Source organism: Osmerus mordax, chromosome 23, assembly GCF_038355195.1.
Source record: "Osmerus mordax isolate fOsmMor3 chromosome 23, fOsmMor3.pri, whole genome shotgun sequence".
Lineage (NCBI taxonomy): Eukaryota > Metazoa > Chordata > Actinopteri > Osmeriformes > Osmeridae > Osmerus > Osmerus mordax.
This window is the reverse complement of record NC_090072.1, coordinates 823,164-891,379: the sequence shown is the minus strand read 5'-3', so window position 1 is coordinate 891,379 and position 68,216 is coordinate 823,164. Positions and strand designations below refer to the sequence as shown.

The 68,216-nt window shown below is 45.1% G+C and overlaps 8 protein-coding genes across 24 annotated transcripts in view; 3 read left to right on the top strand and 5 right to left on the bottom strand.

The window, feature by feature from the left end:
• Positions 1 to 16,911: 16,911 nt before the first annotated feature.
• On the top strand, positions 16,912 to 19,556 carry LOC136967649 (low affinity immunoglobulin gamma Fc region receptor II-a-like). Of its 4 annotated transcripts, none has more exons than XM_067261515.1 (7): positions 16,912 to 16,945; positions 17,411 to 17,449; positions 17,619 to 17,885; positions 17,970 to 18,230; positions 18,364 to 18,443; positions 18,809 to 18,869; positions 19,216 to 19,556. In XM_067261515.1, the coding sequence occupies exons 1-6, from the start codon at positions 16,915 to 16,917 to the stop codon at positions 18,863 to 18,865; spliced, it is 735 nt and encodes a 244-aa protein (XP_067117616.1). In that variant the 5' UTR covers positions 16,912 to 16,914; the 3' UTR covers positions 18,866 to 18,869; positions 19,216 to 19,556. The 4 variants fall into 4 exon arrangements, with proteins under 4 accessions (XP_067117616.1, XP_067117614.1, XP_067117615.1 ...); XM_067261513.1 differs by having other exon boundaries at positions 18,312 to 18,443; XM_067261514.1 differs by having other exon boundaries at positions 18,809 to 19,556.
• Positions 19,557 to 22,063: 2,507 nt separating this feature from the next.
• Positions 22,064 to 37,991, bottom strand: LOC136967651 (butyrophilin subfamily 1 member A1-like). 7 transcript variants are annotated; one of them, XM_067261517.1, is made up of 7 exons: positions 29,024 to 29,059; positions 25,639 to 25,805; positions 24,811 to 24,869; positions 23,944 to 24,291; positions 23,554 to 23,847; positions 23,388 to 23,418; positions 22,064 to 23,202 (listed from the first exon to the last, which is right to left on the bottom strand). In XM_067261517.1, the coding sequence occupies exons 3-7, from the start codon at positions 24,863 to 24,865 to the stop codon at positions 23,178 to 23,180; spliced, it is 753 nt and encodes a 250-aa protein (XP_067117618.1). In that variant the 5' UTR covers positions 24,866 to 24,869; positions 25,639 to 25,805; positions 29,024 to 29,059; the 3' UTR covers positions 22,064 to 23,177. The 7 variants fall into 7 exon arrangements, with proteins under 7 accessions (XP_067117618.1, XP_067117620.1, XP_067117619.1 ...); XM_067261519.1 differs by having other exon boundaries at positions 25,639 to 25,796; positions 29,024 to 29,050; XM_067261518.1 differs by lacking the exon at positions 29,024 to 29,059 and adding an exon at positions 28,686 to 28,716 and having other exon boundaries at positions 25,639 to 25,796.
• LOC136967971 (low affinity immunoglobulin gamma Fc region receptor III-A-like) lies at positions 32,492 to 36,354 on the bottom strand. The gene is made up of 5 exons (XM_067261970.1): positions 36,297 to 36,354; positions 34,911 to 35,174; positions 34,586 to 34,828; positions 32,721 to 32,795; positions 32,492 to 32,547 (listed from the first exon to the last, which is right to left on the bottom strand). The coding sequence occupies exons 1-5, from the start codon at positions 36,352 to 36,354 to the stop codon at positions 32,492 to 32,494; spliced, it is 696 nt and encodes a 231-aa protein (XP_067118071.1).
• Positions 36,703 to 44,213, top strand: LOC136967648 (butyrophilin subfamily 1 member A1-like). Of its 4 annotated transcripts, none has more exons than XM_067261509.1 (7): positions 36,703 to 36,735; positions 38,049 to 38,323; positions 38,743 to 39,093; positions 39,169 to 39,462; positions 39,606 to 39,749; positions 39,845 to 39,925; positions 43,733 to 44,213. In XM_067261509.1, the coding sequence occupies exons 2-6, from the start codon at positions 38,269 to 38,271 to the stop codon at positions 39,886 to 39,888; spliced, it is 888 nt and encodes a 295-aa protein (XP_067117610.1). In that variant the 5' UTR covers positions 36,703 to 36,735; positions 38,049 to 38,268; the 3' UTR covers positions 39,889 to 39,925; positions 43,733 to 44,213. The 4 variants fall into 4 exon arrangements, with proteins under 4 accessions (XP_067117610.1, XP_067117612.1, XP_067117611.1 ...); XM_067261511.1 differs by lacking the exon at positions 43,733 to 44,213 and adding an exon at positions 40,946 to 41,005; XM_067261510.1 differs by lacking the exon at positions 43,733 to 44,213 and adding an exon at positions 40,162 to 40,423.
• Positions 42,233 to 47,337, bottom strand: LOC136967647 (butyrophilin subfamily 1 member A1-like). 5 transcript variants are annotated; one of them, XM_067261505.1, is made up of 7 exons: positions 46,395 to 46,445; positions 45,593 to 45,662; positions 44,550 to 44,897; positions 44,160 to 44,453; positions 43,822 to 43,977; positions 43,671 to 43,750; positions 42,233 to 42,662 (listed from the first exon to the last, which is right to left on the bottom strand). In XM_067261505.1, exons 2-6 carry the CDS (start codon positions 45,651 to 45,653, stop codon positions 43,689 to 43,691), a joined length of 921 nt encoding a protein of 306 aa, XP_067117606.1. In that variant the 5' UTR covers positions 45,654 to 45,662; positions 46,395 to 46,445; the 3' UTR covers positions 42,233 to 42,662; positions 43,671 to 43,688. The 5 variants fall into 5 exon arrangements, with proteins under 5 accessions (XP_067117606.1, XP_067117608.1, XP_067117604.1 ...); XM_067261507.1 differs by having other exon boundaries at positions 42,261 to 42,602; XM_067261503.1 differs by lacking the exon at positions 46,395 to 46,445 and adding an exon at positions 47,288 to 47,337 and having other exon boundaries at positions 42,269 to 42,662; positions 43,671 to 43,768.
• A 3,764-nt stretch (positions 47,338 to 51,101) lies between these two features.
• LOC136967969 (sialoadhesin-like) lies at positions 51,102 to 51,940 on the top strand. Its single transcript, XM_067261969.1, has 3 exons — positions 51,102 to 51,148; positions 51,318 to 51,577; positions 51,626 to 51,940. Exons 1-3 carry the CDS (start codon positions 51,118 to 51,120, stop codon positions 51,938 to 51,940), a joined length of 606 nt encoding a protein of 201 aa, XP_067118070.1. The 5' UTR covers positions 51,102 to 51,117.
• Positions 51,941 to 62,100: 10,160 nt separating this feature from the next.
• On the bottom strand, positions 62,101 to 63,233 carry LOC136967652 (butyrophilin subfamily 1 member A1-like). The gene is made up of 4 exons (XM_067261525.1): positions 62,847 to 63,233; positions 62,478 to 62,771; positions 62,192 to 62,334; positions 62,101 to 62,114 (listed from the first exon to the last, which is right to left on the bottom strand). The coding sequence occupies exons 1-3, from the start codon at positions 63,223 to 63,225 to the stop codon at positions 62,300 to 62,302; spliced, it is 708 nt and encodes a 235-aa protein (XP_067117626.1). The 5' UTR covers positions 63,226 to 63,233; the 3' UTR covers positions 62,101 to 62,114; positions 62,192 to 62,299.
• Positions 63,234 to 66,791: 3,558 nt separating this feature from the next.
• Positions 66,792 to 68,216, bottom strand: part of LOC136967968 (uncharacterized) — an 11,781-nt gene continuing 10,356 nt past the window's right edge. The window contains exons 16-18 of the mRNA XM_067261968.1: positions 67,400 to 67,474; positions 67,250 to 67,312; positions 66,792 to 67,166 (exon numbers count right to left, since the gene is read on the bottom strand). Of these exons, the coding sequence (XP_067118069.1) occupies positions 67,277 to 67,312; positions 67,400 to 67,474 (111 nt within the window). The 3' untranslated portion in view covers positions 66,792 to 67,166; positions 67,250 to 67,276. The remainder of the gene's footprint in view (positions 67,167 to 67,249; positions 67,313 to 67,399; positions 67,475 to 68,216) is intronic.

Here is a 68,216-nt window from a genome sequence, read left to right as displayed (position 1 = left end):
GGCCTAATGGAAAAATACAGTTGCCAGTAATTATCTAAACTGCATATTACCCCAATGATTAAATAAATTCAGGTCATAACCATTTAAAGTTTTAAATCTCATTTGAATTTGAGTTCCAGTATTTCATACAGGCATCTGATAAAAAAGGGTTAACTATTATTATAATATTTAGATGTCAGAATAATCGACAAATCAGGAAACAAAATTGTTCGATTAATTGCTAAAAAATCTCCAGTTACAAACACCTGCATGGGTCTGGAGAAGGGAGAGATTGTTTTTACACATGTAAATGACACACACACACCGGCACAGTTGGGTCTTGGTTGTCCTTGAGGAGTCAGTGTTCCAGAGACCATCTCTCCAGCAGGGGTGACACACCAGCACTGCCCTCTAGAGACCCAGCACTGGGTGGGGAGGAACTGGCCCTGGGCGTCACACTGGGGGACGTAAGCTCCAGGGAGATGGGACACACTGGCCCTCCAGAACTCACACCTGGTCATAAGACGAACTGGGGAGAGAGAAATGGGGGGAGTGGGGGGTTACACACACCCGGACGGGTCTGGAGAAGGAAGAGTGTGTGTATTCATGAGTCAATGACACACATACCTGGACAGGTGGGTCTTGTTTGGCCTGGAGAAGTGAGTGTCCCAGGGACCTCATCTCCAGCAGCGTTGACACACCAGCACTGCCCTGTAGAGACCCGGCACTGGGTGGGGAGGAACCTGCCCTCTGAGTCACACTGGGGGACATAGGCTCCAGGGACTTGGGAAGCACTGGCCCTCAAACGTTCACAGCTAGTCGGAGAAAGACCTGGTAGGGAGGGGGATGGGGAGGAGGGAGAGAGAGAGAGAGAGAGAACACACGCAACAACCTCCTTTAATAAACCTATTTGTAGCCAGCTACGCTACCAACAAGCTAAAATTGATGGTTTGGATGGGCGGTATTTTTATGTTACCAAGTCCTCAAACACACCTGTACAGCTGGGTCTTGGTCGTCCTTGAGGAGTCAGTGTCCCAAGGACCACTTCTTCAGCACGGTTGATACACCAGCATTGCCCTGTAGCCTCCCAGCACTGGATGGGGAGGAACTGGCCCTGGGAGTCACACTGGGGTTGGAAGGATCCAGGGAGGTGGGACACACCGGCCCTCCACCACTCACACATGGTCAGAGGATGACCTGGGAGAGTGGGGGTGGAACCTGAGAGACAGAGAGAGAGGGAGAGGGTGAGACAAAGAGAGTGTGCAATGCTACTTTCATAAATACTGCTCTAGTTGGATGGCGTTAGAGGGCCTAATGCAAAATTACAGTTGCCAGTGATTATCTAAACTGCATATTACCCCAATGATTAAATAAATTCAGGTCATAACCATTTAAAGTTTTAAATCTCATTTGAATTTGAGTTCCAGTATTTCATACAGGCATCTGATAAAAAAGGGTTAACTATTATTATAATATTTAGATGTCAGAATAATCGACAAATCAGGAAACAAAATTGTTCGATTAATTGCTAAAAAATCTCCAGTTACAAACACCTGCATGGGTCTGGAGAAGGGAGAGATTGTTTTTACACATGTAAATGACACACACACACCGGCACAGTTGGGTCTTGGTTGTCCTTGAGGAGTCAGTGTTCCAGAGACCATCTCTCCAGCAGGGGTGACACACCAGCACTGCCCTCTAGAGACCCAGCACTGGGTGGGGAGGAACTGGCCCTGGGCGTCACACTGGGGGACGTAAGCTCCAGGGAGATGGGACACACTGGCCCTCCAGAACTCACACCTGGTCATAAGACGAACTGGGGAGAGAGAAATGGGGGGAGTGGGGGGTTACACACACCCGGACGGGTCTGGAGAAGGAAGAGTGTGTGTATTCATGAGTCAATGACACACATACCTGGACAGGTGGGTCTTGTTTGGCCTGGAGAAGTGAGTGTCCCAGGGACCTCATCTCCAGCAGCGTTGACACACCAGCACTGCCCTGTAGAGACCCGGCACTGGGTGGGGAGGAACCTGCCCTCTGAGTCACACTGGGGGACATAGGCTCCAGGGACTTGGGAAGCACTGGCCCTCAAACGTTCACAGCTAGTCGGAGAAAGACCTGGTAGGGAGGGGGATGGGGAGGAGGGAGAGAGAGAGAGAGAGAGAACACACGCAACAACCTCCTTTAATAAACCTATTTGTAGCCAGCTACGCTACCAACAAGCTAAAATTGATGGTTTGGATGGGCGGTATTTTTATGTTACCAAGTCCTCAAACACACCTGTACAGCTGGGTCTTGGTCGTCCTTGAGGAGTCAGTGTCCCAAGGACCACTTCTTCAGCACGGTTGATACACCAGCATTGCCCTGTAGCCTCCCAGCACTGGATGGGGAGGAACTGGCCCTGGGAGTCACACTGGGGTTGGAAGGATCCAGGGAGGTGGGACACACCGGCCCTCCACCACTCACACATGGTCAGAGGATGACCTGGGAGAGTGGGGGTGGAACCTGAGAGAGAGAGAGAGAGAGAGAGAGAGAGAGAGAGAGAGAGAGAGAGAGGGTGAGACAAAGAGAGTGTGCAATGCTACTTTCATAAATACTGCTCTAGTTGGATGGCGTCGGAGGGCCTAATGGAAAAATACAGTTGCCAGTAATTATCTAAACTGCATATTACCCCAATGATTAAATAAATTCAGGTCATAACCATTTAAAGTTTTAAATCTCATTTGAATTTGAGTTCCAGTATTTCATACAGGCATCTGATAAAAAAGGGTTAACTATTATTATAATATTTAGATGTCAGAATAATCGACAAATCAGGAAACAAAATTGTTCGATTAATTGCTAAAAAATCTCCAGTTACAAACACCTGCATGGGTCTGGAGAAGGGAGAGATTGTTTTTACACATGTAAATGACACACACACACCGGCACAGTTGGGTCTTGGTTGTCCTTGAGGAGTCAGTGTTCCAGAGACCATCTCTCCAGCAGGGGTGACACACCAGCACTGCCCTCTAGAGACCCAGCACTGGGTGGGGAGGAACTGGCCCTGGGCGTCACACTGGGGGACGTAAGCTCCAGGGAGATGGGACACACTGGCCCTCCAGAACTCACACCTGGTCATAAGACGAACTGGGGAGAGAGAAATGGGGGGAGTGGGGGGTTACACACACCCGGACGGGTCTGGAGAAGGAAGAGTGTGTGTATTCATGAGTCAATGACACACATACCTGGACAGGTGGGTCTTGTTTGGCCTGGAGAAGTGAGTGTCCCAGGGACCTCATCTCCAGCAGCGTTGACACACCAGCACTGCCCTGTAGAGACCCGGCACTGGGTGGGGAGGAACCTGCCCTCTGAGTCACACTGGGGGACATAGGCTCCAGGGACTTGGGAAGCACTGGCCCTCAAACGTTCACAGCTAGTCGGAGAAAGACCTGGTAGGGAGGGGGATGGGGAGGAGGGAGAGAGAGAGAGAGAGAGAACACACGCAACAACCTCCTTTAATAAACCTATTTGTAGCCAGCTACGCTACCAACAAGCTAAAATTGATGGTTTGGATGGGCGGTATTTTTATGTTACCAAGTCCTCAAACACACCTGTACAGCTGGGTCTTGGTCGTCCTTGAGGAGTCAGTGTCCCAAGGACCACTTCTTCAGCACGGTTGATACACCAGCATTGCCCTGTAGCCTCCCAGCACTGGATGGGGAGGAACTGGCCCTGGGAGTCACACTGGGGTTGGAAGGATCCAGGGAGGTGGGACACACCGGCCCTCCACCACTCACACATGGTCAGAGGATGACCTGGGAGAGTGGGGGTGGAACCTGAGAGACAGAGAGAGAGGGAGAGGGTGAGACAAAGAGAGTGTGCAATGCTACTTTCATAAATACTGCTCTAGTTGGATGGCGTTAGAGGGCCTAATGCAAAATTACAGTTGCCAGTGATTATCTAAACTGCATATTACCCCAATGATTAAATAAATTCAGGTCATAACCATTTAAAGTTTTAAATCTCATTTGAATTTGAGTTCCAGTATTTCATACAGGCATCTGATAAAAAAGGGTTAACTATTATTATAATATTTAGATGTCAGAATAATCGACAAATCAGGAAACAAAATTGTTCGATTAATTGCTAAAAAATCCCCAGTTACAAACACCTGCATGGGTCTGGAGAAGGGAGAGATTGTTTTTACACATGTAAATGACACACACACACCGGCACAGTTGGGTCTTGGTTGTCCTTGAGGAGTCAGTGTCCCAGAGACCATCTCTCCAGCAGGGGTGACACACCAGCACTGCCCTGTAGAGACCCAGCACTGGGTGGGGAGGAACTGGCCCTGGGCGTCACACTGGGGGACGTAGGCTCCAGGGAGGTGGGACACACTGGCCCTCCAGAACTCACACCTGGTCATAAGACGAACTGGTGAGAGAGAAATGGGGGGAGTGGGGGGTTACACACACCCGGACGGGTCTGGAGAAGGAAGAGTGTGTGTATTCATGAGTCAATGACACACATACCTGGACAGGTGGGTCTTGTTTGGCCTGGAGAAGTGAGTGTCCCAGGGACCTCATCTCCAGCAGCGTTGACACACCAGCACTGCCCTGTAGAGACCCGGCACTGGGTGGGGAGGAACCTGCCCTCTGAGTCACACTGGGGGACATAGGCTCCAGGGACTTGGGAAGCACTGGCCCTCAAACGTTCACAGCTAGTCGGAGAAAGACCTGGCAGGGAGGGGGATGGGGAGGAGGGAGAGAGAGAGAGAACACACGCAACAACCTCCTTTAATAAACCTATTTGTAGCCAGCTACGCTACCAACAAGCTAAAATTGATGGCTTGGATGGGCGGTATTTTTATGTTACCAAGTCCTCAAACACACCTGTACAGCTGGGTCTTGGTCGTCCTTGAGGAGTCAGTGTCCCAAGGACCACTTCTTCAGCACGGTTGATACACCAGCATTGCCCTGTAGCCTCCCAGCACTGGATGGGGAGGAACTGGCCCTGGGAGTCACACTGGGGTTGGAAGGATCCAGGGAGGTGGGACACACCGGCCCTCCACCACTCACACATGGTCAGAGGATGACCTGGGAGAGTGGGGGTGGAACCTGAGAGAGAGAGAGAGAGAGAGAGAGAGAGAGAGAGAGAGAGAGAGAGAGAGGTGAGACAAAGAGAGTGTGCAATGCTACTTTCATAAATACTGCTCTAGTTGGATGGCGTCGGAGGGCCTAATGGAAAAATACAGTTGCCAGTAATTATCTAAACTGCATATTACCCCAATGATTAAATAAATTCAGGTCATAACCATTTAAAGTTTTAAATCTCATTTGAATTTGAGTTCCAGTATTTCATACAGGCATCTGATAAAAAAGGGTTAACTATTATTATAATATTTAGATGTCAGAATAATCGACAAATCAGGAAACAAAATTGTTCGATTAATTGCTAAAAAATCCCCAGTTACAAACACCTGCATGGGTCTGGAGAAGGGAGAGATTGTTTTTACACATGTAAATGACACACACACACCGGCACAGTTGGGTCTTGGTTGTCCTTGAGGAGTCAGTGTTCCAGAGACCATCTCTCCAGCAGGGGTGACACACCAGCACTGCCCTCTAGAGACCCAGCACTGGGTGGGGAGGAACTGGCCCTGGGCGTCACACTGGGGGACGTAAGCTCCAGGGAGATGGGACACACTGGCCCTCCAGAACTCACACCTGGTCATAAGACGAACTGGGGAGAGAGAAATGGGGGGAGTGGGGGGTTACACACACCCGGACGGGTCTGGAGAAGGAAGAGTGTGTGTATTCATGAGTCAATGACACACATACCTGGACAGGTGGGTCTTGTTTGGCCTGGAGAAGTGAGTGTCCCAGGGACCTCATCTCCAGCAGCGTTGACACACCAGCACTGCCCTGTAGAGACCCGGCACTGGGTGGGGAGGAACCTGCCCTCTGAGTCACACTGGGGGACATAGGCTCCAGGGACTTGGGAAGCACTGGCCCTCAAACGTTCACAGCTAGTCGGAGAAAGACCTGGCAGGGAGGGGATGGGGAGGAGGGAGAGAGAGAGAGAACACACGCAACAACCTCCTTTAATAAACCTATTTGTAGCCAGCTACGCTACCAACAAGCTAAAATTGATGGCTTGGATGGGCGGTATTTTTATATTACCAAGTCCTCAAACACACCTGTACAGCTGGGTCTTGGTTGTCCTTGAGGAGTCAGTGTCCCAAGGACCACTTCTTCAGCACGGTTGATACACCAGCATTGCCCTGTAGCCTCCCAGCACTGGATGGGGAGGAACTGGCCCTGGGAGTCACACTGGGGTTGGAAGGATCCAGGGAGGTGGGACACACCGGCCCTCCACCACTCACACATGGTCAGAGGATGACCTGGGAGAGTGGGGGTGGAACCTGAGAGACAGAGAGAGAGGGAGAGGGTGAGACAAAGAGAGTGTGCAATGCTACTTTCATAAATACTGCTCTAGTTGGATGGCGTCGGAGGGCCTAATGGAAAAATACAGTTGCCAGTAATTATCTAAACTGCATATTACCCCAATGATTAAATACATTCAGGTCATAACCATTTTAAGTTTTAAATCTCATTTGAATTTGAGTTCCAGTATTTCATACAGGCATCTGATAAAAAAAGGGTTAACTATTATTATAATATTTAGATGTCAGAATAATCGACAAATCAGGAAACAAAATTGTTCGATTAATTGCTAAAAAATCCCCAGTTACAAACACCTGCATGGGTCTGGAGAAGGGAGAGATTATTTTTACACATGTCAATGACACACACACCTGCACAGTTGGGTCTTGGTTGTCCTTGAGGAGTCATTGTCCCAGAGACCATCTCTCCAGCAGGGGTGACACACCAGCACTGCCCTGTAGAGACCTGGCACTGGGTGGGGAGGAACTGGCCCTGGGAGTCACACTGGGGGACGTATGCTCCAGGGAGCTCGGACACACTGGCCCTCCACAGTTCACACCTAGTCTGAGGACGATCTGGGAGGGAGGTGAGAAGGTGAAGAGAAGGGAGAGAGAACACACGCAACAACCTCCTTCAATATACATTGTTTTAGCCAGCTATGCCACTCAAAAGCTACTAGTAATGGACTGGGTAGGCGATATTTGAATGTTAACAAGTCCTTTACAGTTTTTTTCAATTGCTAAAACACTAAACCCCATTGGCTGAACAAAGTTCTCAGTTGCCTGAACTCATGTAGCTAATTGTGCCTGTCTGTTGTCAATACCTTAAACCATTTCACATAGTAAAACACCATTTTCAGATCTCACTTATAATTTTCAGAAAAACTCTAAACACATTCTCATTTTTAAAACACATTCTGCACTCTAATGAACATGTCATCCATACTGGTAAACACAAATGGCAACAATCAAATAAACACAACCATTCAAAATTGATTTCACTTGTTTCAAATGATGTGACACAACCAATATAAGCCAGTTCAGAGAGCAAACAGGTTGTTGAAGGTGGGAAAATATTGCTTGTGATGTCGACAAAGTGCTCTGGCCTAACCCAGCCCAAAGACAAGAAGAAGCACATTGATCACGTTTACTCCTTTGATTTTTGTCCCTTTACTGTAGTATTGTATACTGTATTACAGTGCATTGTAGGCTGTATACTGTACAATGAACAAATTGTATGGCCCTGAACATTGTGCTTTCCATTTGTTACAGTACTGACTGCTCAATAGATTTTGACTGGTTGCAGGTTCATATCAACAAAGAACAAGAGTGAGTTGTGAGTAGTGAGATGCAGGCTACAGTACTGTATAGGGGTACAAGGAGGAGAAAGAGCAAAAAAAATTGCAAAGAGCAAAGCAGAGAAGTAATTTCTGATCAATTTTGAGCTACTATGATAGAACATGTTTTTGTTCATCAAAAGACAATGACGGATAAATATGAAATTTGTTTTGAGATTACGTAAAAATGTTATACTTCTCCCTGAGAACTGTATGTTTTGAACAATGTGTTCTCTATTTTTTGGTGTATTGTTTACTGACTGCTTGATAGTGTATATCATTTTGATCACTTTGTTTATGATTTGAGAGCAGTGTTTGATTTTGAGCACAGGTAAATCTGTTTTGAGGCGAAAGTTTCATTTTGCAAGAGGATTCAGATGTTTTGTAAATAGTGCTTGAAGATGAGGTTTTGTGTTTACAGTTTTGAGAACGTGGGTGACTGTTTCAAGAAATGTGTTTTAGCAATTGTGAAAAACCGTAAAAACACAAACCTGCACAGTTGGGTCTTGGTTGTCCTTGAGAAGTCAGTGTCCCAGGGACCACTTCTCCAGCAGCGTTGACACACCAGCATTGCCCTGTAGACTCCCAGCACTGGGTGGGGAGGAACTGGCCCTGGGAGTCACACTGGGGGACGTATGCTCCAGCGACCGTCACGGTCACACTGGCCCTCCTCTGCTCACACAAGGTCAGAGGACGGACTGGGAGAGAGAGAGAGAGAGAGAGAGAGAGAGAGAGAGAGAGAGAGAGAGAGAGAGAGAGAGAGAGAGAGAGAGAGAGAGAGAGAGAGAGAGGGAGAGAGCGAGAGCGAGAGCGAGAGCGAGAGAGTGAGAGAGTGAGAGTGAGAAAGAGAGAGCGAGAGAGAGAGAGAGAGAGAGAGAGAGAGAGATAGAGATAGAGAGAGAGAGAGAGAGAGAGAGAGAGAGAGAGAGAGAGAGAGAGAGAGAGAGAGAGAGAGAGAGAGAGAGAGAGAGAGAGAGAGACATTAACTCTCCCTTCATGAAGACATCTCTAGTTTGATGGAGTGGGAGGGTGGTATTTACACTGAGCAGAGAGTTGAACCCACTACTGGGTCACACACACCCACATGCGTCTGCAGAGGGAAGAGAGTGTGTGTTCATGAGTCAATGACACACACACACACATACCTGTACATCTGGGTCTTGGTTGTCCTGGAGGAGTACGCGTACCCTGTACCTCCTCTCCAGCAGCGTTGACGCACCAGCAGTACCCTGTAGCCTCCCAGCACTGGGTGGGGAGGTACTGGCCCTGGGGGTCACACTGGGACAGGAAGGCTCCAGGGACCGTCACACTGGCCTCTCTCTGGCATCTAGTGTGAGGACCTGTAATCACTGGTACACACACTGTAGAGACTGGAGAGGGACAGAGATGGAGGAAGAGAATAGCACTGGGTGGGTTAACACATTAGCTCTCCACTCACAGTTAGAGGACAAGCTGGGGAGAGGGGGTGATGCAAGTATGGTCAACATAAAACCTAGATGGGTTATATTTCTCCAGCATGATCAGCGTGTGTGCGTGTGTGTGTGTGTATTACCTTCAGGTGGCATTTGCCCCAGAGCCACAGTAGCGCAGAGCAGCACACACAGGGTGAACATCATGTTCATGATGACAGGAGGAGATCCTGGAGACCAGAGTACACTGGAACAACACCGCACCTGAAGAGACAAGCAGAGACCTCTTCACCAGCAGGACACAGCAGCAGCCAGGATACCACAGTACTGGAACGTCCTGCAGATTCACAACTTTTGGCTTCCTTCACCGAACACGTAAATTGTCATTTTATGCTGGTACCTAACAAGACACATGCAAAATCTCCACCTCGGTACAAGTCAGAGTAAGTGTCAACAGGTGTTTCAGTCATAATGTACATCTTTGTTATACCTGGAATCAGAAAGACACCACATGCAGCTCAGGAGAATCTCAAAATAGCATCGCTGAGTCCTCCCATCTTATAGGGGAGAGATGCGCCTTTAGCGCTGATGGGGCGGCCGGAACAGATCGCGCTACAACAGGTTGACCTGCTGAAATGGTCAGGGTGACCGTCGGGGGTCGTGACATGTCTTGGCACACAAGTGTATTTACAACTGCCCATCTTGCCCAACAACAACCTTGACCCTTCCCCGGACGAGCCTAGTATATTTGCACAGTGATAAGAGCAGAGCTATGTACATTTCCACAGTAGTGTAGTAACATTTCCGGATAGTTCGAACTACCCGAACCCCCGTCCCCCGTCTACAGGCCTGCAGAAAGGGGATATAATGGTCCCTAGAGAGGGCACAATTTCTGGGGGAATCGAAAGTGTGCTTGCGGTCGCCACAGCTTGTGCAGTTTATTTAACTATAGGCCTATCACCTCCAAACCTACTGTTTACTAATCAAATGATAATGTTCAAATATTTGGAGAAAGACAAAAGTTTTTGTGGGGTGTAGCCTACTTACATTTTCAAGTTACTGAAAGCAGTTGCGAAAATCTGCTATCAACTTTGGGGGGAACAATTATATGACATTTTCTCAAGATAAATTCCTGAGGGGGACACCAAAATTACTGCTGTAACACAGCACATTAAAAAAGCGCCATTGTGTCCATAATCAGCAAAGCACTTTCATTACGTATTATTAATATTATTGAAATTACATAGTTATGTTTACAGTGATTTATTGAGGGGGACAAATCATATTTTTCCCAGGATGGGGGGGTCGTTTCCCCCCCCCCGGATTTCCGCCTATGACTGTAAATGTCCAACTGTCCAGTGGTAGCCACAGGGCTGGGGGCGTGTGATTGGTGCAGCATCACAGGGCTGGGGGCGTGTGATTGGTGCAGCATCACAGGGCTGGGGGCGTGTGATTGGTGCAGCACCACAGGGCTGGGGGCGTGTGATTGGTGCAGCATCACAGGGCTGGGGGCGTGTGATTGGTGCAGCATCACAGGGCTGGGGGCGTGTGATTGGTGCAGCATCACAGGGCTGGGGGCGTGTGATTGGTGCAGCATCACAGGGCTGGGGGCGTGTGATTGGTGCAGCATCACAGGGCTGGGGGCGTGTGATTGGTGCAGCATCACAGGGCTGGGGGCGTGTGATTGGTGCAGCATCACAGGCAGGTGGATGGATGGACAGGAAGGGACCAGGACCTGCTATCAAGATGTGAAGTTTATTTGGGTTCCCTCCACTAGGGGGCAGCATCTATGCATCGACCATTTAGGGATTCACTTTATTTCCATGCAGAAGTGAGTGATTTAACGAAACTCATTCATCATCTGCTATGCGTAGGTGTTACAATCAGATAAGGACCGGTTTGGCATGTTTGTCATCTGCCCTGAAACACTTCCTACTGTGGTGATATCACACATCATTCATGGATTTTACATGTTATTGTAATGTTTTCATTTGGCAGACACTTTTATCCTGCCTGTCATTGCCAGACAAGTTCCCAACTCCTCTGTACAGCCCACCTAGTAAACACGCCCCTAGCAGATAAACTTGCTCTATGCGAGACAGCAAACCTTTTAGCCTGTCATCTGCCTAGCAACAAATTACTGGATAAACGGTTATGATTGGCCTAGCACTGTTCAAGCCAGGTGGAAATGTGTTTGAATGGGAGGGGATCCAGACCTAACCTTGGAAACAGTCTGGAAAATGGCAGGCACTTTTAAAAAGTAACTGGAAGGTGACTGGATGAACCATCTGTCTATCAAAGGCTGTCGTCACACCTAAACCTATAACTGCCACATAGGACGCTGACTGGTCCAAACCACTGTGATTTGGGCCCAAACTAAGACAATACCAATAAACCAGTTGAAGCCTGGCTAGACGGATTCTTGCGTGATCGATATCCAGGATATCCAGCCCCGCCCTCTCACAGCCCCGCCCCCTCAAGCAGAGGCCCCGCCCCCTCACAGCCCCGCCCCCTCAAGCGGAGGCCCCGCCCCCTCACAGCCCCGCCCCCTCAAGCGGAGGCCCCGCCCCCTCACAGCCCCGCCCCCTCAAGCGGAGGCCCCGCCCGCCCCCTCAGAGCTGCCAGAGGAAGAATCCAGCCCCGCCCTCTCACAGCCCCGCCCCCCCAAGCAGAGGCCCCGCCCCCTCACAGCCCCGCCCCCTCAAGCAGAGGCCCCGCCCCCTCACAGCCCCGCCCCCTCAAGCGGAGGCCCCGCCCGCCCCCTCAGAGCTGCCAGAGGAAGAAAACAAGAGATTGCAGATTCGTCTGGTTCACATCCTACTTTTATTCATCATAGTCAAAACAAGACATGTTGAAACTTTTACATCACAAAGAAAAATGTCTACATTGCTTTCGTGTTCCTTAGTATAAAAAAAGATTGAAACTGTGAATTAAATCAATGTATATATCCTAGAAGTTCATATTTCTTTTACATTAATATATTAAATAATCACTGTTCATATATTAGATAATAATGTAGAAATGTACAGGTAAAGTCTTACAATGCACACATTTATATCAGTGCAGTAATGTTACAGTATTGTCATAGTAACATTCCTCATCATCATCACCATTACCACAAAACCACACATATATATAAAAATGATACAACCTGAGTTTGAAATCTCATCACAAGACTGTACGATCTTCATGTTAAAATGCACAAATTTACTCAGTCATCACCATCACCAGTTAGAATCACAGATATAAAATCTGATATAAAATCACAAAATCATAGATATATAAAACTATTTAATATATACTGTCTGCAGCACATCATGAATCATTCACTGCTTCATTTTTTTAAATGTCTGTCATTGTTTTTTTCTGACCACAACAGACTAAGGTCAGTTCAGGATTAATCATCAAACCATACGAATATAAAACAATGATATAACCTGAGTGTTAACATAGACATCTCATCACATCAACTGTAGAGCTGACATGTTAAAATGCACAAATGTTAAAATGCACAAATTGAACTCTGTGTCACAGTATTGTTCTCATGCTTTGTCACCTCGATTTGTTACAACAATTTGTTTGTGTTTTAACAAATCTCTGCTTACAAAGGCGTTTGCAGGCCTGTCGAAGAGTAAACATTTGCAGTACGTGTGACCCATAAAAGGAGTGATGTCACAATGTTGTGTTTGTTATGGGAGTGAAACATCAGAGAGTGTTAACTTTCCTCCTTCTCCCCTTCTCTCCTCCTTCTCCCCTTCTCTCCTCCTCCTCCTTCTCCCCTTCTCTCCTCCATCTACATTTTATCGGGAAACAGATAATTTAAGGGTAAAAGATAGGGAGTAGAATGTAAGTCATATATCATGCACTCACACACTCGCAAACACACACACTCACACACACGGTGGAAATGAAATGATTATTTTGAACTTGGTGTTTTGTTTAGAGCTGTGCTAGTGTTTGTCACACTATTTATTGCTATGGATGAAGATGAGAAGTTAGAAACAACTTTATTACAGATAAACACACAGATAAAGACACACTTACACACACCCACACCCACTGACATGCACATACACACTACTCAAGCGCGCACACGCACTGACTAATAAATTACCTTGTTGACAATGACGGCAAACCAACCGACCTACAAATAAATCAAAGAAGAAGGAAGAAAAAAGGAACACACACACAATAGTCAAACACACATGTTCACTTCCACAGGCTGGTTTTACATGTGATTTAAGTTCCTCAGTCAGTAACTCTGGTGACTGTAATATGTAGCGGTTCAATCCAGGACACTTACATCTATGTCTCCAAACCAACAGACCGAGAACTAACGATTCAATAACAGCTATAGTTATTGAGGCTATATAACCACCTGAAATTGTATCACACTTTTCACGTTTTTCTGCAGGCTCATCTGAAACATGAAAACAGATTGACACAGATTAGTGTCTAGGAAAGAGTTGCCTTTTACAAATTCTCACGTGTTGCTGTTAGCAACCATACACATCTCCAGCTAAGGCTGACAAACTGGCCATTCACTCACTGTCCATTTGAGCTTACCTGATCGAGCTTGGGCAGTCTTGTTGGCTTGATAAACTCGGCAGGTGAAGGTTTCCTCAGTCTTTTTTTCTGGTACCGTCAGATAGCTTCTCACGTTGTAGTGTATGTTATCTTCAGAGACTATTTCTGGTTCCTTCTCAGGGGTGAGTCCGTCTCCCTCACCATCCCACCACTCTACATTAGCGTCTGTGTACCATGTTGTAGCCTCGCACTGTAGACGCACCTTCCCGTCACTGGCTCCCAATACCGAGATCACCGGAGATGCTGTAACTACACGATAACATACGGGTTTAAATACTTCAGCAGAGGGCATCTGCGAATGTAACTTTGTGTTGAGATGGTTGAACTGGCTGGCACCGCTCCATGGGCGGATCTACAGAGGGGCAAGGGGGGTCAGCAGCCCCTCCACTCTAGAGCCTTGCCCCCCCAGCTGCCCCCCGACTCTAGAGCCTTGCCCCCCCAGCTGCCCCCCGACTCTAGAGCCTTGCCCCCCCAGCTGCCCCCCGACTCTAGAGCCTTGCCCCCCCAGCTGCCCCCCGACTCTAGAGCCTTGCCCCCCCAGCTGCCCCCCGACTCTAGAGCCTTGCCCCCCCAGCTGCCCCCCGACTCTAGAGCCTTGCCCCCCCAGCTGCCCCCTAACTTTTGGTGATCCAAAAACTGTACTTGTAAAAACAAACAGCCACTATGTCCACAAGCTTCTCAAAACATTGAACTGAACAATACATTTACCGAAAGTGAACAATTACATTTTAAATGTTATATGTATTCTTAACCCCCTGCCCGTGCAGAGTGGCGTTCACACAGTCTAGCTATTTATTAATAGTATTCAGGCCCGGAGTAATCACCGAATAAAACGATGTGTTAAGTTTGTTAAGTTACTGTGTGACTGATAAGTAAGCTAATAGGCTACACTAGGTTTCAGACCGTGCATTAAAAAGTGCAGTTTTCAGTTGTCGCGCATGCTCTCTTTCTCAAACACAAGTGTGTGTACCAAGGTTGTTGCCATGGACACAACCCTAAACCGTAATTTATTGTTGTGGAGGGAGTTAGCAAGATTAAGCTGATGCGAAAAGAATAACATGGATGGGAAAAAGATCCCAGGAGGAACTGAAAAAGCCAGGTAAAAAAAGAAAGATCTGTCACTTCATAAATCTAGGTTCCTGCAAGGGTGGGAAAAATATGTTTGCTATCCGCGCGAGCATTAATGTGAAGTTCCGATTTCAGCTCACATCAAAACCTTGACTAGGTCCTAGGTTCAGGTTAAGCCCAGAATTTTCAACGTTTGGCTTGGCCCCTGATGGGGATGGGCTGGTTTGGGCCATTACACTCCCGTGCTAAAAATGGGTCCCACTCCGGCCCTAACTGGGCTTATTCCTGTTGTGAATTAAAAACGCTTGTAGTGTGTAAACCAGGCATGATTAAACAATAACTACTGTAGTTTAAAAGTATTTTTGTGTTTGTTTTGTTAAAGCCATTCACATAGGGATTCCCACCTGCCGTTTACCCATGCCACTCTGTCAAGACCTCTTGCCACCCCTTTGCCACCCCATGTAAAATGTTCTAGATCCGCCACTGTCACTGCTCACTCACAGCTTTTACAACTTTGCGGCCCCGTCATTTAGGCCTACAATTGTCACGTGAAAACACCATAGGAAAAAAACGAATATGGGAACCTACCAACAGTGATACGGGTTGTAGTCACCTTCCTACGATTAAAAAAGCATGTGTAATTTCCTGCATCCGACAGTTTAACCTGCAAGAGTTTCAGGGAAATGTTGCCTTTCTTCAACTCATCTGTTCCTAACAGTGCTGTCCTGCCTTTGTAGGACGGTATCTGGCCGTCAGTCTCGTCTTTGTTGCCCCGGCGAACGTGTACATATGGACCTTTATCCTCCTCAGATGTTCGCCACTCTATCGTCATGCCCATGGCACTGTGGCCGGGTCCGAGGGAACACGGTAGAGTGACGTCGCCCCCAACTACGGTTGCGGGATGCGAGTCCCCCGCCATAGCATAGATGAAGCGGATAACTACCAGGAACGCAACACCAAGTAGCATGGTGAAATTCCTAAGAAATGTTTATTCATTAAAACATGAAAATGTCACTTGATACCTGCTAGACTAACAGAAATGTGAATATCCAAAGTGTAACAACCTTCTTCGAGTGGTGGTAGCCTACTCACCTCCTCAGAGCCTGTTATATTACTAAATCGTCACAACAATTGCAAATTAGTTTCACTTTTATTTTACATTTGCAATTGTAAACTTCGAAGTTTTCTTTTCCGGGTTGATTGGAGGAAAGTGACAGTGCGTCCTTTTTTCATACACAAAAAGAGACATTGACAGATGTCGGAATGATAAGATTTTCATAATTGGAATTTAGAAATGTAATTGAAGTAGCAAAGCCGGACAATGAGAGAATAATAGTTCTCAATTCTCGAGGCCAGCTGATAGGGCGCCACCTAGTGGATTTATCACGTGTAGTGTGCCTTGTGCATCAAAGGTGCAAGGTACGTCAATGAATGTAGGTTAAATGTCTTTAAAGTGGACATCACACAACATAATCAACATTTTATAGTACTATGAACTCATTGACCACTGAACTTCATTCACACAACTGTGTTGTAGATTTAAAGGAATTAGTGTTTGCGCACATAACCCACAGGATAAGGAGTGTGTGGTTTACTCTCATGGTATCCTTGCTGCTTAGACAGAATCTGAATCTGAATCAGAAAGGGTTTTATTCGCCATGAAAGTTCGCACAGACAAGGAATTTACTGTGGCAGGAATGTGCATACATTAAACATATATGAATCTTAAATAAGTAGTGTACAAGTCTAACCAATACTGAAGATACAAAGTCTAACTAATACTAAGGGGCTAAAATATGTAAAACATTTAGAATAAAATATGTATAATATACAAATACAAATGGGGCAACAATATGGCAAGTTGTCCTGTGCAGATAAAGTGATAAGTGGTAAAGTCAGTGGGAGTCCTTGGCCTTGTTGAAGAGGCCAGCAGCGGATGGGAAGAAACTGTTTGTGTGGCGTGAGGTTTTAGACAGTGTGTGTGTGTGTGTGTGTGTCATGGTATCCGCCCCCCTGCTGGTTAGACAGTGTGTGTGTATGAGTGTGTGTTTGTGTGTGTGTGTATCATGGTATCAGCCCTCCTGCTGTCAGTCAGCAGCCAGACAGGATGGAGTTCACACCACTCTTATTGATGCTCTGTGAGTAGGCCTGCTGTGTGTGTGTGTGTGTGTATGATTGTGTGGGTGTGTATGTGTGTGCAATGTAATGTAATTGATTAATTTTGCAGAAGTTTTTATCTGGATTTTGAGTAGATTAGATTCAACTTTATTGTTATTGAACAACACAAGTACAGTACAACGAAATGCAGATCCCTTCTACCACTGAGCGTGTGTGTGTATGTGTCTGTGTGAGAGAGAGGAGAGAGAGAGAGCATAAGAACGTGTCTGTATCTCTCTCCCCCTCTCTCTCTCCCTCTCTCCCCCCTCTCTCTCTCTCCCTCTCTCCCCCCTCCTCTTTCTCTCTCTCTCTCTCTCTCTCTCCCTCTCTCCCCCCTCCTCTCTCTCTTCTCTCTCTCTCTCTCTCTCTCTCTCTCTCTCTCCCTCTCTCCCCCCTCCTCTCTCTCTCTCTCTCTCTCTCTCTCTCTCTCTCTCTCTCTCTCTCAGCAGTATTAATGATCCCTTCTGAGGCTGCACACACAGCAGGTTAGTAGACATTGTGTTTTGGTCTGCAGTATTCTTCTCCTCCACCTGTTTCAGCAGATACTCTATTAGTGAGACTGTGTTGTTGTATTTTAACTGACTGGTCTCTTCTGTTCTCTCTTCCTCTCTCCCCTTCTCTTCTTCTTTCTCCCATCCTCTCTCTCTCCTGCAGTCTCTCTGATTGTCAGTCCCAGCAGATCTCAGTTCTTCAAGTATGAGTCTGTCTCCCTGAGCTGTGAGGATCAGGGGAGCTCTGCTGGAGGGAGGGTGAGGAGGAACACCACTAAGAGATGGCTGGAGGCGTGTCCTGCTGACTGGGGTGTTGGTACAGCAGGCTCCCCCTGCTCCATCCAAGACACGTTCCCACACGACACTGGAGTGTACTGGTGTGAATCTGTATCAGGGGAACACAGCCATGCTGTCGACATCACAGTACATGGTACGTTCCCATGGTCTGAATAAATCACTGTCGTTTCATAGGATTATCTGGAAAGATCATTTGAATCTGTCTCCTCTGTTGTAGATGGAGCTGTGATCCTGGACAGTCCTGTCCTCCCTGTGAACCAGGGACAAGCTGTGACTCTACGCTGTCTACACAAAGACAAGGAAGCTACAAAACCATTCTCCAACTTCCCAGCTGCCTTCTACAAGGATGGATCTCTGGTCAGGACTGAGGCTGCAGGAGAGATGACCATCCCTGCTGTGTCTACATCTGATGCAGGGTTGTACAGGTGCAGCAACTCTGAGCTGGAAGGATCTCCAGAGAGCTGGCTGGCTGTGAGAGGTGAGAACTAAAGTAGTAAAGGTGTAGGTGTGTATCCATCTCCATCTTTATCTCCACCTGCATCTTTATCTCCACCTCCAGCACCACCTCCATCTCTTACTTCACCTCCAGCCCCCCTGCTGTCTCTGCCCAGACTGCTGTGTAGTATCCTGGTGTCTCTTCCCTACCTGGTGGTCACTGCCCTGCTGCTGGAGAGGTGCTGCAGGTCTAAAGGTGAGGTCATGGTCAAGTTCATTGTCAAATATGTGTAATACTGATTAACATTACATGAAATCTTGTGGACGCTTTAATCCAAAGCGACGTAGAAACAGCTTTCAGTGGTCAGAGTCAATGGACTGTATAGTACAGATCTGTATTGACCAGACACATCGCATAGTAACCATATCTCCAGGTGTGTCTCCAGGTGTGTGTCCAGGTGTGTGTTCAGGTGTGTGTTCAGGTGTGTGTCCAGGTGTGTGTCCAGGTGTGTGTTCAGGTGTGTGTTCAAGTGTGTGTTCAGGTGTGTGTCCAGGTGTGTCTCCAGGTGTGTCTCCAGGTGTGTCTCCAGGTGTCCTAACACTCCTCTCTCCTCTGTCCAGGTGTGTGTTCAGCAGCTAAGTGTGATGAAGAGGAGCTGTATTGATGTCACAAAGTGACCAGGTAGACCTGTTAGCCTCCCCATCCCTAGTCTCTCTGTTAGCATAGCTATCATTAGCCTTGTGTAGAATTAGGTTTCTGCTAGCCTAGCCACCTCTCTGTTAGCATAGCTATCATTAGCCTTGTGTAGAGTGAGGTGTCTGCTAGCCTAGCCACCACTCTGTTATCATAGCTATCATTAGCCTTGTGTAGAATTAGGTTTCTGCTAGCCTAGCCACCACTCTGTTAGCATAGCTATCATTAGCCTTGTGTAGAATGAGGTTTGTGCTAGCCTAGCAATCTGTCTTATAGGATAGCAGATTGATAGATGTTTACATTGTTGGATGTTTTTCGTTGTTTTACATGGAAGAATGATGCACTGCTGGGGAGTCAGGTGGCTGAGCGGTTAGAGAATCGGGCTAGTAATCAGAAGGTCGCCGGTTCGATTCCCGGCTGTGCTTAATGACGTTGCGTCCTTGGGCAAGGCACTTCACCCTACTTGCCTTGGGGGAATGTCCCTGTACTTACTGTAAGTCGCTCTGGATAAGAGCGTTTGCTAAATGTAAATGTAATGTATTGTTGCTGTTCAGATGTATTTGTATGTGTTCTCAGGAAGACATTTTGTCAGCTTCTGTATAAATAGCCTGCAGAGGTTGGCATGTTTTGTAGTGTTGAGGTGTGTGTGTGTATGTGTGTGTGTGTGTGTGTGTGTATGTGGGGGGGGGGGGGGGGTCCCATTGTTTTCTAACCCTATCAGCACCTGGTCTCCATCCTGTATTTTCAATAAATCTTCTTCTTCAAGCCACATGACGTGTTACCGTGGAAACGGCAGGGTATGTTTCTGAGAAAGGAAGCTGGCTACAGGTACTGAGAACTGCTGCAAAACCACAGAGGAGAGAGCTGTGGTTCGACCGGAGAGGGAGACAACAGAGATAATTTCCTTTCATTGTGTGACCTTTTCTTGTTTATTGTATCCATAAGACAGGTGGACAGAGACAAGAAACTGGAGTGAGATTGAGGGAAGACGTGCAGGAAAAGGCCTCCCCCGCATTAGTCTTAAAGGAAAAAACTCTCATCCAAGTGAGCTAGAGCCATGAGATGAAAAACAGGGTCCAACGGAATATAGAACACTTTGTATCCAAGGAAACATAGAACCTTTGAGGTCAAAGGGTTCCATTAAGAACTGTTAATGGCTTTCCATAACCCCTTGTGGAGTTCTAACATTAAGTAAACTGTTTCTAGATGGCTCTATTGCTGTTACAAAGAATAAATAATATGTCACCTTCAGCAGCATCCTCTAGTGTACAGCCTCACACAAAACAGGCCTGTGTCTTTTAGAGTTTGGTGGAAAACACAGAGAAACAGATCGTTTTTTGAGAAACAGACCACATAATCAATCTTCTTTCAAGGCATCAGTGACCAAGCGGATGATAAAACAAAAAGAAGTTAATAAAAATAAAGCTGCTTTTTGACAGTAAAAATTCTGTCAAGTCAAACTTTCCATACACTTAGCCATTAACCTGAGGCTCACTAGCGCCCCCTGCTGGACATGACTATACATGGCATCCCAGGTTCCTGTGTACTGGGTGATGGTTTAACCTGGAGGGGGGTGGGTGGGGCTGGACTATGGGTGATGGTGTAAGTGGCGTAGGTTTGGTTTGAACATCGATGGGAAGAAACATATTTTTGGAAGAAATTAAAGTTTTGTTTCCTGGAAACCCTGCCTTGCCTGCTTCTCTATGCACTGGGACCCTCTCCTACACTCTGTACATGTCACACTGGGATCCTCTCCTACACTCTGTACATGTCACACTGGGACCCCCTCCTACACTCTGTACATGTCACACTGGGACCCTCTCCTACACTCTGTACATGTCACACTGGGACCCTCTCCTACACTCTGTACATGTCACACTGGGACCCCCTCCTACACTCTGTACATGTCACACTGGGACCCCCTCCTACACTCTGTACATGTCACACTGGGACCCCCTCCTACACTCTGTACATGTCACACTGGGACCCCCTCCTACACTCTGTACATGTCACACTGGGACCCCCTCCTACACTCTGTACATGTCACACTGGGACCCCCTCCTACACTCTGTACATGTCACACTGGGACCCTCTCCTACACTCTGTACATGTCACACTGGGACCCTCTCCTACACTCTGTACATGTCACACTGGGACCCCCTCCTACACTCTGTACATGTCACACTGGGATCCTCTCCTACACTCTGTACATGTCACACTGGGACCCCCTCCTACACTCTGTACATGTCACACTGGGACCCCCTCCTACACTCTGTACATGTCACACTGGGATCCTCTCCTACACTCTGTACATGTCACACTGGGACCCCCTCCTACACTCTGTACATGTCACACTGGGATCCTCTCCTACACTCTGTACATGTCACACTGGGACCCCCTCCTACACTCTGTACATGTCACACTGGGACCCCCTCCTACACTCTGTACATGTCACACTGGGACCCCCTCCTACACTCTGTACATGTCACACTGGGACCCCCTCCTACACTCTGTACATGTCACACTGGGACCCTCTCCTACACTCTGTACATGTCACACTGGGACCCCCTCCTACACTCTGTACATGTCACACTGGGACCCCCTCCTACACTCTGTACATGTCACACTGGGACCCTCTCCTACACTCTGTACATGTCACACTGGGACCCCCTCCTACACTCTGTACATGTCACACTGGGACCCCCTCCTACACTCTGTACATGTCACACTGGGACCCCCTCCTACACTCTGTACATGTCACACTGGGACCCTCTCCTACACTCTGTACATGTCACACTGGGACCCTCTCCTACACTCTGTACATGTCACACTGGGACCCCCTCCTACACTCTGTACATGTCACACTGGGACCCTCTCCTACACTCTGTACATGTCACACTGGGACCCCCTCCTACACTCTGTACATGTCACATTGTTTCTGTACAGAGGGGAGTCAGGTGGCTGAGCGGTTAGGGAAGCGGGCTAGTAATCAGAAGGTTGCTGGTTCGATCCCCGGCTCTGCCAAATGACGTTGTGTCTTTGGGCAAGGCACTTCACCCTATTTGCCTCGGGGGGAATGCCCCTGTACTTACTGTAAGTCGCTCTGGATAAGAGCGTCTGCTAAATGACTAAATGTAATGTAAATGTAAATGTAAACACATTAAACAAATCAATTTTAGTCATGAACATTTTATTGAGTTTGTATATATATACAAACACACACACATACATACACATATATATTTAAACATATATTCAGTATACGCAGTTAAAAATGAGATTATAAAAATGATGACGATGCCTTTGACAGTAAAATCATTAATTGTTTCCTTTACAGTGAGACAGTCTCACCATCTCCCCCTGCTGGACACTACTCTACATGACAGATGATTAGGGTGACCAACTGGCTATCGCTCTGTTGCAGGTCAGCAGACTTGATTTTGTGGGTTAGGGTAATAAGAATACTAACAAAAACAATAGGTTTCCTTCTACTGGAGGAACCCTAATAAATTATACAGACAACATTTAAATGCAGAACACTACTTATGGCTTGTGGGACACATCTTCCAATGTCGGGAAGACAGGTGGTCACCTGACTGATGATGCGTACGACAGATGGTCACCTGACTGATGATGCGTACGACAGGTGGTCACCTGACTGATGATGCGTACGACAGGTGGTCACCTGACTGATGATGCATACGACAGATGGTCACCTGACTGATGATGCGTACGACAGATGGTCACCTGACTGATGATGCGTACGACAGGTGGTCACCTGACTGATGATGCGTAGGACAGGTGGTCACCTGACTGATGATGCGTACGACAGGTGGTCACCTGACTGATGATGATGCGTAACAATAAATAACACAGGGTAAGAACAAAATCAGAAGTTCAAAAGTGCAAAATTCAGAAACATAAGAGATGAAGTGAAACAAGGAGAGCATGGAGTCCATTTAACTGAAACAAACAACTGGTAGATTTAGTACAAGCTGAGATAAGGCATTATTCTGTGATAACTGTATCATTTACATGTTCTGACACTCGTATCCACAGCAACGTAAAAACAGTGCCTATAGAACAGCAGAGGATCAGAAGTACAGAGTTCTAACAGTGTTTCAGTGGTCAGAGTCAAGGACCCCTGTTCTGACTAGACACGTTTGATTCTCAGTTTATTAACAAACTTACTGACACACACACACACACACACACCAACCTACACACAGGGACTCAAGAACGCTGGTTGGTTCATGCTGCTGGTTCTTGATGGAGATGATGACAGATTCTTGGTCTCTACAGTTCATTTTTGGACTGGGATCTGAGAAAAAAGCCAAAATTAGTCAAGTTATAACTGTGACACACATACACATACACACACACACAAACACATACAAACACACAATGACAAACAGAGTAGGAAAGTACATTATTTGAATCTCTAATTTGAACAAACACTTTCTCAAACACAAACTCGAAATCCACCCTCCCCCCATATACACGTACCGTTCATGTTCCTCAGGATGAAAACTGTGATCTGAAACACACAGTATAAAGAACAGTCACTATTCTGGTGAAAAGAGATGTTCACATGTCTGGGTCTCCATAGATTAATTGCTACTGAATAATAATAGCCAGGTAACAACCAATAAAAAAAAACACAGAACCTTACCAGGAACATGGATCTCTGTCTCCCTGATCTGGTTGAGTCCCTGCAGATGAACCCTGCAGGTGAACCTGTTGGTGTCTGTCTTCTGTACAGTCACGCTGCTTGTCACAGTGTAGCGTTGGTGAGGGCCGGGGTCAGGGTGTGTGTCTGTCTGTGTGACATCAGCAGGGAGGAGGCGTCCCTCACTGTCCCTCCACTCCAGCTCAGGTTCTGGGTACCAGCCTCCAGACACACACTGGAGAGCCACCCCTGTGCCGTTGTCTCCCAGGATGGAGACCTCTGGTTTAGAAACCACCACTACAGAGACAGACACACAGACGACCATCAGAGAAATCAGGAACTCTTCAACAGCTTTTAGGCACATTAGCATCTTCTCTATTTTATCTAACTTACCAACACTGAGCTGGATAACAGTCTTGTTAACCTGTCCGTCCTTAACAACCTCGCAGGTGTAGCTCCCCTCATCCTCCAGCCTCACATAGAAGAGTTTCAGGGAGACGTTGCCCCTGACCAGTTCATCTTCAAACAGCATGGTCCAGTATTTATAAGATGGATTCATCTTGTCTTGTAAGTTACGACCATCCCGATAGAAATGTACATATTTAGGGTTCAGGTCAGGTCTGGTCCATGCTATTGTCAGGTTCTCTGCATTGATGGGAGGTTCCAGGAAACACGGCAGGATGACATCATCACCCTCTACAGCAACGATGGGGTCAGGTGAACCAATCAGCTTAGACTCTCCTGGAAGAACAGACACAAAGACAGAATCCATCTGTGTCTTAGACACTTAAAAAACTAGTTTTTCACTGTGGAAAAAGAATCAAGTCCTACAGTAAATATGTAACCTTCATCTACAGTACATGGTAGTTAACATGTAAACTTAATCTACAGTACATGGTAGTTAACATGTAAACTTAATCTACAGTACATGGTAGTTAACATGTGTCCTTCATCTACAGTTCATGGTAGTTAACATGTAATCTTGATGTACAGTACATGGTAGTAAACATGTAACCTTCATCTACAGTACATGGTAGTTAACATGTAACCTTCATCTACAGTACATGGTAGTTAACATGTAATCTTGATGTACAGTACATGGTAGTTACCATGTAACCTTAATGTACAGTGTATAGTAACCCACTCCTCTCTGCCACGCGTCCCTAGAGAAGTCTGACAGGTAAACTATGAACTGTATTTTCAGAATACAGTTTTGATAACACATTGTGTGTTGTGCATCTTGATGGGAAACAGACTCACCAGCAGGAGAGCCTCCAGGGATGAGGAGCACCAGGAGACACAGTAGAACCAGCATCACTCTGGAGACACACAATTATACTGCTTTATATTGACTGTTAGACCAACAATTATACTGCTTTATATTGAGTGTTAGACCAACAATTATACTGCTTTATATTGACTGTTAGACACAATTATACTGTTTTATATTGACTGTTAGACACAATTATACTGTTTTATATTGACTGTTAGACACAATTATACTGTTTTATATTGACTGTTAGACCAACAATTATACTGCTTTATATTGAGTGTTAGACCAACAATTATACTGCTTTATATTGACTGTTAGACACAATTATACTGTTTTATATTGACTGTTAGACACAATTATACTGTTTTATATTGACTGTTAGACCAACAATTATACTGTTTTATATTGACTGTTAGACCTACAATTATACTGCTTTATATTGACTATAGACACACAATTATACTGTTTTATATTGACTGTTAGACACAATTATACTGTTTTATATTGACTGTTACACACAATTATACTGCTTTATATTGACTGTTAGACACAATTATACTGTTTTATATTGACTGTTAGACCAACAATTATACTGCTTTATATTGACTATAGACACACAATTATACTGTTTTATATTGACTGTTAGACACAATTATACTGTTTTATATTGACTTTTAGACACAATTATACTGTTTTATATTAACTGTTACACACAATTATATTGCTTTATATTGACTGTTAGACACACACGATTATACTGTTTTATATTGACTGTTAGACACACTTGAAATATTATCCAAAGACTCGTAACCTACCCGAAAGAACGTCACTTGCGGACCGTATTCTGGAAAAGGATTCGTTAATCTCCCGATCAAAGATGAATTAATCTGCCGACCGTGTCTTTGGGTAAAGGATTCGTCAATCTCCCGACTGTGTCTTCAGGAACGAATCTTTGGATAATTTTTCACATGATCTGCATAGGCTCAGAAAAGGAAACAGAAAGGATTTGCTTACATCATTCACTTTCGCGTGGTTTAGTAAAGAAAGACGTGAATGAGATGTAGGCTATTCACAAGTGATAATTACAGTTTTTGTTATTTTTTACTTTTTTAACTTTAGTTAGGCTACAGTTCAGAGCAGTTATCACACTAGCAGTTTGCTAGTGTGATAATAAATGACAATTTCAAATCTACAAACTGTCATGATGTATTGTATTTAATGCGGTTTTTCTTTGAAAAACATTATCTGCATTATCAATTCCCTTATCAATGTACTGTTGGTGATGAATCAGCATCCATCACCAACCTGCTCTATATCTGCCCCCTGATTCAGGGGTTCAGGTGAGAAATTGAATTGTCCATTTTGGTAAAGATTACATTAAATTGCAGTTTTTAAGGGACGTTTAGACAATGTTACCCATGAATGTTATCATTCACACTTAGGACCTATACTTGTAGGTAGTAAAAAGGTGCTATAAATTGGGATGCCCAAATGTATGCATCATATAATTCATGAATACATTATTTTATTGATCAGAAGTCCAGTACAGATGATGTAGGCCTAGTACAGCTCTATAAAACCTGAACCAATTACCTACATATATATTTTTTCTATTCTGAACAAACAAATGCATTGTAGGTACTTCTCATTAGGTCTTTTTTAGGGGGCAGTGTCCCTACCAAAGCTGAGACCAAACCTACGCCCTTGCTATTAATACGCTTTTATCTGAATGGTTACAGAGCGCACTTTCCACATGCCAGTCAATCCAGTCAAAGGCGCAGAGCTAGAAGTATGCAGCTCATGTCAAAGTGACGGCGCACTTCGGAGTCAGACTTTTCACCTGATGATAGCGAAGCAACTAACTAGCTAACTACTGCTGTGGCTGGTAGGTAATCTTGTGTAGTAGATGACACAATTAGACAGGAGAAAGTTTACGAAGGAATCCATAACATCCACCTTCGGTGAGGTGTGACCTGCTGTTGTTTCTGACATTACCTGTGACCGTGGCAACAGCCGAGCGATCCTTTTCCAAATTAAAACTAATTAACACCTGAGGAGCAGCATGGGGCAGGCTGAATGGGCTGGCTATCCTGTCCATGGGATCAGAGCCCGGGAGATTAACATTGAGGACATTGCCGAGGATTTTGCTCAACGCAAAGCTCATCGAATGCCTGTATACACATGCTTTTTCAAGAGGATATGTGCTATCTGATGGGCCACCAAGCCTTTTATCAACAGGCTGTTATCATGTCGGAGTCACGTCGCCGCCGAGGACCTGTTTGTTAGTGTTTTTACGATCTGCGTAGATCCACTGAGTGCGCTGCAACACATTGACATTAACGTGTGTCAAAGTGCAATACATGGTCCTGATATAGCTTTCTCTTGACCTCTCTACTTTAGCAATATAATAGTCTAAGTAACTCATTCAACTGTAAAATTCAACACATTGTTGCGCCTAATGGTGCATGTGTGTGTGTTTCATAACCAACTAACTAGCGTATATAGGGCCCGTCATGATAACGTTTGACTTTGAAAGATATTCTGTCTCCGACTCTATTTTTGAGATTTTCCTTCTAAAGAGGAAAATCCTCTCCTCTCTCTCTTTCTCTCTCTCTCTCTGTCTGTCTCTCTCTCTGTCTCTCTCTGTCTCTCTCTGTCTGTACTGGTACAGGGCTCTGTAAGAACTATGTCATGTATGAGGACATGCAAATGATTGTTTTTCACTTCCTGCACCCAGTAGAAATGAAGGGCATGTGGCCCCTGCCAGAACCCTTCTCTCTCTGCCCTGTCTCTGATCACCTGCCCTGCCAGAACCCTCCTCTCTCTGCCCTGTCTCTGATCACCTGCCCTGCCAGAACCCTCCTCTCTCTGCCCTGTCTCTGATCACCTGCCCTGCCAGAACCCTTCTCTCTCTGCCCTGTCTCTGATCACCTGCCCTGCCAGAACCCTTCTCTCTCTGCCCTGTCTCTGATCACCTGCCCTGCCAGAACCCTCCTCTCTCTGCCCTCTCTCTGATCACCTGCCCTGCCAGAACCCTCCTCTCTCTGCCCTGTCTCTGATCACCTGCCCTGCCAGAACCCTCCTCTCTCTGCCCTGTCTCTGATCACCTGCCCTGCCAGAACCCTTCTCTCTCTGCCCTGTCTCTGATCACCTGCCCTGCCAGAACCCTCCTCTCTCTGCCCTGTCTCTGATCACCTGCCCTGCCAGAACCCTCCTCTCTCTGCCCTGTCTCTGATCACCTGCCCTGCCAGAACCCTTCTCTCTCTGCCCTGTCTCTGATCACCTGCCCTCCCAGAACCCTTCTCTCTCTGCCCTGTCTCTGATCACCTGTCCTCCCAGAACCCTTCTCTCTCTGCCCTGTCTCTGATCACCTGCCCTGCCAGAACCCTCCTCTCTCTGATCACCTGCCCTGCCAGAACCCTTCTCTCTCTGCCCTGTCTCTGATCACCTGCCCTGCCAGAACCCTCTTCTCTCTGCCCTGTCTCTGATCACCTGCCCTGCCAGAACCCTCCTCTCTCTGCCCTCTCTCTGATCACCTGCCCTGCCAGAACCCTTCTCTCTCTGCCCTGTCTCTGATCACCTGCCTTCCCAGAAACCTTCTCTCTCTGCCCTGTCTCTGATCACCTGCCCTGCCAGAACCCCCCTCTCTCTGCCCTGTCTCTGATCAGGGTCTTGCTAATGAAACATTCACCAATGCACAAAGGAACAGGTTTACAAATTTAAAATGTACAGCCTCGGATATATGCTGTCAAACAAACACACATCCAGTATTTGAAAAGATAAGAGATCAGACCAGGTTTCAGAATGCAAATTTATATCATGAAAATCAATTATTTTACAACATAAACAACATTGTACTGACCTTTATAAAACTCTGGTTTCACCATCAGCCAGTTAAAAATTAATGAATCGTTCACAAACGACACATCATTACTACAAACAGGCTCTCTCTGTCTCTCTCTCTCTGTCTCTCTCTCTGTCTCTCTCTATCTCTCTCTCTCTGTCTCTCTCTGTCTCTCTCTCTGTCTCTCTCTATCTCTCTCTCTCTGTCTCTCTCTGTCTCTCTCTCTATCTCTCTCTCTCTGTCTCTGTCTCTCTCTATCTCTCTCTCTCTGTCTCTCTCTAACTCTGTCTCTGTCTCTCGGTCTCTGGCTGTCAGTCTCCCTCTCTCTCTTCCAACATAAACAACATTGTACTGACCTTTATAAAACTCTGGTTTCACCATCAGCCTCCTCTCTGTGCTCTATCCGGTTCTGTGTGTGTCTGACAGTAATGCTGACAGTCTGATCAGCTGTAGGGCTACCTCACCTGGTCCCAACCAGGGGGAGGAGTCTTCCCAAAGTGAAGACTCCTCCCCCTCCTGTTGGTATCATTACTCTTCACAGAACATACAGCACATGTTCGAATGTGTCACACTCACATTCCAAACACCCACATTCTTCTGTTTGGACCAGTTGATCCTGTTCGGAGTCTCATTGCTGGGACTTACTTGAGTAATGATGCAGGAATGTCCTACCTAGCAACCAGTAAAGCAACCAGGACAGTTTCAGGTACACACAGTGGGCCTTCCGCGATTAAAAAGCCTGGCATGAGCATAAACATCAGTCATTCTTATACTCTACACAAGACACTCCTTTAACTGGACATTGGTAGACATGGCCTATGTGGCTTATTCCTGCTATCTCTTCCTCTTGCCTGCATCAGTTCATCAGCTCTAGTCCATGTTTCGTCTGTCTGTGCTTAGTTTATCTGTGTGACTTTTCTATTCCTGTCTCCTATATTGGATGTTCCCTATGTCAGTCCCTGTATCCTAGGTCAGTCTATCCATCAATCCCTGTTTCCTAGGTCAGTCGATTCCTTCTTGGTGTATCCTAGGTCCCTTGGTTCTAACCTTTGGTCAGTGACAGTTCATCTTACATAACTAAGATCTTGTTATGTGCTGTGTCTTGTTATTTAGGTCCATGCTAGTTCACCTGAAGTAACCCTTCAGTTCTTAGTCAGCGAGGTCATCTTAGGATGATTTAGACAGTTCAGAGCTAGTTCACGTCCGGACAAACAACTAGTTCAGTAATGGTAGTCTCATACAGTTTTCGGCCACGACAGACAGTTTTTGGCACCCGGACAGTTTTTGTCATGACAGCACCACACCAGCAGTGTCCTGTCTCCTCCACTAGGGGGCAGTGGTGGACTGCCTGAGTCTTGCAGGGGTCTGTTTGGCAACCTAGTGGCTCTGTGGTTGTGTATGTGTGAGACTGTGTGTGTGTGTGTGTGTGTGTGTGTGTACGTGTGTGTGTGTGTGAATGTGTGTATGTGTATGTATGTGTGAAAGTGTGTGTCCAAAAGTGTGTGTGAATGCAGGAGTCTGAGCGGTTAGCGGAGCGGTTAGGGAATCGGACTAGCAATCAGAAGGTTGCCGGTTCGATTCCTTAACATGCAAATTAAGTTGTGTCCTTGGGCAATGCACTTCACCCTACTTGACTTACAGTGTACTTACTGTAAGTCGCTCTGGATAAGAGCATTTGCTAAATGTCGTCTTTTATACCAAACACCAGGTAGGACTGGTGCCCTTTGACCTCCTCGAGGGCCTGACAGGTTTAATCACCTCTGAGACTACATCAGGTCCTGTATCTACCTGGGTCAGGTCCTGTATGTACCTGGGTCAGGTCCTGTATGTACCTGGGTCAGGTCCTGTATGTACCTGGATCAGGTCCTGTATGTACCTGGGTCAGGTCCTGTATGTACCTGGGTCAGGTCCTGTATCTACCTGGGTCAGATCCTATATCTACCTGGGTCAGGTCCTGTATGTACCTGGGTCAGGTCCTGTATGTACCTGGGTCAGGTCCTGTATCTACCTGGGTCAGATCCTATATCTACCTGGGTCAGGTCCTGTATGTACCTGGGTCATATCCTGTATGTACCTGGGTCAGATCCTTTATCTACCTGGGTCAGATCCTGTATCTACCTGGGTCATATCCTGTATGTACCTGGGTCAGATCCTTTATCTACCTGGGTCAGGTCCTGTATCTACCTGGGTCAGATCCTGTATCTACCTGGGTCATATCCTGTATGTACCTGGGTCAGATCCTTTATCTACCTGGGTCAGGTCCTGTATGTACCTGGGTTAGATCCTGTATCTACCTGGGTCAGGTCCTGTATGTACCTGGGTCAGATCCTGTATCTACCTGGGTCAGGTCCTGTATGTACCTGGGTCAGATCCTGTATGTACCTGGGTCAGGTCCTGTATGTACCTGGGTCAGAGAACATGACTGGACTCACATCTCTCCAGGGGTTCACTTGATATTAAATGTTTATGTGAGTTATCAGTTGGTCTCTATGACAACAGGCAGCTGCTACCTAGTGTCTGAAACAGGAACTACACACAAGCTTCTTCACAGCAAGACCTTTTATTAGATCATCACTCTACAGGTGATTCTACAGGTGATGCTACAGGTGATGCTACAGCAACCAAACAAGCAGGAAAACATGACCAGGCAAAAATATCAACAACAAGACAGATTTAAGTCATTACAGGTACAGTCTCCAACAGGCCTCTTCATCAGGGACATGTTTACTAGTCTGTAAACAACAACAGGCCTCTTCATCAGTGACATGTTTACTAGTCTGTAAATAACAACAGGCCTCTTCATCAGGGACATGTTTACTAGTCTGTAAACAACAACAGGCCTCTTCATCAGGGACATGTTTACTAGTCTGTAAACAACAACAGGCCTCTTCATCAGTGACATGTTTACTAGTCTGTAAACAACAACAGGCCTCTTCATCAGTGACATGTTTACTAGTCTGTAAACAACAACAGCCACAATGACAACACATGTCTGGGTCACTACAGCTGGAAGCTGTTCAGGTCACAGTTCCAGTTAGAAAGTCCATCCTTGAATTGGCTGTTAGATGTAATCTTACTGGCTGGCGTGTCTGTGAGTTGACAAGTAGAGAGGCTCTTTCCCACAGTTCTGACCAGCAGAAACACAACGCTTCACCTCAAACAGACAGCTACGAAGAGTTTGTTCAAGTGTCTGGTCAAACGGCAGAGTTTCGATGAGCTACTTTGTACGTCAGTTCCAACCTCTGCCTTGCGGTAAAGAGCAGGTTGCATGCAAGCAGACTGCTAGGACAGAGAGAGCGGTCTACCACAGCTAAACGAGAGCATTCTTTCTCATCTAGAAATAACCCTGCTTCTGATCAGTACACCCTCTGTTCTCAAGAAGATGGCCTTAGAGGTTTGAAAGGTGAGGGGCACAGATTGGGGGCTGTAGACAGAGGCAGAGAAGTAGAGAGGGTGGTAAACCACGTATGGAAAACTCTTTGAAAACATGTACTGAGAGGTGTGTGTGTCTGTGGTGCGTTGCTGTTCATGTGTGTGTGTGTGTGTATCTGTTGCTATGTGCATTCATGTGTGTGTTTGTGTGTGTGTATCTGTTGCTATGTGCATTCATGTGTGTGTGTGTGTGCGTATTGTGTTGTTATGTGCATGTGCAACATCTCATCCTTCTCCTCGATCCCGGAACCTCAGCCTAGCAAGTGCAACTTTTTAGCTAAGAGTTCTGATTGGTCATACTGGTACAGAGGATGGGGGGGGGGGGGGGGTGCAGAGTGGGGGGGGGGGGGGGGTGCTGGTCCACAGGGGGGGTTCAGTTTGGTACCCACAGCTCAGCCTGGTCTCACTGAGGAGTAGATGACATCAGGTTCTGGGGGGAGGGGCTTCTCTGGAACACACACATATAGACACACAGAGACACACACATACACACATAGACACACACATACACACATAGACACACTACATAAAACTATCTGCATACATGTATCCACACCTCCAGTAGATCAGAAATCTTCCTCCTAATTCCCACAATGCCCCTGGTCTGTAAGCCCCACCCACCTCTCTTCTTCTGTGGTGTGTGGTGTCTGAGGTTGATGTCAGAGTAGGTCACATCACCACTGGCTCCTGCTGAACCTGACACAGGACAGAGATCAACTGGACTGGGAGGATATATGTGTTGTGTGTGTGTGTGTGTGTGTGTGTGTGTGTGTGTGTGTGTGTGTGTGTGTGTGTGTGTGTGTGTGTGAGTGTGTGTAAGAAAGTGTGTATATATAGAGTTTACATTTGACTGATTTATGCCTGTGTCTCTGTTTCAGAAGCACACACATACACTTACATCTGTATTCCAATAAAACACCTAAAAGGAATATCTTGCATTCTGATCGATGCACCCTGGTGGCCACAACCTTTTGAAGACCAGTCCGACACTGGTCAGATACATCTCTCTGCCTCTCTTCTACCTCTCTCTCTCTCCTCCTATGTGTGTCTACCTCTCTCTACCTCTCTCTTGCTGTGTGTGTCTACCTCTCTCTACCTCTCCCTCTCCTGTGTGTGTCTACCTCTCTCTACCTCTCTCCTGCTGTGTGTGTCTACCTCTCTCTACCTCTCTCTCCTGTGTGTGTCTACCTCTCTCTACCTCTCTCCTCCTGTGTGTGTCTACCTCTCTCTACCTCTCTCTCCTGCTGTGTGTGTCTACCTCTCTCTACCTCTCTCTCCTGTGTGTGTCTACCTCTTTCTACCTCTCTCCTCCTGTGTGTGTCTACCTCTCTCTACCTCTCTCCTGCTGTGTGTGTCTACCTCTCTACCTCTCTCTCCTGTGTGTGTCTACCTCTCTCTACCTCTCTCCTCCTGTGTGTGTCTACCTCTCTCTACCTCTCTCTCTCCTGTGTGTGTCTACCTCTCTCTACCTCTCTCCTCCTGTGTGTGTCTACCTCTCTCTACCTCTCTCCTGCTGTGTGTGTCTACCTCTCTCTACCTCTCTCCTCCTGTGTGTGTCTACCTCTCTCTACCTCTCTCTCCTCCTGTGTGTGTCTACCTCTCTCTACCTCTCTCTCCTCCTGTGTGTGTCTAACTCTCTCTACCTCTCTCTCTCCTGTGTGTGTCTACCTCTCTCTACCTCTCTCTCTCCTCCTGCTGGGTTCTGGATCCTGTCTGAGTCTGACGTCAGCGTAGGTCACATCTCTGGGAGCAGCTCCCTCCCCACCACCTGGAGGAACACACACACACACACCAGCATATACACACACACACACATACACACACACATACACACACGCACACCACACACACAACACACACACACACACACATACACACACACACACACACACACACACACATACACACCACACACACACACACGCACACACACCAGCATATACACACACACACACATACACACACGCACACACACACGCACACCAGCAAACACACACACACGCACACACACACACACACCAGCATATACAAACACACACATCCAGCCCAACACACACACACAAACACAACATAAACATACATATACTGTATAAACACAGCAGATAATACTGTTAACAACTGTTATTAAATACTATATAATAATTAAGAGTTAATAAATTACTATATATTTAAACACAGTGAGTCTCACCTTTACGTCTCTTCCAGAGGAGCAGCACCACCAGCAGAGAGACCAGAGAGACAGAGAGACCAGCCACCAGCAGAGAGACCAGCAGAGGGAGGGAGGGGGAGGAGGGAGGGGGGGAGGGAGAGGTAGAGGAGGAGGGGGAGGGAGGGGGGCCTTGAAGAAGGAAATATCAATCATCAGGTATTTAAAGCATTGACAAGCAAACCAAAACATTTTTTTATCTCAATTATAATCGTATTATTATTCAGCTAACAGTTTCAAACATTCATCCAGTGAAATCATATTTAAAAGAAAGTCTCACCTCTCACAGCCAGCCAGCTCTCTGAAGATCTTCCCAGCTCAGAGTTGCTGCACATGTACAACCCTGCATCAGATGTAGACACAGCAGGGATGGTCATCTCTCCTGCAGCCTCAGTCCTGACCAGAGATCCATCCTTGTAGAAGGCTGTGAGGTTAGAGGGAGGTGTCTGGTATCTACAGCGTAGAGTCACAGCTTGTCCCTGGTTCACAGGGAGGACAGGACTCTCCAGGATCACAGCTCCATCTACAAGAGAGGAGACAGATTCAAATGATCTTTCCAGAATCCTATAAAACGACAGTGATTTATTCAGACCATGTGAACGTACCATGTACTGTGATGTTGACAGCATGGCTGTGTTCTCCTGAGCCAGACTCACACCAGTACACTCCACTCTCTGATGACATCACACCACTGATGATGCAGGAGGAGCCTGTTAACCTCCCCCAGCCTGCTCCACACTCTGAAGACCTTCCGTCTGTGATGTTCCTCCTCACCCTCCCTCCAGCAGAGCTCCCCTGATCCTCACAGCTCAGGGAGACAGACTCTAACTTGAAGAACTGAGATCTGCTAGGACTGACCCTCAGAGAGACTGCAGGAGAGAGAGAGATGCAGGAGAGCACAGGCAACACAGAGAGAGAGGAGATCACAGCTGTCAACTGTACTTCACATCAGAAACAACTTTCAACCTGAATTGAGAAACATGCTCTGTAAGCTAAGCAAAGAGCTGTGAGGATAGAACATTAGAACCAGGATGGAACAGTAGAATCAGGATAGAACAGTAGAATCAGGATAGAACAGTAGAATCAGGATAGAACAGTAGAACCAGGATAGAACCGTAAAACCAGGATAGAACAGTAGAATCAGGATAGAACAGTAGAATCAGGATAGAACAGTAGAATCAGGATAGAACAGTAGAACCAGGATAGAACAGTAGAATCAGGATAGAACAGTAGAACCAGGATAGAACAGTAGAATCAGGATAGAACAGTAGAATCAGGATAGAACAGTAGAACCAGGATAGAACAGTAGAATCAGGATAGAACAGTAGAATCAGGATAGAACAGTAGAATCAGGATAGAACAGTAGAACAGTACTCACAGCAGCAGAGAGGTGAGAGGATGGAACAGCAGACACAGAGCATGAAGCAGAGTGGTGTGAACGCCATCCTGTCTGGCTGCTGACTGACAGAAGGAGGGCTGATACCATGATACACACACACACACTCATACACACACACTGTCTAACCAGCAGGGGGGCTGATACCATGATACACACACACACTGTCTAACCAGCAGGGGGGCTGATACCATGATACACACACACACTGTCTAACCAGCAGGGGGGCTGATACCATGATACACACACACACAGTCTAACCAGCAGGGGTGCGGATACCATGATACACACACACTGTCTAACCAGCAGGGGGGCTGATACCATGATACACACACACACTGTATAACCAGCAGGGTCTTCTTACCATGACATACACATTCACCTCACTTCTTGCTGTGAACCTTGGCTGTGTTTCTCTATTAGTGATATGAACACACATGATATTATAGTATAAACTGCACTGTAGCACTGCCGTGCTGCTTTGTGTGTGCCTGGTAGGTTCAAGTGTTGCTCCTGCCGTCTAGTGGATGAAACGGTGCACTACAGGGGTACTACCGCACATGTCCGACTTCAGACAGCGCCGACGCCATGTCACCAGGTGCGTTCGACATCAGCGTCATGCAGCCCGGCTGACTTGAAGCAGCCAATGGCATTCTCAGCTTCAAGTCAGCCGGTTGCAGAAGTCGAACACACCATTAAAAAATACTTTATATGTAACTAATTTCCATCATTGCAATACATGCAATCTAGAAGAGCCCAGAAATTTACTGTGATAATAAAATATATTGGTTTATTAGAAGAAAAATGAAGAGACACTTTTCAAATGACTGTTTTTATTTTCTCTTCGTTGTTTACACAAGGTGCCTTACGTTAATTCATATTGATCTGATCTTGATATTACGAATGTCATTGTAGATGTATAATGTATTCATTAAATTTAATAAAGATCTTGAAAAAAATATATCCGATTTTCCGAGTTGAATGACCTTTCAACTTTCAACATGGCGGAAAAAGGAGTGGTTCAGTAGTGGAAGGTATGGAATTCTTTATTTTTAACAGTGCAACTATTTTTAGCTGTTGTTTGTGTACAATATTTTAATCTATGTACTTGTACCATTTGGAAATCAAAAATGATTTCCACAATATGATGCCGCAGTCAAATTTAGCGTCCGACATTTTAACATCGCTCCGATAACAAAAGCTCTTGAACATGTCCTCATAATCAGTACATAACATACACAACTGTCCTCATAATCTCGATTTCACAAATCGGAAGTACGATCTCTTTTCCTCTTCAACTGTTTTGCAGATGCAAAACTTTTTTACAGATGCAAAATACTATTGACCCTAATTTACTTCCCAGAGCCAGAAAAAAGTTAACAACCTCAACTTGAGTATCAGGAAGCTAGGTAGTCACGTGGTTCATGTCACGAAACAGTCTCGACTTGTGGGATCTCTATAATATTCATGGGTTATGGTAAACTAACCTGTCCTGTGCAGAGCCAGAGAGAAATGTCTCTGGTCCTATGTATACTACTTATCCCTTTATGTAGCCTCACATGGTATCAAATGTATTCACATCTCCAATATGAAAGCTGTACTGCAACTTAATCTCTTCATACCTTTTATGTATTGTCATTGAAAGTAACTTGCATACAAGTCATTTGTTCAGCATACATCTTTATTAAATTTCGCCTTACTGTCAAGAAAGTCATAACTGACTTTGCAGTACACTGTTTAATTTAGTTTTGTTAGACTACAATATTTATTTATTTAACCTTTATTTAACCAGGCAGAATCATTAAGAACAAATTCTTATTTTCAGTCATGGCCTGGCAAAAAGCAGCGTTTTGAAGGAGAGGGGAAGAAAAATCTGGTTAAAAAGCACAACGGCACACAACCACAGCAGTAACCATAACTATTGTTTTTGGTAGCAATAGCCTACGTTATTGCTAGCTAGCATGACATCTCTCAGTACTTTAAACTAACAACATTGCTACTGCCATTCAACTGTGACAAGATTTAAAAAAGATTAAAAATGGGACTTAGGGAGTCAGGTGGCTGAGTGGTGAGGGAATCGGGCTAGTAATCAGAAGGTTGCCAGTTCGATTCCCGGTCATGCCAACTGACGTTGTGTCTTGTGTATGTCCCTGTACTTACTGTAAGTCGCTCTGGATAAGAGCGTCTGCTAAATGTAAATGTAAATGGTGCAAATTTAACTTATTACCTTTGAACAATGTAGTCATACAGCTATTTCTCAACGAGAAGTACTAGTACGTGATTAGTCCAAGTGTGCACTCTATGGAGGGCGCTCTTATTCTAACCTGTTACTTCATATTTGTTTCAGAAATAAATGTGTTGCACCAACAGTGGACGACCCGCCATTCCTAAAAGTGTAACACGTGTTTGATGAAGACTGAGGTGGTGGAACTCCACAGAACTACCACGATGTGAAGCTGATTGGACTATGATATATCCAGAGGCAGGACAAACTGTCTAGAAAAGTTTGAGCAGTATAATTATCCAGCAGTTAATACAAAACAGTATAATTGTGTGTCTCCAGAGTGATGCTGGTTCTACTGTATCTCCTGGTGCTCCTGATCCCTGGAGGCTCTCCTGCTGGTGAGTCTGTTTCCCATCAAGATGCAGAAACACACCTGTGTTGACAAAACACATGTTGCTGAAAATACAGTTCATAGTTTACCTGTCAGACTTCTCTAGGGACGCGTGGCAGAGAGGAGTGGGTTACTATACACTGTAGGTGAAGGTTACATGGTAACTACCATGTACTGTAGACGAAGATTACATGTTTACTACCATGTACTGTAGATGAAGGTTTCATGTTAACTACCATAAACTGTACATAATGATTACATGTTTTAGACAACACTTGTTTCCTGTGCTTTGACCGAAACAACCGTAAGGCTTTTTAATAATGAAAAACTAGTTTTCTAATAAATATAATTCCACATATGTAGTACTTTTATTAAACACCCCTTGATAGTCCCAGATGGATTCTGTCTTTGTGTCTGTTCTTCCAGGAGAGTCTCAGCTGATTGGTTCACCTGACCCCATCGTTGCTGTAGCTGGTGATTATGTCATCCTGCCGTGTTCCCTGGAACCTTCCATCGATGCAGAGTTCCTGACAGTGGAGTGGTCCAAACATGACCTGGAACCTACTGCTACTGTACATTTCTACCGAGATGGTCGTAACTTACATGGTGTGAAGAATCCGTCTTACAAAGACAGGACCATGCTGTTTGAAGGAGAGCTGGTCAGGGGCAACGTCTCCCTGAAACTCTTCAGAGTGAAGCTGGAGGATGAGGGGAACTACACCTGCCTTGTTATTAAGGACGGACAGAAGAAGACCACTGTCATCCAGCTCAGTGTTGGTAAGTTAGATTAGATACAAGCTGTTTAAGATTGTTAATAATTGTTCTCATGGTTAAATCCGTTTGTCTCTGTAGGGGAGGTTTCCAAACCAGAGGTCACCATCCAGGGAGCCAGAGAAGATGGAATGGGTCTCAAGTGTGTGTCTGGAGGCTGGTACCCAGAACCTGAGCTGGAGTGGAGGGACAGTGAGGGACGCCTCCTCCCTGCTGATGTCACACAGACACACAGACACCCTGACCCCGACCCTCACCAACGCTACACTGTGACAAGCAGAGTGACTGTACAGAAGACAGACACCAACAGGTTCACCTGCAGGGTTCATCTGCAGGGACTCAACCAGACCAGGGAGACAGAGATCCATGTTCCTGGTGAGGTTCTGTATTATAACCTTGTTGTTATTATTCAATAGCAATTAATCTATGAGATCTTCCTGTGTCTTGTTCTTCATTAGTGTTTCATCTCTTTCTGTCAGGTAACTGTCTCATGAGTGTTCACCTCCTGTGTCTTTCAGGTGATTTATGGCAGCTGTGTCCAAAGCCTAATATAGCTGTTCATGTCTCTGTTACTACGGGTGTCCTGTGTCTGGTCATTGTGGTCATCGGTGTAGCAGTATACTACCTCCGCTCTCAGATTAAACATACAGCAGGCAGTAAAAGTAAGACACAGTCGTGTGTGTGTGTGTGTGTGTGTGTGTGTGTAGAGACATTATTTTTCCTCTGGTATTTATAACAGATATTTATGACTTTAAAGGGGAATGTGTTGGCCTTGATGACCGAGACAGCGGGAATGGATAACATCCACCATGAGGAATCGATGACCCAATGCTACCAGGTACTGTGTGTAGGTGTACAGCATATTTGTTTGTGTGTACAGTATGTCCATGTGTGTGTTGAGGTTAAGGAGGGCCTCTTATTGGTCGAGTCCTTCAATGAGTTCTACTGTCAGCCTCTACTCCCCAGCCTCACTCACAACACCTACTACTTCATGTGCATCTTCATTGTTATTAGTGTTGCTGTCAGTAAAGTGGGGATGTTAATACAGACACTCTTTCATCATCAGGGAGGAAGATGACTCCATGACTCCATGATTCGTCCGGAGTCGGCTGAGCAGACGTATCAGAAATAGACGGTTTATCATCGTGGATGCAAGTGTGCATGCGCATGGGTGCAAGTGCGTGCATGGCAGTATTTCACTCGCATTTGCCCTTAAAAATATATATATGTGCGAACCAGGAAAATTATTTACGAGCACTGTGTGCGACTAAAGATTACGAACTATCATAATATATTTACCTCCCGTTTAAAAACGTACAGTCCCACATTTCACAGGCGGTATGCGCCAACACAGTAGAGTTTTCTGTGACGATGCAGTCCAGTCAGAGAGAGAAAGGTGAACGACGCTGGGGAAAAGGGACTTCCTCGAATGTTTTCTCAAAAGCCCAGAATCATTTTTGGCGCTCACAGTCTACGCACCCACTCACTGTTGCTATTTCACAACATCGCAATATTTTTGTTTTTGAAATATAATTCACAACTTATGAAACAGAGCGGGCTATCTGTTATGATAATAGTGAACGTTAAATGCCAAACTGTAGGTAAGTGTAAACTGGTGCTGGTGCTTTAGTCAGAGCTAGCTTGCTAGCTAACCTTTGTAAAGTTGGCTAGGTTTGAGCCATGATGAGGATCACTCTCCCACTGGACTGCATAGTAAACAAACCAGACATGTAACAAACTTACAAATTCATGTCTGACCTTACAGAATAACAAGTCCAAGTCTACAATAACGAATCCAATATAATGTTTATGTTACAAAAAGCTCAAAAACATTTTTTGTCGTCTTTTTGAATTGCAGGTTTTGGCAAATACAGCTTTCCATATTCCACAGATGTATCCCTTAGTACACACACACACATAAATATAGAAATATGTATGTAATAGTTTGCAAAACTCTGTTACATTTTTCACTGTGCTCCTAAATTTCTGTGTTCTCCTAAAATCTTTTCATTTAGGAGTGTCTGTGTGTGTGTGAGTCTGTGTGTGTGTGTGGTAAAAAGCTTTGCAGTTGTTACTTATTATGTTGATTTTCTATCTTATTATGTAGTTGAGATTAAGGTGTCATTAAATGACACCTTAACTGTTTTATTTTTTTTATTTTCTTTGCATTTGAAATGTGATTTGTGAAATTGTTTCTGTGTTTTTTAATAAAATTAAATACTGCAAGAAGGATATTTGTGTTTCCTCTGCTCACACTTACCTGTTCTCTAATACTTTAATTTACCATCCTGGTTTGTTAGTGTTAGTGTTTGATTACAGCTCACATCAAAGCCCAATAATTAGTCAAAGCTCATACACAACACACTGTTAGCACAGCTGAGTTTATTATGTTGTAGGATGGAACATTGGTTAAATGTTTGATTCGTATGTTCATACCTATCAATGTTTGTTCAGATCCACCTTGAAAGACTTTGAGTTTGGGCCGCCTAGAATCAGTATTGTCGAATTACTATCACCAGAAATGGTTAGATACACAAGAGAGAGAGGTAGAGAGAGGTAGACACACAGGAGAGGTAGACACACAGGAGGAGATAGAGGGGTAGAGAGAGGTAGACACACACACAGGAGGAGAGATGGGTAGACACACAGGAGGAGAGAGACAGGTAGAGAGAGGTAGACACACAGGAGGAGAGAGAGGTAGAGAGAGGTATGACAGCACGGAGCAGAGATTCGATTTTCAGATCGGTTAATTGGCAACATTGTCTAGCATGTCCTGACTTTAATGGTTGTTTGCCAAACCAGAGAGGTTTCCTTTTGTAGTGATGTTTGTTTGTTGGATCTAAAAGTGTTAGGACTGCTTACCTTTTCCTATAGAGACAGTAAAAAGTCAGTAGGTGACAAGTTAGATTCCAACCAATAGGCAATCATTAAGAGTGCAGGTCTGTAATCAGTAAAAATATATCTGCTGTATTTTCTGCACGCACTATTTCTACGTCTTTTGGGATAAAACCGTCTGCAAATTGATTCAAAAGCACTAAATGCCACACGTGCGTCTGTGTGTGCGTGTGTGTGTGTGTGTACCTCTGTGTGTGCGTGTGTGTACTAGTGTGTGTTTCATGTAGTTTCCATTAAACCACAATAGCTTCCATTCAGCAACATAGACTAATTTACTTACTGAGTAAAAGATTTATTAAAACCAAAACAAACATACATTCAGATATGTAACATTCAGATATGTAACATTCAGATGTTCTACTAACCTACATTTACATTACATTACATTAATTCATTTTGCAGAAGCTTTTATCCAAAAAGCGACTTCCAAGAGAGAGCTTTACAAAAGAGCATAGGTCACTGATCATAACAACGAGATAGCCCCAAACATTGCTGGTAGCCAAAACATGAAGCATACATTGTGAAAAGCAAATAAGTGCCAATGGGAAGAAACACAAGAGCATGCAGTTAAACAAGTTACAATTAAACAACATGAACCTCCAAAAAGTGCAAGAGTGAACCTGTAAGAAAGCCAGCAACAATAATATAATTAATGTCAACATCCTGTCTCGTAGATGAAGCTGTTGGGGAAAGAGTGTCTGTATTAGCATCACCACTCATCTAACAGCAACAACACTAATAATGACACAAGTAGTAGGTGTTGTGAGTGAGGCTGGGGTGGATAGTAGGTGTTGTGAGTGAGGCTTGGGTGGATAGTAGGTGTTGTGAGTGAGGCTGGGGTGGATAGTAGGTGTTGTGAGTGAGGCTGGGGTGGATAGTAGGTGTTGTGAGTGAGGCTGGGGTGGATAGAGGGTGTTGTGTGTGAGGCTGGGGTGGATAGTGGGTGTTGTGAGTGAGGCTGGGGTGGATAGTGGGTGTTGTGAGTGAGGCTGGGGTGGATAGTGGGTGTTGTGTGTGAGGCTGGGGTGGATAGTAGGTGTTGTGAGTGAGGCTGGGGTGGATAGTAGGTGTTGTGAGTGAGGCTGGGGTGGATAGTGGGTGTTGTGAGTGAGGCTGGGGTGGATAGTAGGTGTTGTGAGTGAGGCTGGGGTGGATAGTAGGTGTTGTGAGTGAGGCTTGGGTGGATAGTGGGTGTTGTGAGTGAGGCTGGGGTGGATAGTGGGTGTTGTGAGTGAGGCTGGGGTGGATAGTAGGTGTTGTGAGTGAGGCTGGGGTGGATAGTAGGTGTTGTGAGTGAGGCTGGGGTGGATAGTAGGTGTTGTGAGTGAGGCTGGGGTGGATAGTAGGTGTTGTGAGTGAGGCTGGGGTGGATAGTAGGTGTTGTGAGTGAGGCTGGGGTGGATAGTAGGTGTTGTGAGTGAGGCTGGGGTGGATAGTGGGTGTTGTGAGTGAGGCTTGGGTGGATAGTGGGTGTTGTGAGTGAGGCTGGGGTGGATAGTGGGTGTTGTGAGTGAGGCTGGGGTGGATAGTAGGTGTTGTGAGTGAGGCTGGGGTGGATAGTAGGTGTTGTGAGTGAGGCTGGGGTGGATAGTAGGTGTTGTGAGTGAGGCTGGGGTGGATAGTAGGTGTTGTGAGTGAGGCTGGGGTGGATAGAGGGTGTTGTAAGGACACACACACACTTACATTACCTGATATCAGTGGGATTTCTACTGGCCTGACCTTCTCCTCCTCTTTCTTGTTTCCACTTCAGCTTCTTCCGGTTGTTTCCCTTTAGAATCACAAACATCTGTTAGAAATACAGGAGGAAATAACCTACAAAGACACACGACTGTGTCTTACCTTTACTGCGTGCTGTACGATTCTTCCACCATACAGCTCCATGTGTCTTCCACAAATATATTGTTGCTCCTATGAATGCAAAGACCAAGACACCTCCAACAGTTGAACCAGCTATTTGACCAGTGGTCCATCCATCTTTCAGCAGAAATAAAGAATCTGAAAGACACAGAAGTGATCCTCATGAGACAGTTTCCTGACAGAAAGAGATGAAGCACTAATGAAGAATAAGAAATGTCTCCATAGATAAATGTTGATTAATTAATTGACAGCATCTTGAATTTTGGGTTGGGTTTTTATTTCGGAGCATCACAAACCATCATAATAATACAGAACCTCACCAGGAACATGGATCTCTGTCTCCCTGATCTGGTTGAGTCCCTGCAGATGAACCCTGCAGGTGAACCTGTTGGTGTCTGTCTTCTGTACAGTCACTCTGCTTGTCACAGTGTAGCGTTGGTGAGGGCCGGGGTCAGGGTGTCTGTCTGTCTGTGTGACATCAGCAGGGAGGAGGCGTCCCTCACTGTCCCTCCACTCCAGCTCAGGTTCTGGGTACCAGCCTCCAGACACACACTGGAGAGCCACCCCTGTGCCGCTGCCTCCCAGGATGGAGACCTCTGGTTTAGAAACCACCACTACAGAGACAGACACACAGACGACCATCAGAGAAATCAGGAACTCTTCAACAGCTTTTAGGCACATTAGCATCTTCTCTATTTGATCTAACTTACCAACACTGAGCTGGATGACAGTCTTCTTCTGTCCGTCCTTAAAAACAAGGCAGGTGTATCTCCCCTCATCCTTCAGCTCCACTCTGGACAGTTTCAGGGAGACGTTGCCATTGACCAGCTCTCTTTCCAACAGCCTCGTCCTGTCTTTGTAAGATGGATTCTGGTCGTCATTTTCGTTACGGCCATGCCTGTAGAAATGTACAGTAGCAGTAGGTTCCAGGTCATGTCTGGACCACTCCACTGTCAGGAACTCTGCATCGATGGAAGGTTCCAGGGAACACGGCAGGATGACATCATCACCAGCTACAGCAACGATGGGGTCAGGTGAACCAATCAGCTGAAACTCTCCTGGAAGAACAGAAACAAAGACAGAATCCATCTGGGACTATCAAGAGGTGTTTAATAAAGGTTGTCTTTCATTGTTGTTAATTAGCAAGTCTTTCTGTCTTTTAGCATTTTGATCTAGCAGACAGAGGGCAGATACAAAGTAAAGCAGATCAAGGATCTAAAGAGCATAGTTATAACAGTATATCAAGGTGTTGTAACAAAACAGTAGTAGCTAAATGCATGGTAGGTTACTTTAAAAAGGTTTTCACTGCCCATTTTAATTTAGAGTCTACTTGTTTTGGACTAAGTAGAGTGACTAAATTATTTAAACATGGGCTAGGTATATAACTTGACTGCTTTGTTTGTATACAGCCTACTGGTATATTACATTAACATTGTTATGTATTTATACAGAGACCTGTTGGCCTAACACACCCTGTTATCGTAACACATCATTTGTGGAGACAAAAATGCTTCTCTGTGCATATTCATTTAGCTAATTTACTGGGGATTTCTCCCACTGGCCGGCCGACCCAATAATCAAAGTAAACATTTGTTTAGGGCCCTGCGATTGGCCAATCAATGGGCACCATACACTATTCATGTTTAGGGCTCCCAAAACCCTAGGTCCGGCCCTGCTCTTAGATATGCTATACTGTGGGTCTGCAATCAAATGCTGTAGCCATGGCTACCACTGAGCTTGTTCAAGACCTCACCTGCGGACGACTGGGAGCAGAGAACCATGAACAGCAACACACGGGTGCAGATACGGTCCATCTTCCAACACTGGAAACAAAGAAGAAAAATAACATCAATTATTCATCCTTAGAGAAGATAATTGCATACGTTAGTTGCACAAACTCCCATAAATATTCTTAAAGATGTGCCTATGATAATCAAAGTTGTAGTCTGATACTTATTGAAGTAGATTCATGCGACTTTCTGCAATAAACGTACAGGCAATGTAGTCTTAACTGTCCGAAATGTAGTCTTAACCCTAACGAAACTAACTACTTCAAACAATTCTTAATTCAAATATTCAGCAAGAAATGGTGGTTATCATACAAGCAAGACCATGTTTTAACTACGGTCGTAGGCTACAATGTAAGGCTGTATGCACGCGCAACTTGACTTTTTAATGATGGCGGTAAGTCTGTCTCCCTAACCAGCACGCGAGTCGCAACAAACGTTCAGCCTATAATTTACTTGATTCAGGGCCATCTGAACAGTTATGAAACATGCACAGTAACTTAGCACTTAATGAAGGTGGACATAGACATAGACGGCTAGACTATTAGAAGGCAAGGGGAAATATGCTACAAGTGCTAGGCCAGATATTTCTATTTTTTTTATTACATTGGGTACGAATGATTGTGTAAATTGCTAATTAGCTAGCCGGACTCAAATGTTTCCAGCCCGACTCTCCTCACCCATAGTAAACCCCATGGCCATACGGTAGCAGGCCATAGGGTTTGTGGGATCTTTTTCAAAATCTTAGTTATCTAAAGGTGAACATACCGAGTGCCGAACCAGCCACCTCTGGAATCCCAAGCGAGACCACTACCAGCTACGCCAAAGAAAAGTTAACTGTGATATAACGCGGGTGGCGTCATGTTACATACTTGGAGGAGGGAGTTTCACCGATTCACACCGGCTACATTAACATCACTGCAAAAATACATCGAATATAAAATCTAGATGTATTCAATTAGTACACAAATATAGGCTAAGTTCAGGGCTCTCAAGTTTTATAAAAAGTTTGGTGTGAGATCACCCATCAACGTTTGGGTACAAACTATATTACGGCCCTATTTTTCGTTTGTTAGGAGGCTGAAGAGTACAAAAACCGAGTACACACGAACACGGATTCGGTTACAAAAATAGGTCTACATATTTGCCTGCCTATCATCTTTCAGGTAGCCTACATATTTGGTACAACAAATATATATGAACATATTTTCAGAACCTATTTAGCAAATATAGTCAGACTTTATCAGGGCTCTCAAGTTTTATTAAAAGTTTGGCGTGAGATCACCTAGCTACCTATTTTGCGTTTGTGACATTCTTAATTTTAGACAGAAAATAGAAATAGACCATCATGCAACAGAGTTATAAGAGGAAGACAGGCAGGGCTTCCACTCCTCTAGACATGGACAAAGCAGTGGAAGAGGTGGAGAAGGGGAAGTCCATTCGTCAGGTGGCGAGGCAGATGAACATATGCAGGATGTCATTAAAACAATACATGGAGAAGAAAAAGATAGGCCTTATTTAAGAAAATTGACCTTTGATGTGCTCATGTGGCGCAATAGGCTTGTAGAAAATCGGCCTTTGATGTTGTAAAATAACTTTAAATAAACCTTAAATGAGTAATTATGTATTGAATTTGTCTAGCTTGAATATTGGGATCTTACCTCAAGGCAGAACAGACAGTGCAACACAGAGGTTGACCAGTTCCTTGACATGATGTCCAGTATCCACTGTTGGACGGGAGATGTGGTGCATGATAAAGTTGGGACCATCAAGCTAACCCAAGCAGTCACGCTTCTGCCACCCCATGAATATCTGTTCTGGGGGAAATTGCCCGTTCATGTTCCTGTGTCTCCAGGCAGTACAGTTGTTGTGGAGCCCACCACATCCAAAGTCATTCTGCGTAACATTATGGTTGGTCGCGTCATTACGCACATGTGGGGGGACAGGTGGGTCCCCATGACCATTGTCAACCCAACAGACAAGCCTATCACTTTGAAGCGAAACAGCAAATTGGCAGATGTTTCTCCGTGTTTGGCTGTTGAGGATCTTGACATGTTCCAGGGCCCTTCCATTGTTACCTCTGGCAGTGACCTTCCACATGCAGAGAAAAGTCTTGCAGAGTTGGGGCTTGGTGATGTTGACATTGCCTCGGACCAGATAAATGATTCCACCAGACGTGACCTTACTCAGTTGCTGACAGAGTATCGGGATATCTTGTCAAAGGACACTCTGGATTGTGGCAACGCCAAGGGTTATGCTCACCGAATCCGTCTTACTGATGACCGCCCCTTTCGGCTCCCGTACAGGAGAGTGCCACCGGCCCATTATGACAAGTTAAGACAGACCCTAACAGAGATGGAGGATAAGGGTGTCCATGAGTGATTTTGCATCGCCCCTTGTGATGGTCTGGAAGAAGGATGGTGGTTTGCGAATTTGCACGGACTTCAGATTAACGCCAGGACTTTAAAGGACGCCCACCCATTGTCACACCAATCAGACTGCTTGGCAGCCCTGGGAAGCAGCACAGTGTTCTGCACGATGGACCTCACAGGCTTTTATAACATCTCTATGCATGAGGAGGATAAAAAAATACACAGCCTTCACGACGCCACTGGGATTGCATGAGTACAATCGGATGCCCCAAGGCTTATGCAATAGTCCTGCGTCCTTTATGAGAATGATGCTTGGGATTTTTGGGGACATGAATTTCACCAAGCTTCTGTGTTACTTAAACAACCTGCTGGTCTTCGCGCCATCCGAAGAGGAGGCTTTGAGGAGGCTTCGCATTGTGTTCCAGAGGTTGCGGGAGAATAATTTGAGGTTGAGCTGACATGCTACAGGGCACACAGAATACGGATGGATGGTTGGTGATCGGAGGACAGTTCCGGGTTCTTAAAGGCAGCAGGGAAGACTGACGGGAACAGGATTGGACGGAACCCGGATCGAGCACGGCGATCCTAGCCAATCGCGGACAGCCACCTGCGGACAACGACAGGGAGGAAAACTAAAGGGAGGGGCAAACACAACAGGGCAGACCAACACTAACTGCAAGGCCCTACAGGCCGTAACAACTGCTTTTGACTAATTCAAGATGGCAGCACCTGGTGTGGATTGTGAGACGATAGAGGATCCCTCTGGATCGAAGAGAGCTTGATCGACTGGTTGAGCCTGCCTGGTGTGTAATACTGTTCATTCACCAATCAGAGGCTTTAACCCGCCCCCTGACTTTTGAGGGGGGACGACAGATTCATTTATTATTAAGTTACACTGTGGATAAATGAAAGTATAAATAAATAAATGTGAACACGTGAAAACGTAAATCTATATATACACACAAATACATGTAACATTTATATATTTAGTGTCTCATTTAATTAGTAATTTATAGATGTTGTATGTCAATTTGGCATTAAATTATATAATTAGTCATTTATTTAAGCAATGTACTTTATAATTATTTAATTATTCAAGTATTTAACCATTAAATTATTTTATTATTTATTTATTTATTTAGTTTTGGCCCCTATAATCCTCCATACGAATGGACTGTGAGGTCAGGTTGGAATACCAGGCATTTACTGATAAATACCGCCCTTTTGTGAACCTTATAGAATATTGCGCTGCCGTGAACTGTACTAACTCTGGACTATTATCAAAACGTATCATCAAACATGAGGTTTGGCTGTTTCAACATTATGCATTCACCTTCTTATATGTTGTATTTGTATGTTGTCTTGTAATGTTGATCGTACATTTATTGTAAGGAAAAATAAATACGTGAAAACGTAAATCTATATATACACACAAATACATGTAACATTTATATATTTAGTGTCTCATTTAATTAGTAATTTATAGATGTTGTATGTCAATTAGGAATTAAATTATATAATTAGTCATTTATTTAAGCATTGTACTATATAATTATTTAATTATTCAAGTATTTAACCATTAAATTATTTTATTATTTATTTATTTATTTATTTAGTTTTGGCCCCTATAATCCTCCATACGAATGGACTGTGAGGTCAGGTTGGAATACCAGGCATTTACTGATAAATAACGCCCTTTTGTGAACCTTATAGAATATTGCGCTCCCGTGAACTGTACTAACTCTGGACTATTATCAAAACGTATCATCAAACATGAGGTTTGACTGTTTCAACATTATGCATTCACCTTCTTATATGTTGTATTTGTATGTTGTCTTGTAATGTTGTAATGTTGATCGTACATTTATTGTAAGGAAAAATAAATACATAAATAAAAGATGGTTAAATACAGTGGTTTGAGACGTGTGAATAAAATACCTCCAATTGGACCGATAATACAGGAAGTGGAGGAGTGTATGTCTCTGTAAGCATCAGACCTCTGACAGTCAGCCAGCAGTCATTCAGCAGTCAGCCAGCAGTCAGCCAGCAGTCAGCCAGCAGTCATTCAGCAGTCAGCCAGCAGTCAGCCAGGATGGAGCCCACACCTCTCTACATGCTCTGTAAGTACTGTGTGTGTGTGTGTGACAGTGTGTGTGTCTGTGTGACAGTGTGTGTGTCTGTGTGACAGTGTGTGTCTGTGTGACAGTATGTTTGCAGGTGTGTTAGTCTTTGTGTTTGTGTTTAGGAGAGACATTTCACTTTAATTCTGTATAAGTTGTGCAGTTCACAACCCTGAAGACTCTCTTCTCTCATCAGTTCTGTCCAGCGTCTTCTGTTGTCGACCATCTCAGGGTAAGAGCTGTGAGTCACGTACACAGCTAGAGTTAGTATATACTCTGGTTAGGGTTAGTAGGGTAGTGTTCATATACAGCAGGGTTAGTATACTTGCTCTATAGGGCAGGTAGGACAACATTGTATAGATCAATTATCAACAACTTTGTTGCTGCGCTGTGTAAATCAGTTTCTTATTATCAATTAAACATTACGATTATGCTTTGTATATTTTGGATATGCTTATATGTAATTTTAATGTAAACCACAGGCCCATGCAGGGATTACTTTACTTTGTCTTAGCAGTGCAGTAATACATTTCCTTGTATCCTCCACTATCTAATCACCACAACTGTCTTTATATTTAAGCTGAATGGATCTGTCTGTCGTATTCTGTCCCTACTCTCTCCCATCCTCTCTTTCTTTCTCTCTCTCTTTCTCTCTCCTTCCCTCTTTCTCTTTCTCTCTCTCTCTCTCTCTCTCTCTCTCTCTCTCTCTCTCTCTCTCTCTCTCTCTCTCTCTCTGTCTCTCTCTCTCCCCATACTCTCCCCATACTCTCTCCCATCCTCTCTCTCTCCCTCCCTCCCCCTACTCTCTCCCAATCCCCTCTCTCCCCCTACTCTCTCCCATCCTCTCTCTCTCCCCCTACTCTCTACCATTCTCTTTCTCTCTCATCCTCTCTGTCTCTCCCCCTACTCTCTACCATCCTCTCTCTCTCCCTCTCTCCCTCTCTCTCTCTCTCTCTCTCTCTCTCTCTTTCTCTCTCTCTCTCTCTCTCAGCAGTATTAATGATCCCTTCTGAGGCTGCACACACAGCAGGTTAGTAGACATTGTGTTTTGGTCTGCAGTATTCTTCTCCTCCACCTGTTTCAGCAGATACTCTATTAGTGAGACTGTGTTGTTGTATGTTAACTGACTGGTCTCTTCTGTTCTCTCTTCCTCTCTCCCCTTCTCTTCTTCTTTCTCCCATCCTCTCTCTCTCCTGCAGTCTCTCTGAGGATCAGTCCCAGCAGATCTCAGTTCTTCAAGTTTGAGTCTGTCTCCCTGAGCTGTGAGGATCAGGGGAGCTCTGCTGGAGGGAGGGTGAGGAGGAACACCACTAAGAGATGGCTGGAGGCGTGTCCTGCTGACTGGGGTGTTGCTACAGCAGGCTCCCCCTGCTCCATCCAAGACACGTTCCCACTCGACACTGGAGTGTACTGGTGTGAATCTGAATCAGGAGAACACAGCCATGCTGTCAACATCACAGTACATGGTACGTTCACATGGTCTGAATAAATCACTGTTGTTTCATAGGATTCTCTGGAAAGATCATTTGAATCTGTCTCCTCTGTTGTAGATGGAGCTGTGATCCTGGACAGTCCTGTCCTCACTGTGAACCAGGGACAAGCTGTGACTCTACGCTGTCTACACAAAGACAAGGAAGCTACAAAACCATCCTCCAACTTCCCAGCTGCCTTCTACAAGGATGGATCTCTGGTCAGGACTGAGGCTGCAGGAGAGATGACCATCCCTGCTGTGTCTGCATCTGATGCAGGGTTGTACAGGTGCAACAACTCTGAGCTGGGAAGATCTCCAGAGAGCTGGCTGGCTGTGAGAGGTGAGAACTAAAATAGTAAAGGTGTAGGTGTGTCTCCACATCCATCTTTATCTCCACCTCCATCTTTATGTCCATCTCCAGCACCACCTCCTGCTCCAGCCCCCCTGCTGTCTCTGCCCAGACTGCTGTGTAGTATCCTGGTGACCTGTCCCTACCTGGTGGTCACTGTCCTGCTGCTGGAGATGTGCTGCAGGTCCAGAGGTGAGAACACAAGATAGTCCAGGAGAGTGTGTCCAGGTGTGTGTCCAGGTGTGTGTTCAGGTGTGTGTTCAGGTGTGTGTCCAGGTGTGTGTCCAGGTGTGTGTCCAGGTGTGTGTTCAGGTGTGTGTCCAGGTGTGTGTCCAGGTGTGTGTTCAGGTGTGTGTCCAGGTGTGTGTCCAGGTGTGTGTTCAGGTGTGTGTCCAGGTGTGTGTCCAGGTGTGTGTTCAGGTGTGTGTTCAGATGTGTGTCCAGGTGTGTGTTCAGGTGTGTGTTCAGGTGTGTGTCCAGGTGTGTGTTCAGGTGTGTGTCCAGGTGTGTGTCCAGGTGTGTGTTCAGGTGTGTGTTCAGGTGTGTGTCCAGGTGTGTGTCCAGGTGTGTGTTCAGGTGTGTGTTCAGGTGTGTGTCCAGGTGTGTGTTCAGGTGTGTGTTCAGGTGTGTGTGTAACTCTCCTCTCCTCTCTCTGCAGGTGGGACTTTTAATGAAGAGAAGAGGAACTGTGATGATGTCATAGAGTGAACAGTTCAGTATTTAAACTGTCCTGGCTTTAGATGGTCATTCTGGTTTTTCAAATTTCATTTAATATACTTTTGTCAAAGTGTGTGTATGTGTGTGTGTGTAAGTGTTTATGTGTTTCATATTCATAAAAAAGTTTAAATCAAAACACTCTGGATGTTTGGATGTGTGTTTCTATAAAACTGGAACAACAGGAAGCTCCCTGACCCTGTAGTCATGGTAACACGAGGGTGTTTCTCACAAGGCAAGTCAGAGAGGGAAGTTGAGCCCAGTAATACACCTACTATCTGCCAGAGCTAAGTTGTGGTTTTACCAGAGAAGAACAACGCCTGGTGATGCTGAGAGGAACGGAAACTGCGGTTGTAAATAATTTTGTAAGTTCCCTTGTATAGTGAAATACAGTTTTTCTCACTTGTTTACACACAAATACTGGTACTTGAGACACAATGACCACAACATGTAACTCATGCACCAACCCCATGAACCAATTGTGCTAAACTACAAGCACAATTCCTGCTTTACACTCAAATTGCAGTTCTAACACACACTTTTTTCAAAACACTACACACAATTCTCTGCATTTGGCACAATTTTCATGAAGAAAATCTTTTGTTTTCACAAAGAACACACTGCCATTCAAATACGCACACTGACTCATCGCATGGACAAACACCTGTCACACAGTTTTACAATTAGCAATCAGAGCTTTAGAATAAAAGGGCAACAGGTGACCTTTTCTGTTTTTGAGCAATGGATGCCAACATTGGAAACAGAGGCAGAGGAGTGAGAGTAAGAGGAGGAGGACAGGGAGGACGAGGATGAGGAAGGCCAAGGACCATAATCTCTGATGAGATCCGAGCCGCTTTGGTTGACCATGTAGTCAACCATGGTCTAACAATGAGGGAGGCTGGGCAAAGAGTACAGCCAAATTTGAGCAGGTACACTGTAGCATCCATCATCAGGACTTTCCGAAATAGGTAAGAAATCTACTCTCACTACAAAATTGCAGTAGGCCTACTGCATATCAATACAGTACTCAATGAGTACAGTAGTAACGTATTGCCTGTGGACTGTTCTGTAGGACTGTAAAAATAAAGTATGTTTCAAGTATTTGGAAAATGTATTCCTACTTTGTATTCCCACACAGTATTTACAGTATTTTACTATATGTTTGGCAGAACTGAAATATTACCAACACAAGGTGATCGGGAACGTCTTCTGTCTCCTGAACAGGAAACTGAAATCATGAACATGGCCCTAGAAAATAACGCCATAACATTACGGCAAACACAAAGAAAAATAATAATAATGTAACTGTATACACTATACAGTAAATTATTCTGTTGTTTTGTATGTAAACCGCTGTATGTGCAACTTTGTGTTGGTTGGGATGTACACTGTGTACATATATGTAAAATATATTTGTTACCGTGTATTTCTGTGTTCTGAGTATAAAAACAATATTCTCAAATATTTTACAACACACTTATGTATGTACTGTCTGTAGTAAATGTAACACTGAACAAAAAAAGGCCTAACTCACTATGATGAATGAAGAAGAAGTGTTTTCCATTCATCATAGTGTTTTACATTGAGCACATCAGTGTTCAAATGGTTCTTATAAATGTCTATTCATATGATGGTTTGTGTTTGTCATTTGAAAACAAAACACCATTTTGAGATTAAATAACATTGTTTTGAATGTTAAGTTTAATTTTGCAGGAGAAGTGAGGGGTTTTGCCCATTGTGTGTGTGTTTTTTTGATTTGTGTGTAGAGTTCTGAGAGTATGAGGTATGCATTCAGAAAACGTGTGTAACCAATCGAGAAAAACTGTAATTCCAAGTCTCGAAGTGAAGAAAATTGTAAGTCCTGGTCCCAAAGTTGAAAATGATTCTAAGCGTTGAGGTGGTTTAGATCCTAAGTCCAACAGATGCACTGGAACTCAGAGTTTGATGCAAAGGTTTTATTCAGACAAAAGTATCCAAGTGAGTGTGCTCCCAAGAGCAGACCACCCGTTTCTCTCCGGACAATCCCTTGTATACTGTATTTCTTCCCATTATTTGTGTCATTTTTGCTATTGGTACCTTGGGTGATTGGCTGCAATCTGCCTTCCCTCGAGGACGAGCGAGGAAGATTGTGGCCGACTCCTCCCACCCTGGACACTCCCTGTTTCAGTCACTCCCCTCCGGCAGAAGGCTGCGGTCCATCAGGACCAAAACCTCACGCCACAAAACCAGTTTCTTCCCTTCCGCTGTTGGCCTCTTCAACGAGGCCAAGGGACCACCCTGACTTTAATGACTTTATGTCCTTAAAACACATTGCATTTTGCACTGCATTACAAAATTGTATCTTGTACATTTGTATATTTTGTAATATTTGTATTTTTTTTTTTTTTATATTGTCAATTACTGCAACTTATATTTTATTTTATATTTTATTTTAATTCTAATTCCACTTAATATTGCTAGTTTATGTACCCTTAGTGTAGATAGACCACATATTTACATTTAATGGTTCCTATATGTTTATTGTATGCACCTTCCTGCCAAAGCAAATTCCTTGTCTGTGCAAACTTTCATGGCGAATATATATACCATTCTGATTCTGATTTCTGTTGGTGACCATTTCAACGCTTTGTCATCCAATTGCTGACCGGGGTCTGAAAGCTTCAGACTGAGCTTGTAGGAGCTCCAGAAGTTGGGCCATAAATGTACGTCCTAATTTACGGCACGGCCTCTGCATTCCTTTGAGTGGTATTTCCCCATCCTCCTTTAAAACCAATGTCCCACACTTCTATTGTTCATAATCAAGGGGGGGTCAGGTGGCTGAGCGGTTAGGGAATCGGGCTAGTAATCTGAAGGTTGCCAGTTTGATTCCCTGAGTGCCAAATGACATTGTGTCCTTAGGCAAGGCACTTCACCCTACTTGCCTCAGGGGAATGTCCCTGTACTTACTGTAAGTCGCTCTGGATAATAGTGTCTGCTAAATGACAATTTTTTTTATGTAATGTAAATAATCAGACACTTAGCATCACATTTCCTATAATACAATTTGGAGTATAATATAATGAACTAGAGGGTACAATTTCTGGGGAAATTGTAGGATGTGCTTGCTCGAGTCTGTTGCAGAGGGGTACGTTTTTTACTGACATTTTTACAACTGATATTTCTGTATATTTTATATAAAAATGCATACTTATTATTTATAAAGATGACATAGATTTAAAAGCATACATTTGTTTCTGCTCATTTACAACTCAAAATACTAACAGTGAGTGTCCACTGCAGCGACGCGAATCGCTTGCCATCGCTCGCCTTCCCACAGTTCAACACGCTCGGGGGCGTTTCAAACAGATTAATGTAAAATGTAGTTCTCTAAAGTCACTGTTGTAGTTGTCATGGCCAAGTGTGCAGACTTGGGTTTACATACTCGCAACATCCATCAAAATACAACTTGTATACAAAATACAAAACTGTTTAATAGACATAAACGTTGACATGTGTAAAAATCGTTTTATTATATTACTCAAAGTCTGCTAATCTGTCGATACGATAGGGAGTTCCAGCCGGGCTAGTTAGCTACTGTAGTTAACACAGAACGAAGTTACGTAATGTGACTAGACTGAATTTGAAAGTACAAGCACCAACAACTTCGGCAACCTTGCGCCATGCATCGTTTTTTATTAACATCTCTGTACGAATACAGCTATGTATCGTAAAGGACTGGGTAAGCAGCCACACAAACGATTAATTTCTCCTCCACCTTGAAACCTAGAAATGTTCACCATGGTTGCTACGTTACGAGAAACAAGAAAACACTCCGATTGGCCATCGCTAGCGAAAATCGCTCCTCATTTGCATCAAGTTGGGAAAATCTCAACTCAAACTACAAATTTTAAATCCTACAACAAAAATGTATTTGTGAATGTTTATTTTAACGATTGTAAACAGATGCATCATAGACCGCTGTGTGCTGCCCGGGCAACAGAGGCTAATGTCATGATGCTAATTCTTCAGTGAAATAGTAGACGACTGTTTCCGAAAGTAGATGTACTTCCTTAATAATATCAGCTTATATTGTACATTACACATCACAATTGTGTTTCATATCGAGGAGTCAGGTGGCCGAGCGGTTAGGGAATCGGACTAGTAATCTGAAGTTCGATTCCCGGCCATGACAAATGACCTTGGGCAAGGCACTTCACCCTACTTGCCTCGGGGGGAATGTCCCTGTACTTACTGTAAGTTGCTCTGGATAAGAGCGTCTTCTAAATGACTAAATGTAAATATCACAAAGTAAATTGAGTAAATAGTTATCACCCTGGCCTCTTTGCTTGTGGCGTTTATGCAGCTGCCTTGCAGTAAAGCTATAGCTAGCCTAGCTAACTCCCAGAAGCTGCTAAACTAATGTTCTGCTACAGGTAGTCACGCGTGTTTTCGTGACGTTAGTGACTGTGGCTAGCAAGTTAGCCACCGTTAGCTTCACTTTCGCCACAACAACTGAGTTCAAACCTATTCGTGCAAGGGCACGTAAATCCCAAGAAGCAACGCAATCGTAACCAAGACGAACATTTTGACACCAACGTTGTCTATGTAGTCCAAATATTGAGGAATCCTTAGAGGGGCAAAAAGAATAATAAATAAGATATATGTGAGAGAACAAAGGTTGTGCCCTTGCCGAAGGCAAAGCACACCCAATAACTGAGACATTAATTTTTCAATCAGATAGTTCCATAATTGTAACCCATCTCCATCATTTCAGCAGTGTGACATCAAATTCTTCATCATTTGACTGATGTTCATCATGGTGATGCCCCCTCAACAACACTGTCTATGGCTGCCTGCCAGCCAGCCACCACAGACAGGTAATATCACTGTACAGCCAAAGCCCTTTGCTGACCGCTTCTTGCTTCGCGCGGTCAGTAGCGGCAGCTGAACATCGGCTGTTTATCAATCCATGTTTTTCTCCGTTCTTGTGTTCTTGCGAACTCGTTTGACGTAATCTTTCGTTGCCCAAGTACGGTTCCAATCCAAAGAACACAATGCACTAAGAACACCAAAAATACCCGGAAATGTTCTTGATCCACCCCTTTTATCGAGATTGCGTCGGATGGTGACTTGGCCAACGAGAACGCATCTGATTTCCCAGAAGTCATTGCAAGATGTCAGGAGAGGCGGACAAAGTTCATAACTTTTAGTTTTTACGATTCATATTTCAGCTCCACACCCCCCACTCTGGACAACCACAGCCCCCACTCTGGACCACCACACCCCCCACTCTGGACCACCACACCCCCCACTCTGCACCACCACCACACCCCCCACTCTGCACCACCACCACACCCCCCACTCTGCACCACCACAGCCCCCACTCTGGACCAATACACACCCCACTCTGGACCACCACAGCCCCCACTCTGGACCACCACACCCCCCACTCTGCACCACCACACCCCCCACTCTGGACCACCACAGCCCCCACTCTGGACCACCACACCCCCCACTCTGCACCACCACAGCCCCCACTCTGCACCACCACAGCCCCCACTCTGGACCACCACACCCCCTACTCTGCACCACCACCCCTCCACTCTGGACCACCACCCCCCACTCTACACTACCAGCAGCACCAGACTCCCCAGTGTTGACCAGTATGACCAATCAGAACCCTTCTCTGTCTCAGATCCACCCCTTCCTACACATCTGATGGGATGTTGTCTTCAGGTCACTGATACGAGGAAGGAAGAGGCTACACACATACACACACACACACACACACACACATGCACATAGCAACACACCACACAGACACACCCCACTCAGAACATGTTTTCAAAGATAATGCTAAAGTGTATGTTTTTCAGCTGTGGTTAACCACCCTCTCTATCTGCATCTGTCTACCTGCCACCTCCACCCCTCCCTCAAACCTCTGAGGTCATCTTCTTGAGAAATAAAGGATGTACTGATCAGAAGCAGGGTTATTTGTAGATGAGGAACAATGTGCTGTTTTAGCTGCGGTAGACCGCTCTCTCTGTCCTAGCACTCTGCTGGCATGCAAACTGGTCTTTACCGCAAGGTAGAGGTTGGAACATTGGTATATACATTGGTACATACAGGACCTGACCCAGGTAGGTACAGGATCAGACCCAGGTAGGTACAGGATCAGACCCAGGTAGATACAGGACCTGACCCAGGTAGATACAGAATCTGACCCAGGTAGATACAGTATCTGACCCAGGTACATACAGGACCTGACCCAGGTAGATACAGGATCTGACCCAGGTACATACAGGACCTGACCCAGGTAGATACAGGATCTGACCCAGGTAGATACAGGACCTGACCCAGGTACATACAGGACCTGACCCAGGTACATACAGGACCTGACCCAGGTAGATACAGGATATGACCCAGGTACATACAGGACCTGACCCAGGTAGATACAGGATCTGACCCAGGTACATACAGGACCTGACCCAGGTAGATACAGGACCTGACCCAGGTAGATACAGGACCTGACCCAGGTACATACAGGACCTGACCCAGGTATATACAGGACCTGACCCAGGTACATACAGGACCTGACCCAGGTACATACAGGACCTGACCCAGGTAGATACAGGACCTGACCCAGGTATATACAGGATCTGACCCAGGTAGATACAGGACCTGACCCAGGTACATACAGGACCTGACCCAGGTAGATACAGGACCTGACCCAGGTACATACAGGACCTGACCCAGGTAGATACAGGATCTGACCCAGGTAGATATAGGATCTGACCCAGGTAGATACAGTATCTGACCCAGGTACATACAGGACCTGACCCAGGTAGATACAGGATCTGACCCAGGTACATACAGGACCTGACCCAGGTAGATACAGGATCTGACCCAGGTACATACAGGATCTGACCCAGGTAGATACAGGACCTGACCCAGGTAGATACAGGACCTGACCCAGGTACATACAGGACCTGACCCAGGTACATACAGGACCTGACCCAGGTAGATACAGGACCTGACCCAGGTAGATACAGGATCTGACCCAGGTACATACAGGACCTGACCCAGGTACATACAGGACCTGACCCAGGTAGATACAGGACCTGACCCAGGTAGATACAGGACCTGACCCAGGTAGATACAGGACCTGACCCAGGTAGATACAGGACCTGACCCAGGTACATACAGGACCTGACCCAGGTACATACAGGACCTGACCCAGGTACATACAGGACCTGACCCAGGTAGATACAGGATATGACCCAGGAAGGGGAAAGGCGCAGAGGTGATTAAACCTAGACCCCCAGGGAGGTCAAAGGGCACCAGTCCTACTAAGTGTTGGGAGTGAAATACGACAACACAATAGTATTAACATTCACACACACACACTTGCCCACACACTTTCATCCCTGCAGGAAGGACTCAGGCTGCCCAGCTTTGCCCCCTAGTGGAGGAGACAGGACACTTACTGAGCTGCTCAGACTGGAAACTCCTCGGCCCATTTCCGATTGGTTTCAAAATCTGCAAAAAATATTCAATGAAATAGTATTTTCAGACAGGTACGAGAACAGCAAACTTGGATGAGAGGATGAAGCGGAAATATCAGGAGTCAGATAGCTGAGCGGTTAGGGTATCGGGCTATTACTCAGATGGTTGCCAGTTCGATTCTTGGCCGTGCAAAAATGACATTGTGTCCTTTGGTCAAGGTACTTCACCCTACTTGCCTCGGGTGAATGTCCCTGTACTTAATGTAAGTTGCTCTGGATAAGAGCGTCTGCTAAATGACTACATGTAAATGTACTAAATGTAAATGTCTAGGATTAGGAACCTGGTGGTCATTTGTAAAATAAAAAAAATTAAAAATCATTGGTGGCCCAGGGCTCTCAAGTTTTATAAAAATGTTGGCGTGAGATCACCTGTCAACATTTGGGTACAAACGATATTACGGCCCTATTTTGCGTTTGTTACTAGGCTGTAAAAATCCAATGTGATCAGGGGGCTGAATGGTAAATGGACTGCATTTATATAGCGCTTTACTACCTTAGCGGCACTCAAAGCGCTTTACAATGTTTGCCTCTCATTCACACTCACACATACCGACGGCAGCGAGCTACCATGCAAGGCGCCGGCCTGCCCATCGGGAGCAACTTGGGGTTCAGAGTCTCGCTCAAGGATACTTTGGCACATGACCTAGGAGGAGTCGGGGATCGAACCGCCAACCTTGCATTTAACAGACAACCCTCTCTACCCACTGAGCCACAGCCGCCCCAAGGGAGCTCTGCTGGAGGGAGGGTGAGGAGGAACACCACAGAAGGAAGGTCTTCAGAGTGTGGAGCAGGCTGGGGGAAGCTGAAAGGCTCCTCCTGCAACATCAGTGCTGTGATCCCATCAGAGAGTGGAGTGTACTGGTGTGAGTCTGAATCAGGAGAACACAGCCATGCTGTCAACATCACAGTACATGGTACGTTCACATGGTCTGAATAAATCACTACTATTTAATAGGATTCTCTGGATCTGTCTCCTCTGTTGTAGATGGAGCTGTGATCCTGGAGAGTCCTGTCCTCCCTGTGAACCAGGGACAAGCTGTGACTCTACGCTGTAGATACCAGACACCTCCCTCTGACCTCACAGCTGCCTTCTACAAGGATGATCAGGTGATGAAGGAAATTGAATCAAAAACGTCAACTCTGTGTGTGTGTGTGTGTACTCATGTGTGTGTTTCATGTAGTTTCCATTAAACCAGAATAGCTTCCAATCAGCAACATGGACAAATGTACTTACAGAGTAAAAGATTTATTAAAACCAAAACAAACATACATTCAGATATGTAACATTGCCAACCAACCAAGTGTGCAGTTGTTTGGCTAGCTAGCCAGCTCTGTAACATTACAGAGCTGTCATTAACTCATTTATCATCATACCCTGGACAGACAAGTCTGTCTTTGTTCTACTAACCTATCACAACGTCTGTTACACGCTCTCAGCGATCATTATAAATAACCACTGATCTTTTACTCACTCAAAAAAATACAGATTTTATCAAAAGTTTGGTGTGAGATTATCATGCCTTTCAATGTTTGGTTACAAAAATTCAAAGTTTCCAATTGGCTGGTAGGTGGCAACACTGTATAACTCAACACAACTATCAACTTGGGATAGTTGTGCCATCTGACTCAACTATGGGAGTCAGGTGGCTGAGCGGTTAGGGAATCGGGCTAGTAATCAGAAGGTTGCTGGTTCGATTCCCCGGCCGTGCAAAATGATGGTGCGTTCATGGGCAAGGCACTTCACCTTACTTGCCTCAGGGGAATGTCCCTGTACTTACTGTAAATCACTCTGGATAAGAGCGTCTGCTAAATGACTAAATGTAAATGTACACACACACCTACACACAGTACCTGGGTCATCGATTCATCAAATGTTCTCCATTCCCGCTGCCTCGGTCATCAAGGTCAACACATTCCCCTTTAGAGTCATAAATATCTGTTAGAAATCAGAGGAAAAATAATGTCTCTACACACACACACACGACTGTGTCTTACTTTTACTGCCTGCTGTATGTTTAATCTGAGAGCGGAGGTAGTATACTGCTACACCGATGACCACAATGACCAGACACAGGACACCCGTAGTAACAGAGACATGAACAGCTATATTAGGCTTTGGCACAGCTGCCATAAATCACCTGAAAGACACAGGAGGTGAACACTCATGAGACAGTTACCTGACAGAAAGAGATGAAACACGAATGAAGAACAAGACACAGGAAGATCTCATAGATTAATTGCTATTGAATAATAACAACAAGGTTATAATACAGAACCTCACCAGGAACATGGATCTCTGTCTCCCTGGTCTGGTTGAGTCCCTGCAGATGAACCCTGCAGGTGAACCTGTTGGTGTCTGTCCTCTGTACAGTCACTCTGCTTGTCACAGTGTAGCGTTGGTGAGGGTCGGGGTCAGGGTGTGTGTCTGTCTGTGTGACATCAGCAGGGAGGAGGCGTCCCTCACTGTCCCTCCACTCCAGCTCAGGTTCTGGGTACCAGCTTCCAGACACACACTGGAGAACCCTCCCTGTGCCGCTGTCTCCCAGGATGGAGACCTCTGGTTTGGAAACCTCCCCTACAGAGACAGACTGATTTAACCATGAGAACAATTATTAACAATCTTAAACAGCTTGTATCTAATCTAACTTACCAACACTGAGTTGGATGACAGTGGTCTTCTTCTGTCCGTCCTTAATAACAAGGCAGGTGTAGTTCCCCTCATCCTCCAGCTTCACTCTGAAGAGTTTCAGGGAGACGTTGCCCTTCTTAAGCTCTCCTTCAAACAGCATGGTCCTGTCTTTGTAAAATGGATTAATCTGGTCTGGTGAGTTACGACCATCCCGGTAGAAATTTACATATTTAGGTTTCAGGTCATGTTTGGACCATGCCACTGTCAGGTTCTCTGCATTGATGGGAGGTTCCAGGGAACACAGCAGCATGACATCATCACCAGCTACAGCAACGATGGGGTCAGGTGAACCAATCAGCTGAGAGTCTCCTGGAAGAACAGACACAAAGACAGAATCCATCTGGGACTATCAAGAGGTGTTTAATAAAGGTTGTCTTTCATTGTCGTTAGTTAGCAAGTCTTTCTGTCTTTTAGCATTTTGATCTAGCAGACATCGATACACCGATGTATACGAACAGGGCAGATATAAAGTAAAGCAGATCAAGGATCTGAAGTGCAGTTATAGCAGTATATCAAGGTGTTGTAACCAAACAGGAGTAGCTACATGCATGGTAGGTTACTTTATAAAGGTTTTCACAGCCCATTTTAATTTAGACTATACTTGTTTTGGACTAAGTAGTGACTAAATTATTTAAACATGGGCTAGGTATATAACTTGACTGCTTTGTTACTATATAGCCTGGTATATTACGTTAACATTGTTATGTATTCAGACAGAGACCTGTAGGCCTAACACACCCTGTTATCGTAACAGATCATTTGTAGAGACAAAAATGTCTTCTTTGTGCATATTAATTTAGCAAACCTTTTTATCCAGAGATAATTTACTAGGGATTTATCCCACTAAGTCAGAGCCGGCCAACCCAATAAACAAACTAAACATTTGTTTAGGGCCCCGCGCAATAGGCCCCATACACAATTTTTGTTTAGGGACCCAAAAACCCTAGGTCCGGCCCTGCTCTTAGATATGCTAATCTGTTGGTCTGCAACCAAATGCTGTAGCCATGGCTACCACTGAGCTTGTTCAAGAACTCACCCGCGGACGACTGGGAGCAGAGAACCATGAACAGCAACGGGTGCAGATACGGTCCATCTTCCAACACTGGAAACACATTACGGCCTAAATTAAGAAAAATAACATTAATTATTAATCCTATGAGAGACAAGATTATTGCATACATTAATTGCAGAAACTCCCATAAATATTCTTAAAATGTGCCCATGATAATCAAAGTTGTAGTCGGATACTTATTGAAGTATATTCATGAGACTGCAATAAATGTACAGGCAATGTAGGCTTAACTGTCCAAACGAAACTGGCTAAACGAGAAAAAAAACTACTTTAAATGTATAGGGCCTAATCTTAATTCAAATATTCTGCAAGAAATGGTGGTTGATACACATATTAATGGATCATTTCATACAATCAAGGCCAGGTTTAACGACTGTCGTACAATGTAAGGCTGTATGCACGCGCAACATGACTTTTTAACGATGGCGGTACGTCTGTCTCCCTAACCAGCACGCGAGTCATCTTTAGACGCAAAATGTCTCGTTCCCAATTTCATTGAAATATTCAGATAGCCTATAGGCCTATGAATATTAAAGGTTTTGTGGGAAAATATGGCCCATCGAAATGAATGGATGTCATGTTGATTAGGAAGGATTAGGAACCTGGTGGACAAAAATTAAATAATCATTAGTGGCTAACAACATTTAGGTCTATTAGTCTTAAGAGCACCAGTCAGCGCAGTCATTAACATTGTATAAAGCCTATTAGCGTTTTAAAGCATGTTAACGTCACTGCTAAAATACATCGAATATAAATTCATGTATTCAATTAGTACAATAATATAGGCTAAATTATCTACCTGTGTTTGCTAGCTAGGCACTGCTGCAATTGTAGGTAATGGGCAGATTTGTGAAATTTGTTTCTCGATTTTCGTTTCAAAAAAGGAAATTATTCGAAGGTAAGGTAGGCCTATACGGATCGTATAGATAGGCATTTTTATCATGTTTATAACGAATCAATAGGCCTACCATTCTTATTCTGATTCCGTCAGTTACAGTCAGGCTAGGCTAGAAAAATAGAGCTACTGTAGTCTATTGAGTTTGACTTGGCTTTCGGTCATAAACATAGTTTATTGACTGGGTAAATTGTTTGAAATTATGACATTAAATCTTCGCAATTTTTATGAATCAATGTAGGAAACAACAACATAAACGTTAATGATATAACGTTATAAATGTTAAACGAAAAGACTTACGTAGCTTTGCTTTGGAGAGACTTCTGGGATTTTCCGGTTTCCCGCCTGTTACAGCCTACAGACACTTCTAGAATATGAAAACCATACAAGGAAGTTCAGGGGCGTGTCCAGGGAGTGGCCAGGGGTGGCACTGGCCACCACTGAAAAGTGAATGGCCACCACTGGTGCCAGCCCTACCATGCGATCGGGTATTTGCTGGTTCAACAACCACACTGGAGAAGCATGTGAGAAGACGCTGATGATACTAAGCTCGAATCTATCGGTGGGTAGGCACACTAAAGGTATTTTTCCATATTATGTGTGCTGGGATATATTCGTAAGGATATAAACATTCAGAAACTAAACATGAGCTAGAAATTAGTATAACGTTATTCAACACCATGCAGCCCCTTTACTTTCGGTGTATGGAATAGCCTACAGTTCGTATTCCAAAAATAGGGTTTGAAAGAATATTAATCACATCATGTCCAGAATTGACAATAATAGAAGCCCCCTTGTCACAGACACTTTAACTGGGAGAGATCAGTCTGCTCCCTCCTCCAGTTGGACCTCCATCCAGTTCCAGAAACCAGAATCTTAATGAAAATTATTATAAATACATCAGAATAAATCATAATTTGCCATAGGGAAATCCCATATGCGGGATGCTCGATTTAGATGAAGGATGTGACCATTTACTAATAACTACACACAGGAGGAAAATGTTAATAGAAAATTGCTTTTATTGAGATATAACACGCAGTTCTAGTTTTAAACAACCCCAGTCAAATTGCCTATTATCTAGAATATATCTTATTGTCAGGATTTTGCATTTCTAATGTGCGCTGAAATTAAACGAGTGCAAATACATTTGGTAAATAAATATAAAACTGTTAATTTTAGAGGTTGGCTTTGCTTGAATTGCTTTTCCAGGATTGGAGTGTGTATTTTCATGCCGGAAGGTTTTGTTCCACTACTTCAGCAATGTTCCCTCAAAAAAAAAATCCGCACTGAGCAAATAGAAATCTGAGTTGTATTTTGAAGTTGATTGGTCATACAGTCATAAGATAACTCCCAGTAGCCTATGTCAAGTTGAATTCCCACTTTCCATTCATGAAAAAAATCCAGATGGCGAACGATATGCGACCCGCGAGGGAGGGGGGACAGTGGTGGGGCCAGCATGTTTATCAGGGTGGGGGGACAGTGGTGGGGCCAGCATGTTTATCAGGGTGGGGGGACAGTGGTGGGGCCAGCATGTTTATCAGGGAGGGGGGACAGTGGTGGGGCCAGCATGTTTATCAGGGTGGGGGGACAGTGGTGGGGCCAGCATGTTTATCAGGGTGGGGGGACAGTGGTGGGGCCAGCATGTTTATCAGGGAGGGGGGACAGTGGTGGGGCCAGCATGTTTATCAGGGAGGGGGGACAGTGGTGGGGCCAGCATGTTTATCAGGGAGGGGGGACAGTGGTGGGGCCAGCATGTTTATCAGGGTGGGGGGACAGTGGTGGGGCCAGCATGTTTATCAGGGTGGGGGGACAGTGGTGGGGCCAGCATGTTTATCAGGGTGGGGGGACAGTGGTGGGGCCAGCATGTTTATCAGGGTGGGGGGACAGTGGTGGGGCCAGCATGTTTATCAGGGTGGCCATGCCCCCCCTCCCCCCGTCCCCCGTCCAAGCCACTGTTTTTTTCCAACCTGTTGCCTCTGACTGATGGCTCTGCTGACGACAGATGAGGACCTACACAATGACGAGCTACCCCATCCTGACCTGTGCCGGGATCTGGTTTTCCCGAGTCAGCCCAGCCCGAGTCTCTCGAGGGTCTGGAACCTGTTATCTGCATGTTCTGTTTATTGCCAGTTTATTCACTAAAGACTGTTACCAATCTCCGTTGTCGACACAAATATTCGGGTCGTTTAGCTGCGGTCTGGCCATGGTTACAACCAAGAACCAGTGTGTCACACTGCTGCAATGTCAACATCCCAGCTCCAGTCAAGTGGCCTCCTGTTGCCAGGCAGCGTATCCCAGGTAACCATACCTACTAAAGAGACAGTATTATTATTATTGTGACACGACAACAATAATTAGACACCTGTCAGAAAGGCACAAATACGCACGCCTTACTTGATAACGATGTATTCTTCATGTTTTCTATCCTCTCCTCTTTTCTCTCTCTCCTTTTTCCATCTGTGGGTCAACAAAGACAGTACAGTATGAGCCGTACGACATGTTCAAATCCCCCCATATGTTGCTCTTTCAAGGCACAACACTTACAAGTGAGGATGATATGATGTGACTCATAGCCATCTTCATCATCTCCAGGATCTTCTGTTTTACCTGTGGGGAAACCTGTAGAAATTTAGGAAAGTGAAGGGAGTCTGTCGGCAATATGAAACTCATTATCACACACACACACACAACCAGGGCTTGAAATGCTACCATTTTGTTTGCATATGCTCACGAAATTGTATCTGTGCAACCTCAAAATATATTTCTGGGCATTCGTGCGCGTGCAAATAATGGTTATGTTGCAACCTGTTTAAATGTCTTCACAAAACGCTTGCTGCTTAGCCTCCTGCACAGTATGTGCCTGCTGTGAGCTGATAGTGAGTGACCGGATGTGCCTGCTGTGAGCTGATAGTGAGTGACCGGTCCACCCTTCTATCCAACGTTACATAACCAACTAAACTTCACCTTTATGTTCTAAACTTTAATGAATTTTAGATTGGTTAATATTACCTGTCAATGACTACATGTCACTCCACACTGTTGTCACGTGACACGGAGCTAACTCGCACTCAACATTTGAAGAGCAGTCAAGACTTATATGAAAATCGTTGATGGCTGTGCCTACATTTGTGCTGGTGCTCCTAACTTTTTAAAGTCGGGAGCACCAGTGCTACTAAGGAAAAAAGTTTATTTCAAGCCCTGCACACAAATCCACACTGTGATAACCACGTGGTGAACCAGCTGAGCCGCACACAACAGTAAGAGGGAGCTGTCAGGTTCACCTCGCAAATCAGATCCGTAACTTGGGGATAAGGATTGGCTCGCGAAGCGTGGCTGGGCTCGAGCCGCGGTTGGGGGAGCA

What these genes read in the sequence shown, in the direction of transcription:
- LOC136967651 (XM_067261523.1), bottom strand. Translation starts at nt 24,865, where the DNA reads ATGCTGGTTCTACTGTGTCTCCTGGTGCTCCTCATCCCTGGAGGCTCT. An exon ending in CCCTGGAGGCTCTCCTGCTG is followed by an intron (nt 24,292 to 24,810) that starts GTGAGTCTGTTT and finishes CTGTTCTTCCAG; the next exon opens with GAGAGTCTAAGCTGATTGGT. An exon ending in TGTTATCCAGCTCAGTGTTG is followed by an intron (nt 23,848 to 23,943) that starts GTAAGTTAGATA and finishes CTGTCTCTGTAG; the next exon opens with TGGTGGTTTCTAAACCAGAG.
- LOC136967969 (XM_067261969.1), top strand. Translation starts at nt 51,118, where the DNA reads ATGATCCCTTCTGAGGCTGCACACACAGCAG. An exon ending in TGAGGCTGCACACACAGCAG is followed by an intron (nt 51,149 to 51,317) that starts GTTAGTAGACAT and finishes TCTCTCCTGCAG; the next exon opens with TCTCTCTGAGGATCAGTCCC. An exon ending in GCCATGCTGTCAACATCACA is followed by an intron (nt 51,578 to 51,625) that starts GTACATGGTACG and finishes GTTGTTTCATAG; the next exon opens with GATTCTCTGGAAAGATCATT.
- LOC136967652 (XM_067261525.1), bottom strand. Translation starts at nt 63,225, where the DNA reads ATGGATTCTGTCTTTGTGTCTGTTCTTCCAGGAGACTCTCAGCTGATT. An exon ending in TGTCATCCAACTCAGTGTTG is followed by an intron (nt 62,772 to 62,846) that starts GTAAGTTAGATT and finishes CTGTCTCTGTAG; the next exon opens with GGGAGGTTTCCAAACCAGAG. An exon ending in GACAGAGATCCATGTTCCTG is followed by an intron (nt 62,335 to 62,477) that starts GTGAGGTTCTGT and finishes TGTGTCTTTCAG; the next exon opens with GTGATTTATGGCAGCTGTGC.
- LOC136967971 (XM_067261970.1), bottom strand. Translation starts at nt 36,354, where the DNA reads ATGCCATTGGCTGCTTCAAGTCAGCCGGGCTGCATGACGCTGATGTCG. An exon ending in GCTGATGTCGAACGCACCTG is followed by an intron (nt 35,175 to 36,296) that starts GTGACATGGCGT and finishes TCTCTCCTGCAG; the next exon opens with TCTCTCTGAGGGTCAGTCCT. An exon ending in GAGCTGGCTGGCTGTGAGAG is followed by an intron (nt 32,796 to 34,585) that starts GTGAGACTTTCT and finishes GTCCTGTGTCAG; the next exon opens with GTTCAGCAGGAGCCAGTGGT.
- LOC136967647 (XM_067261503.1), bottom strand. Translation starts at nt 45,653, where the DNA reads ATGGACCGTATCTGCACCCGTGTGTTGCTGTTCATGGTTCTCTGCTCC. An exon ending in GACAGAGATCCATGTTCCTG is followed by an intron (nt 43,978 to 44,159) that starts GTGAGGTTCTGT and finishes TGTGTCTTTCAG; the next exon opens with ATTCTTTATTTCTGCTGAAA. An exon ending in TCGTACAGCACGCAGTAAAG is followed by an intron (nt 43,769 to 43,821) that starts GTAAGACACAGT and finishes TATTTCTAACAG; the next exon opens with ATGTTTGTGATTCTAAAGGG.
- LOC136967649 (XM_067261513.1), top strand. Translation starts at nt 16,915, where the DNA reads ATGGAGTTCACACCACTCTTATTGATGCTCT. An exon ending in TGTCGACATCACAGTACATG is followed by an intron (nt 17,886 to 17,969) that starts GTACGTTCCCAT and finishes CCTCTGTTGTAG; the next exon opens with ATGGAGCTGTGATCCTGGAC. An exon ending in GAGGTGCTGCAGGTCTAAAG is followed by an intron (nt 18,444 to 18,808) that starts GTGAGGTCATGG and finishes TCCTCTGTCCAG; the next exon opens with GTGTGTGTTCAGCAGCTAAG.
- LOC136967648 (XM_067261509.1), top strand. Translation starts at nt 38,269, where the DNA reads ATGCTGGTTCTACTGTATCTCCTGGTGCTCCTGATCCCTGGAGGCTCT. An exon ending in CCCTGGAGGCTCTCCTGCTG is followed by an intron (nt 38,324 to 38,742) that starts GTGAGTCTGTTT and finishes CTGTTCTTCCAG; the next exon opens with GAGAGTCTCAGCTGATTGGT. An exon ending in TGTCATCCAGCTCAGTGTTG is followed by an intron (nt 39,094 to 39,168) that starts GTAAGTTAGATT and finishes TTGTCTCTGTAG; the next exon opens with GGGAGGTTTCCAAACCAGAG.